Source organism: Anopheles marshallii, chromosome 3 (genome assembly GCF_943734725.1).
Source record: "Anopheles marshallii chromosome 3, idAnoMarsDA_429_01, whole genome shotgun sequence".
Lineage (NCBI taxonomy): Eukaryota > Metazoa > Arthropoda > Insecta > Diptera > Culicidae > Anopheles > Anopheles marshallii.
This window is the reverse complement of record NC_071327.1, coordinates 67,265,803-67,337,891: the sequence shown is the minus strand read 5'-3', so window position 1 is coordinate 67,337,891 and position 72,089 is coordinate 67,265,803. Positions and strand designations below refer to the sequence as shown.

General features: G+C 43.6%; 2 protein-coding genes across 2 annotated transcripts; one reads left to right on the top strand and one right to left on the bottom strand.

Annotated features, from left to right (window-relative positions):
- Nucleotides 1–30,510: 30,510 nt before the first annotated feature.
- Nucleotides 30,511–42,717, bottom strand: LOC128713059 (uncharacterized). Its single transcript, XM_053807922.1, has 2 exons — nucleotides 42,239–42,717; nucleotides 30,511–32,005 (listed from the first exon to the last, which is right to left on the bottom strand). The coding sequence occupies exons 1-2, from the start codon at nucleotides 42,715–42,717 to the stop codon at nucleotides 30,511–30,513; spliced, it is 1,974 nt and encodes a 657-aa protein (XP_053663897.1).
- Nucleotides 42,718–46,186: 3,469 nt separating this feature from the next.
- Nucleotides 46,187–58,133, top strand: LOC128712003 (folate-like transporter 2). The gene is made up of 6 exons (XM_053806897.1): nucleotides 46,187–46,395; nucleotides 51,883–51,970; nucleotides 52,461–52,674; nucleotides 55,080–55,295; nucleotides 55,740–56,238; nucleotides 57,812–58,133. Exons 1-6 carry the CDS (start codon nucleotides 46,187–46,189, stop codon nucleotides 58,131–58,133), a joined length of 1,548 nt encoding a protein of 515 aa, XP_053662872.1.
- The last annotated feature ends 13,956 nt before the right edge of the window (nucleotides 58,134–72,089 follow it).

Below are 72,089 nucleotides of genomic sequence, written 5' to 3'. Positions count from 1 at the left end.
CAGGTTTCCACGCAAATTCCACACACACACGCACACGTACGGACCTTGGAGATGTAACACATAAACAACAACAGGAAGAAAAAAATGAGGGGAAAACGACATCACTCAATCTGTGACAGCGGTGAAAATTAATACATCCACCCTGTGATGGACACTTCGGCCGGGAGGCGCACTTCTCCCAGACGTCCGGAACACTATTAATTAGAGATGCCTGCGGTTTTGGCACCACTTGGCGATCACTTTTTCCAATTTTCTTCGACAGGGCGGGTTTTTGGGGGGGCCCTTTTGGACAAAGAAAGAACGCGTTGATGGGTTTTCACTCACTCACTGTACTCACATCGCCCACGAGGATCAATTAATGTCGGTTACCCAATTCCCCCCCTGCCACTCCCCACACACACACACGCACACACCTTTTCAGTGGCAAAAAAACGCCTGCAACTAGGGCGTCTCCATAGATTCACGATCACCGAAAAGCGTATATCTTGGCGACTAACGATCAGAACCGAGCGTACCGTCGGAGAATCGCGCCACAACTGATTCATTATACTTTTTCCCTCGGTCCGGTCAACCGAAATTGGTTCCCTATGTACGGCGTTTCGAGATTGTATCGCCCCCCCCCCCCCCCCCTCCCTCCCTCCGTAAGGAGCGTTTACATCCCGCGCGGTGGGGAATGCGTGGAAAACTGCTTGCCGTTTGGGCGAGCCGTAATCCACCCAAACAAACTACTCGAGATTCGGCACATTTTCCTCCCACCCCCAACCCCGCCGGATGGTTGCCTCAAACAGCTTTTCCCGAACCCCATTACCATGGCGGCTCGGTCAATTTTATGGGAAAGATTTGGTTTGTATCGCTTCGGTGTGTATGTGGTTGTTGTTGTTTTTTTTCTCTCTCTCTCTCTCCCTCTCTCTTGACCCGCAGTCAAGAATCAGCGTTGGGAAGAATCACTCGAACCAGAGATTTCGATAAGCGCTACATTTTCCATCGCGCAAGCTGAGAAGAATACGGTGATGCAAAAATGCTAGATGAGGGTGTGAAGCTGGGTGGGATCGGTGGTGTGAGCCGCGGCATCTTAGTACCGATATTGAACATAACCCAGCCGTGGTGGTTTAGCATTTGACTGAGATTGAAGTACGATACACACCCCATTCATCACTGGGTCCGATCCGTTCGAGAGCACTAAACAAACACACTTACTGGCTAAAGACGAACGAATGTCTCCGGGACAATCGCGCCAAAGGCGGAATGTAGTTAATTAAGAGCATTGTTGATGTCAATTAATTACTGTATAATTAATTGTGGTATCGCGATTATCGGGTGCAGTGTTTTTTGTTAACGCTGAATTGATGGATAGATTCCGAACATGTGATATTTCCTTTTGTAATTATTATCCTGCATGATGTCACATGAGTTTCGCACAATTTCGAATAACCAATTTCAGGAACATTGAAAAATTAATATTGGGCAAATTTAATACTATGGTACAAAAGAGACAACAATAACTGAAAAAAGGATATTTCGTAGTCTTTTTTCCATTTTTGTTGAGACAATCCATCAACCACCTAGATACTTTCGGTGTCTTTACAATACCATATTACATCATCTGTACCTTTAAACCCTCCGCCATAAATAAATAACTTACACGGAGCAAAATTTTCAGGTTATACACTGTAAAATAGCACCCTGCATGAAACAAAACGACAAGAGCCTAGACAACAAGCATCTGAATACTTATAAGGATTCAGAGGATCAAACTCGAACTAGATCTTGATTTGAGACGTTGTATTAAGCAGTCTGTTAAGATCATCCAGGGTCTTACAAATTATGGCAACATGCCAAACAGAATCCTCGCTATTAAAGACACTCGTCCGTATTCCGTGTTTCGTCCAGGATATTCTGAGTGCTCTCGACTATACTCCTCTAGAATGCTGGGAATGGTATCGTCCAGCGAAGATTAGTCCGTAAGATCCCAGCTATTGTAGAGAGTTCATCAAGCTTTCACTAACTAAAAGAGAACCTTAGTTGTTCTAAAACCGTGACACGATCCGATATTGTTAAGGTAGATTTTGAAGTGTGATTGTAGTAATAAAGAAGTCGTTGTAACATCAATAATTTAATTTTTAACTCCCTCTCGTGTAGAGATCCTCTAGAGAAAGTTCTCTTTTCATTACAAAAGGGGTTTATACAAAAGAAAACACACAACAAAACGACAGTGATAGTGTTGTTTACTCAGTTGTTATGTCTTTTGCTTAACAAAACATCCTGTACTTGCTAGCCGTTCAACTCCACCTCGTATGATATGCAAAACCGCCCATCCGAAACACAAAGAAAGCCGCATAAATTGCTCTCATCCTTACACCCCTTACCCACGTGCAATTATTTCACTAAATATATTTCCCACATGTGCGTAATTTTACAATTGTATTGCCAAACATAACATTTACCACTATCTAGCTAGTCATCGTTCGTATGTACAGCGCTGCTTTCCATACCATTAAAAATAATTGACACATTACAGGAAAGCAAAACCACTTGCCACAATACCAATCGCTTTGTACGCTGCCGGGTGCCAACCAAAAACTTCCAAGACACTGTCACCAATCACGGCAAAGACTTCCTCCGTAAGCCGACGATGCTTATCGGAGCCCACTGTGCCAAAGCCTAATAGCTTCTGACAACTCCTCTGTCTCGCGGGACTCAACTGTCGCTCTCGGGGGGCACTAGCAGTGTGACAATTTCCCGCCAACAACCCGTAACGACGTCAAGGCGATATGTGCCTCTTCCTACCCTGCAGTCCTTTCCACAAAGGTGAGAAAACAATGTATGCGGGTGTGTGTGTGTGTGTGTGTGTGGCAAAGCACACATTTGCCGATTGAATCGCACACCAAATGGTACTAATTTCACTCGAGCAAAAGGCAACCATTTTTCGGCCACATTCGCCGGGAAACTTCTGGGCGCGGAACGAACCCCTACCGGGGGGCGAGGTAGTAAAGGGGGCTAGGAATATTATCAGGCGCTTTGGAAGTTTTTTGTCGGAACCATTCTCACAACCCACCGAAACGCACTGTCCCGGTGGTCGTTATCGTGGGCGAATTGATCCATTTCATTCGTAAAGTTTTTTCCCTGCTTTGGCGCTTTTTTGTTTCCGTTCGCCTGGGTACGCTGTTTCTTGATGCTGTCAAGTTGTTTGTTGTTTCGTGTGTGTGTGTGTGTTGCTCCAACCGAAACTGGTTCCATACCCTTTCGGTGGTGCTGTTTTCACAACTTAAACATTCACGAACCGAATTGCCAGCGCCAGCGACGGTTCGCAGTGCCAGGGGAGCGTTACGAAATCGTCAGGAGGCTTCAAGAATCGGTACCGCCGGAATGATTTCGTACGGCATTCGTGGGCACTGATGCATGGTACCGACCGTATACCATCGGGACCGTAAAACGGGGTGGGTGGATTGTCACGTTGGTTTGCTTTAAAAATTCAACCAAACACCTAACGATGCCGAATCCGACCGGTCCGCAGGGAGGTGTGATAGGCCGCAATTTCACTCAACTCCCAGGGGACCTGGCGGTACCGACGGTGGGCAACTTCCGACCGGCACAGGTAAAAAGCGGCCTGCACCTCTTTGCCGGCAAAACGGGCTACACCGAAGTTTGTGACGTGTTGGGCATGAAATATTCACAGCAGCCTGATAAAAGCGATGCTTTCCTTTCGTCACGTCAAGTTCGAACCCTCTTTACATTTGCGGGAACGAACAGATTGGGCACCAGGCACCAGTCAGTTCGAATTATTGACGAACAATAAAAAGGTGGATCAGGTGGGTAAGTGGAGCCGCTCTGTTTCATTTTTGAATAATTAACGTACGGAGCCCGGCCCCCGGGGGGGTAAGCGATGGGAGATCAAATACGGTCGAGAAAGCTGTTTGGGTTGGGGTTCATCTTTCAAAAGTAAAACTGATAAAGCCCTTTCATTAGACAGATAAATATTTTAGATTTAATGTGTAGAGCGAAATATGTGCAAAATTAATCTATGGTTAGTGTTTATTTGTAACGAATCTCGATAAGAAGCACAGATTTTCCCTGGCATCCAGTAAGATACAGTAAGATACAATTTTGTTAACTTACCAAATTTTCCTAAAATCCCTTTAAACAAACGATAGTTTTTCGAAAAAATGTAGATTAAACTGTATTCATATACAACAGCGTTTAATGTCAGTAGCATCCTTAAAAAAAATAATATCCGTCATGATTCCTTGAACTGAAGTCTAAATTACAAAAATCGTTTAATCTTCAAAAATCGGGAATAATTCAAGCTTCAATGTGTCGAATGTTTCATGAGTATTTAGGGATTCATCATGTTAGGCTGTTTCGTTACTATTTCCACAGTAAAACTTTGTAAACAAATTAAATAACTCAATGAGAGATTCCTAAGAAACCTTTTAAGACTCACGGATTGTAACACATAAATCTTAAACATTCCTATTGGAAATTTTATATCCGTTGGAAATTTCCCCCAAATTGTAAAAAATCCTATCCTGCTGCTTGTAACACTACTGATATCATTACGAGAATCGGCACTCCAGTGCGATCGTTGATTTGTCTATTTACCAATCCGGTATGAAAACTGTGATATTGTTAAGGAAAATCTTATGAAATGTGAACTATCACAAAAATACCCAAAATAAAATTAAAAGCTTTGTATAAAAAAAAATATCACTTGATTAATTTATACAACTCAGACGACTTCCCGTCATTTGTCAGACTCGGAACGAAACCTTACAACCGCGAGTACGCAAGTAAACAATACTCTTCCTACGTAAACACACGCGAAAAGCAATACCCACCTTCGTGCTTTAACGGGTAATGATATCAATTTTGTTTCCCCGGTGGAAAAACTGCTTACCGCCGCCCTCCTCCCTTCCACCACCTTCCACGATCAAGTGATGAAATAAAAGATTAATTCACATTTCCCAGTGCAAATTATCTTACGCATGTTACGCAGCACCCACACACACACACCATACAAACGAACGAATGATCTCAGTAGCCGGGCCTTGGGGTTGTTTTTCGAAGTTTTTTTTTGATGAGTGCCAAATAACTCCAAAACATACAACCCTAAGGGAGTTGGTGATCGGGCAGGAACGGGAACGGTGTGATTACTTAAAGAAAGATTGTTACCTAACATGTGTGTGCAAATAAAAAAAAAGACCCCTACTCACACACACACCTCCCCATGGTTCACGATGCTCTTGAAGACGCTGAGCACAGCCAGCGCTTGATGGTATGCAGTGCGTACGATTTGCACGGTGCCAATCTAGTAAGCAGTGTTTGTGTGCTCAGTAACGCCCAGCACCACATAATATCGTAAAAACTTCGATTCAACGCACGAAACAAATCTGCGCAAAATATCATCCCGAAATGTGTGGAATTTCACTGCCAGAACCAAAAAAAATATGTGTTAGTTTTTTTTGTTGGAATGTATGGGAATCGAACGGGGTGTACTTAAGTGGAGAAATTTCTTTACGTACTGGGAGCGTGCCAACCACCTGCCAACCGACCGTACCGTCGTGACATCGTGGGAAGGTATGCAAAAATTCTACCAAAGCACACACTTTTTACTCTGTGAGTTTTCCGAGCTTACGAACCGCTGCCTAACCGCTCGCTCGTGTGGTTCCGCTTCGTGATAACAGAAAGCAGACAGGGGAAATAAAAGCTCGTTCCGCCAAACCGCGTTAGGCAGAAGATTGTCCCGATTCTTTACGAACTTAACGTCTTAATTGCGCGTACGCAATATACACGAACCATAGCGGGGCGGATGCGTACGTACGACGGGGGGAGAAAAAAAGGCGTAAGAGTAAAGTTTCCCAATGGGAAGTTTGTGAAGCGTATCAACCGGCACATCTTATCATCTCAACCCTGCGGTTTCAGCCAACCAACTTGCGACCGAGCATACCCCAAAAAATGGCGAAAACATATACCGAGAGACCAAACCGTGTAAAACATCTGCCCGGCCGTATGTAAATTATTTTCCAAATTTTTTCCCATTTTCATCATCCGTAACGAACGAGAGAGAGATAGAGAGAAAGAAAGAGAAAAAAGGAAATATTGAAAAAATAAAATGCCCACACACCCACACACACACAGACACACTAAATCGACCAACTTTTCCACTTATTTCTTCGGCGAGTTCATAATATACGCGAATGGCTGGTTGCGATTAAATTTACAGTGCGGCACTTGTCAGAGGCTCGAAAACAGAGAGCGCAGACCTTCCATCCGCTAATGGTTATGAATATTTTATGATTTTGTAAACCATTATTTACAAACTAGAATAGGAATAGGGAGAGCCATTCGAACAAAATGATTGCGACGACCACAACGTTGCACAAATGTAGAGGAAATTTGATTTAGAATATTAAAGATAAAAAGAAAAAAAGCACGAAATGAATTGAGTCGACTCTTTAGTGCCAAAATAAAGTGAATGGATGTTGAACAAATGATGTACCTACTGCCGAAAACTGGATGTAATGGTCAAATGGATCAATACAGTCAAACATAAATGATTGTGATATAATATGTGAATGACAACTTCGTACAAAAACTTAGAAAAGTAAAAATAATAAATATTACTTTAAACTTACTCAGTAACTACTAATAAAGGATAAGCAAATAAACTAGATAAATCATTTTCAGGTAATGCAATACAATAGCAATTAAACATGAATAGAAATGGAAGGAATCAATCAAATCGGTTTAACTTTATTTTATAAGTATAATTTAAACGTTAGTGTCAAAAATTTGATTCTTCAAAAGTTTTATTTGCAACAATTATAAGGCTTCAAACCTCAATTCTATTGCCCTTGTAAGGCTCTAATCAAACTGGCTTACTTTATGGAAAACAGGACTATAGAACCATTCATCATCACATCAAACATCGGTGACGCTTTCGAAAAAGAGCACCCAATGTGCATTAGTAATGAAAAAGAATTGCTACACAAAGTTTTTCTGGCAAATTTCCCTTGAAGTTAAATAAAAGAAAAGCTCACATACTGCAGTACTAATATGATTTTCCAATTTGCTATCAAAAACGGCTCAATCCATAGGGAAAAAAATGAACATAATTCAAAGGTAACCACATTTCACGAGCTTCTATTCAATTGAAGCTCGACAAGCATAAAAAAAAACCTCCAAATTAATCCATCGATTGCTGCCGATATCACAACAATAGCACAACCACAGCACGGCAAAGTTTTGCATTTCCTAAACTGCGCACACATCCAACTAAATCGTTCATGCAAACAATTCGATACGGTAAATCATCACCTGCACCACAGCGCAATACCGTTTATCTGCATATAATTGCAAATTCAAAGCCAAGTTTGCGCTCAATTTTACCGATCAGCGCGGTGAGTAAAATTAAATTCCCCAACGCAACCAACCACGCGGTGAGGTTTTTTTGGGGTTAAAGCCAGCAAATGGTAGCTTTTTATTCCTGAGGTTAACCGCACTGGGGGAGGGGAGGGGGGGGGAGAGGGTGCTTTAAAAAAAGCATAACAACGGGGCATCGCTCACAAAAACAGTACACACACACACAGTGTCAACAGCAGAACCCAACACCACACGGCAGAAAGCTTTGCCACGCGAAACGGAAACGGACCTAATGGACGGTGAATGGTCCGAACAATTCGCCCACCCGAAAGGTTTGGAGGAAAAAAAAAGCTTCCACCCTCTGGGAGTTTTACACCATCGGTCCGGGTTTTTTTTTTAGTAAAGGATGTCTCCAAAAACAGGTTAACCTAATTAATCCTGGCGACGATCCGGTACAGCGCCGCGGTGTTCCAACGTCCAGGTGCCTAAAAGCGTTTCAGCAACCATTTTGCTGACATTGTGCTACTTTCGCTGATGACCGTCCCGGGGATGTGAGGTTAAGAGTTTACCACCATTTCTTCGCTTCGGCATAATGGAACGGTATCACGTGCGGTCTGTGTATGGGGTCCGTCCGTCTATAGGCGCATTCTGCTGTGTGGGTTGAGACACATACCGGAAAACATTAGCAGCAAGTAGGTTGTAGTAATGTGCCAGTTGTTTTATTTTTACCCCGACGCTGCACGGTACCTTCAGGGTTCCGAAAGGGAGCGGTAGCTGGCGTATGATAAATTTAGAACGTAACGCTTTTTTTTCTCTTTCGTTCCTCTCCCCTTCTTTCTCTTCCCGGTAGGGTTCGGTTTGGAAGTGTTTTCCCGCGAAAAAACCCTACTCGAAAGCGGAATGTAGCAACCGAAACAACGGCACCCGTACCTTCGCCGGCTCAAGATTATCGATCCGTTTCGACGGAGATGAAACCGAGCGCGGAACTGCAACAGCATGTCGGGGGCTTTTCCTCGGTGCTTTCACCACTCCATTTAGCCAATAGTCCACAGCGGCGTGGAGAACGCCGCTAAAATGAACAACAACCATACATCATTATCGACACGAGCGCACTTATCTCTGCGCGCGGTGGGAAACTTCCTTCGTTCTTGCTCCACCGCCCATTTGTTTTGTTCCTTGTTCAGCTCACCCAAAGCACGATGCCTGCCACTGCGGGGAGAAACGGGAGCTAATGTGGTGTGGTGCATTGTGGGGGAGGGGGGGGGGGGGAAGGGGTGCCAAAACCAACGGAACTCCCGCGCCACGACCGGTGCCTGCTGCTGGGGTTTGTGATTGTCGTTCGACCTTTGGCATTGCAACGTCATCGACACGGATATTTTTCTGGCGATAAATGTGGTGATATTGTCTGGTGGTTAGGTGCATCCACTCGTGAGTGTCCTGATGCGCTGGAGGGCTAATGTTGCTAATGTATGAATTGATGGCTTGTATGGATGGAAAAGTTTCGATACGAAAGATGATGCAAACATGATTGTAAAGTTAGGACTTCTAATTGTATTATGTGTAGATATTGTTAAACGTATGTATAATTACTTGATTATGATTACTTAATTAAAATTAATTAAATATGTATAAACTTTGTGGTGAATTGCTTGCTCATACGAATAGGAACTAGGTTTTCAAGTCTTATTGTAGAATAATTAAGAACTATTAGACACTGGCTTGTTATTGAAGTAGTCCAAGGGATGGCAAACTCAAGGGTTTCATCGATAATCAGAAGAACTCAACACCAAACAATCGTAGAGAGAGCTGTCATTTAAAAAAGTCTAACGAAAATTACCCCTTTTTTATCTAGTTTTGAAGTTCCGATCTTCCCTTAATGTGGACTAAGGTTGAACAATATAACGTAATTCGTAGTTTTCTTCTAATTTTTTGATAAAATTTTGAATTTTAAGAAAAACTCTAACGATTAAACAGACAGGTTAGCCACAACGTTGTTAATAACAAAACTATATCACTTGTTGGTCACGGGATTTTTTTTGCGAATGTTCGTAATTGTTTCGCAAATAAGAAGCTTGTAAGACCATTGTTGTCAAAATCGAAAACTATTTTGAATAGGAAATGCGAAGATTTTGAACGCCAGCATTTCATCATCAGTTTAAAACATCTCTTACGTTCAAGTGTGATTGATGTTGGAAGAATATCGACACCCGTCGGTATGCAGTTTCGGAACCAAACACACATTCGTCATCTACTTCAACCAATGCACTTATCAGTTGGCTGCACGTCGTCGTGCTTCCATCCATCTTCCAGCACGAGGACGGGAGCACACACATCCCACCACTGCTGACAAACACGTGCACAACCGGACCTAGCGGCACCCTTGCGCACATACACCCGCAACGGTGACGGGGATGTGAGGACGGATATGACCGGGCTGATAATTCGTGCGAAGATTATGGCGACGATGCCCCGAAAACGATGACGACGGTGATGATTAAAGCGAACCCGGCGAACCCGGGAGATAATGATAGTGATGAGCCAAAAATTGGAAAATGATGGATGACCTTATGTGATTCCTTTTTTTCGCGCGTTTTTTTTTGCCAACGAATGTGTATGTGGAGGCGTTTTATCCCTCTTTTCCCATTACAATACATATTCGCGCATAGGTTTATTACCACAACAAAGTGTTCGATACTAGCCACCTCAAGGTAGGCCACATCGTTAACGGACTCGTGTGGACGAGGGTGTACGGTTTTCATCCAACTGTTTGCAGCGATTGTTGATTCGCGAGACTCTCATCCATATTTTCCTTCGCTCATCTCCGTGCTTTGTACCGCTCACCGGCACTGGAGGCCCAACGCATACGTATTTGAGTGTATTTTTATGTACGAAAAAGGCTTTCCTGTTGAGTTGATGCGATTCATACCGGAAACGGATATGGATGGGTGTTCTTCCTTAAGGGTAGACCTCCCCCCCCCCTCCCTCCCCCACCCCAGCAGGATCTACTGCATGACGTGGACGTGGATGATATGGCGCGTTTTCGGACGCGAACGCGTGATAAATTGTTTCCAATCAAAGCGGTGACGATGTGGGATGACATAAAAAGGGGCGCAACATATTGGATCACGGTAGGGCCACTTCCGGAAATTAGATGTGCTCGAGTCGATGGGGTTTTGGTGAGGAAAGCATAATAGCATAAGCATAATAACTGGAACGAAGTGGGTGGAATGCTACCGGATATCGCCCACAACGGACCAGGAGTGAAATGCCTGCTTGCGGAAGGTTTCGAAGACATTTCATCATAAAAATGAATTGAAATTAATTTGTAACTATAAAGAATCAGGCTAGAATTGAAGCTCACTTGTGTGTCATAGTTAAGAGACTTTCTTCAGAGATGAAATTTGGGCAACATGGGCACTAAAAACCGTGCAAAAGGAAACTGCTTTTTAGCAAATTTTACATCAGCTCAGGCCGTTTTAAAATTTTTGTGATTGATTAAAATAGAAAGCAGAAAAGCTTCCGTTGAGGGCAAGCGATGATCTGGAATACGGTTACAAAATGTCTTCTACAATATGTAGCTTGCATGACATATGGACAAGGTGGGCCCTTGTTATGCAAACTTGTGCAACCGACCGTAATAAAATTGCCTGCGCTTTGACAAATTGCCTGACAAATTATTGAAGGTATATAAAGCAAAGGATGCAACTAAGAAATTGTTTGTGATAATTATTTAAATCAGTCCATTTTTTTCAATGAGCATCGTCTGACATCATCCATGTTGTCCACGAATTGCATACTTTAAGGCACTGAACATTTAAAAGGCTCCAAACAACTTACAAATGCTAGCTACAAAACAACCAGCTAAACAAATCGCACTAAGTTAGAAAGGTTAACAGCATATGATTTATTGGTAACGGATCGCTTACGAAAATATTTTCCCAACCGGCGGTATCAGCCCAATCGTTTTGGCATGGGAAAAACGAATGATAATAAATCTTTTCCCTAATTGACAAAAAACGAAGCATCGTACTACTTTCCGCCCCGGCAATACTACCAGACACACACACACATACATGCAGCAAGCTGGCTGGGAAACTAGCATGCCAATAATCAAAGCCCAATTTAACGTCTAGCGAAGCCAGTGACTGTTGTTGCTGCCCCAAAACAAGAATCCTCCTGCTTTGGTCCGGGTTTTCCGACTTCATAGCTACAAACTACTCCGTTGCCAAACTAGAACACAACGGGGCGTAGGCTATTCGCGCCTTATTCTGTACCTTTGTTGCCTTCCTAACCAACCCACCCCCCGCACACTCGCCACAATCGGTCCAAATGCAAATGCCTTCACTGATAATGGAATAATAAATTATTTTAATGCAGAAACGCGAAGGACGGTTGATTAATTACTTATTTATGTATATTAGCTTTTTCCCGGGGCAGGCTGACGGTAAATAGAATTTACAGCGCGCCCGGTCCGCTAAGTCCGTTTGGCAGTGACCCCCGCATTAAGGTCTTTCCGGAGGGTGAATGAATACCTTTACCCTGCAAGTGAACGAGCTTTGAATTTAAACTGTGCTACTGTGATGGTATTCTATTAGCGAACTGACGTTTTTCTGTTAGTCAATGTGTGATAAAAAGATAAATTGAAACTTGTACTAAAAACCATCCTTATGAGAGTACTAAAACATACACATCCTAGCCAGCTGCTGTTGATTCACGGCAAAATAGAAAAGTTAAAATCCAGCATAAGTGTGACAATTTCGTGCACGTTCATCAAGATCCACTTTCAGGTGATCGAAATCAAAATTTTAATGGAATAACTTTTACCCAACCCCCTCGCAGTACCGTACAAACGCGCTGATGAGGCTGTAATTTTACTGAGTAGCGAAGCAACGTTTCGGAAAATGGGTTTCCACCACGTTACCACGGCAACATCCCCGCCGAACCGTTTCGCACCATATTGGCGAAAGGAAGTAACCGGTCGCACGAAATTTTAATGCTTTCTGCACGCACATCTATCGCATTCATCACACTTTCGCGGTTTCGGGCCACAACTTGACGAGTAGACCGCCGATGAAAAACCTCATCAAACGAACGTGGATATGTGTGTGTGTGCGTGTACATGGTGAAGCTTTTCATTCTCGCTCGCCTTTCCGGTAATCGAATAGGGTGAAAGCACACAAGAACATCTAAGGCAGCAGTACACACGGCCCCCCTTTCGCTAAACGACTACGACTTCCGAACGGGGTGACACTTTTGCCGGTACGGTAAAACTTCCACCTGCTTTTTACAATGTTGATGGAACGTGTTTTCCGCCACAAATTGGCACCTAGCTCCCGTTCCTCCCATCAACAAAACGAACGAGTTTTCCGGTATGCGTTCGTGAGTGTGTGTGTGTGTGTTTGTTTGATGTACGACACCGTCGACATCATAAATTTTCCACGCCATCATTTATTGGTATTTTTCCATCGGGGAAATCTACTCCGAAAGCGCACTCCACAACCATTCGACCTAGGTGCCATCCGTGGCCATTCAACGGCCCAAACCCTGGAAGAGTTAAAGTGTGCATCGAACGAATCGAACATGGGCAGGACGACGTGTTCGGAAACTAAACTTGGTGCTAGTTTTTTGTCGTTGTTGTTTGTTACAAAATGCCACATTCCTCAGTCAACACTTCGGTTCACCGTTCAAAGAAACGGAATGGAAAAGGAAATGCCATTCCGATTCTCTGCTCCGTACCGATCAATCGAAAGTGAAACCGAATCCAACAACCGTCACGTCAAGTGGGTACGGTGGGTACGGGCCCGCCGGTTGCCTCATACACTTTGCTCTTATTTTGCCCAAAGCCGCCTGCTCTGGGCCATTGTACTAAAGCCGTCTGGTAGCTTGCAGCCAAATGGTCGTCGCTCCGAACGGCGGCACAAAAACTGGGCAACAATACGTACGGAAAAAGGAAAAAAATAAAATAAATAAAAACGTATATATTGCAAAAGTTGGCAACGATATTTATGTCTCAATCATCGACAACCATGCGGAATCCGAATCCGAGCTGCTGTTACAAATCATACCTTGTCACGGGTGTCGCTAGCGCTCCGTCGCCGCATTGAATTGAAATTGACAATTTCCTCCGGCATGGTTCGCGAAAGTGAGCTCGGGGTTTTGTGTGCGTAAGTAAATAGATTGACACATTTCCTTGGAACTGGTTTCGATTTTACGGCAAATCAAATATTTAAGAACTATTGTAAGGATGAGGTGAAAAGTAACGCGTTCAGGGAAATGTGTGAAAAACTTCATCAAATCAACTGTTTGGAGTTTGATGGAACAGCTATCATTTTTTGGAAAGAATGTTTTTAATTTACAGATTTATCACAGCATTGGAACACTTGTTCCAATTAGTATATAGTCTCAGGTGCAAAATAAATCGCCGATCACTCCGAGATGAAATTCTCTCCATACCCTGAATGAAATATCCAAATCAAACTTAAGCGCCACCATAAGCCCTATTAATGTGCCCATCAAGGGTAATTTGTTTTTCTACCACTGCGGAAAAGTTAAACGCCTTCCGAGCCGAGACTTATTCGAAAGAAAAAGGGGATCAGAAACCCCTATCCGTGTCGAACGCCAGCACCGGCTCCCTATTACGAATGCCTGTCACGTCGGGTTTGAGCACCGCAATCCGAACGCGAAAGGATTTTGCCCCGCCGATTAATTGCACCTGTAATATAGGGCCACTACCGTGAGTGGACTGCAAAAATCGTACGCCAAAGGCTTACAGCGAACGCGTAAGCGGAGTATTTATGGATGGCTCCAACGCAAACATCCTGACCGAAGTGGTAAGAAACTTCCTAACTTTCGCCATTGTTCGTGAAAGATCGGCCGGGCAGCGCGCGGGGAAGAACTTACCGGTCGTGGCGTGTTCGATTTGACCCCACGATCGGCGTTAGTGGGTAAAAAGAGCGGACTCGGTAAAGGTGGGTGTGAAAGATTTATGCTCTGCCACCAGTTTTGATAAGCCAAACCCTGGCTGGTGCTCAAACGCCATTCGACCATTTTATTAAGTGTGGGCAAATCGATGGAAAGTCGATAAGGGGTTTTTTTTCTTGAAGTTCACCAAAATCCACCCGGTAAATGATTCCATTCGGAACGATGCCTTTGCACGCATGGCTGCGCTTCGATGAAAATGCAAATGTTTGTTTTTTTTATTTGTATTTTTGGGAAGTTAACGAAACCAGCATACGAGACGATATGTTCCAAGAGTTATGGAAGTTCTACGAAAGCGTGAATAGAGTGTGCTAACTTATTTGCGCGTTAGCTTGAAATATTTTCCGCTAGATGGCTTGACATCAATCATTCAAATTTGACAGAACTCATTTGTCAAATGGTTAGACGATTGAAGTCATGCAGGTCAAGAAGTTGAATTCTTATCCTTAGACACAAAAATCATTACTGTTCAAAGGCAGTAGGTGCTCCATTTTTGGAATATCCTTGTAGTATTCATTTAAACCAACCAACGGTTTTTGGCTACACATTTGAAATAATGTCAAGATAGCTGCGCTAATCAAAATGCTTTACCTGATTGCACATCAAACAATTTATTTGCGTAATCTCATTTACATAAGTTAACCGGCTGCCATAAACATCAAAGAGAACGAACTGTTAATTCATCCTAGGCAGCAGCTATTCAATCCATAATACCCAGAGAAGTAATCGTTTGTAGCTGCTCATCCAACTGTCTCCTGCTCCATTCGTCGACGAAATAAAAGCAAACCAATAAACCAATGCAGTCTGCTGTTGTCACCGCACTGCCATTACTATTTGTGCTCTGCAAATAAACAACCCCAACGGCCCAATACCCAATCTATCTGAGGGCATAAATTATGCAACACCCAAATTTACTATCAATTCCTATACAAAGTCGTGCCCGATTTCTGACCATCTTGGACCGTACGAATAGGCATCCCTCACTGCCGGGACCTTTTGTTTGGAGGCAATGCGGAGAAGGTCCATTCCAGCTAGACCTTTCGCTGCCCACTAGAATCCCATCCCTTGAAGCGGCAGGGCAATTAATCATGGGTGCTTTATCCCTTTTTGGCCAAAATTGGTATAATTAACGGTGACACGACCATTGTCACTGGATATCCCTGCTGAAAAAAAAGGCCTAACCGCAGTGCATAACTGAAAGGTTAATTCGTATCCATTTACTTAATTCCCGTTCGTACGGAAGTAGTCTTTAGTCAGTTAAACGTTCAAGCCACCTAGCAACTCTGGCACATGGTCGGAAGTGGCACGCGGGAAGACACATTTTCCTGCGCGCATGGTATGAGCCCCCGGCGAAGTTTCCCAATTTCCTCCTTGCAGAAGTGATTATTGCCGATAAGCAACGTGAAAGGTCAGGTCTTCCGCGAACATTTCTTCACAACACATTTATGAAATCTGACGTTTATTATTTTCTAACCGACAGTGCGTTGATTGGTGTCACGCCTACTGTTGAAGATTTATGATTCGCTTGCATCGTACAGATGTTCAACAATGTTCGCTTTGGCTTATGGAAAATTGCATGTCTATGGGAATTATGGAGAAGTCAAACCCAGCTAGATAAACACACGAACCTCCCCGGCGCATATGTGGTATGCTACCTAATCAACACACGCTGCTGGGACGGTATAGCTTTACCAGGTCAATAGCAAATTCGACAATTAAGCTGCGGTTAATTATAATAATGTTGTCCACCTGCAAAGTGAACTCAACGAGGTTCGCCTGTTGACACTGCGGTCTCGTTGGGTTGGGTCATTTGCAACCCCGCACCATGCTGCATTCCCTTCGCCGGGCACCCGCACACGTGGCTCATACGGTGCTGGTAATTAGACGCTACAAAACGGTTCAATTAGATAAGTGCGCCTTGCGCCAGAAACCCGTTTTGTTATGCAAATGTATGGCAAATAAACCACCAAGCTTATGTCGTTCGGTGTACCCCATTGAGCTAATAATTGTTCTACCCGGGGCTGAACAAGTTTCGACTGACTGATCTACAATTGTTACCCGTCGCGACATTTCTTGCTTCTTCATACCGTTGTTTGCTATTTCGAACGCTTCATTACGGTTAGACCTATTGTTGACCTTCACTTACAACGAGCAATTTATCTAACCGGCTATTTTAATAGCTGTCTCCAAAATCACGTTGTGTCGTTCATAATACCTATACCGAATGCTCCTCACACTAGCCACGCGCCACAAGCTTGTCGCAGCGATTTGTTTCTCCGACGAAGGACAGCACACACACAATGCTCTGCTGGTCAGCTTTACAGTAGTAAAGCGTACTCGACGCAATGTCCTGCAAAACACCACGACCTTCACGGCCTACTCAGCAAAGTGCTGTGATTCATCATAGCGATATCCGCACACGCCAAATATTCCTGAAACGTCGACTCTCCGCTGCGAATGGCCGTTTTTCCGTGAGTTGCGTGCTATCGCTTCCCGATGCCCTGGTAATATCTGCGGAAGACAACGTCCTCGCCCGACGCACTCACTGGCCGTTGACGGAAATTGAATGAGGGCCAAGGATCATGAATAAAAGATAGCGATCAATGTTTTTGTTCGTTCGCTTCCGACATTCAGCACTTCCAAGTCCAGCTCCTCTTCCGACTTTCCTGACGAGGGCTCTCGATGTGGGCTCTCCGGAATATCTGATTCCCCTTTAAAGAGCACGGAGTGGGACCTCGACCATTGACCAAACGGTAGAATGGGAGGGACTCGGTGAGTACCTTCAAGCATCTGCCCCTAAGCTCAAGTGACTCCCACCTCCAAGCGAAACCATTGTCGGATAAGCTTTTGTTTACTCTTTGGGGTATTTTTTTACACTGAATTATTGATTCCAGCGCGCGTGAATCCGACCGGTATTCAACCGTAAGGCGGTGGTCAACTTCCGCCGGCAAGCTGTAAGGATAGTGTGATGGAATTTGAGGGTGTGATTTACAGCTTTTATTGATTGGCCAGACTTTGTATGATGAACTCATTGCGAGGATAGTGAAGTGGAAACATTATGGTTGTGTAGAATAAAAACAAACGACATTCAACAGTAAAGGCAAGTAGGAAAGACCGATTCAGGACAATTGGTTAAAATTTACTTGTTTAATTGATTGATGACAAACTGCTTCACTTGTACGGGTTTGAGAAACTTAATCCTTTTGATCTCTGGTGAACCCTCGAAACCCTCAGGGATATTGTATCAGTACGTCTAAGAGTACTAAATCTGGTAATTTAAACAGTCGTTCAGCACACTTAGTTATTATCATAGCTCTCTTAGAGCTTTCAATAACTCCCATTTTTCGTCATTCAATTACATTTACATTGCTACGAACTCGAGATCCTTCATTATTGTTCATAAATTTCAACTTAATTCAGTGTGCTATCCAGATCTTTCTAAATGTATCAGAATGGCCAAGCCAGTACTAAAACGTTAATAATACCTAAAACAATATCTGGCCAAAATAGCAAATGAAGACCCCCGTCCAAAAGGTTCCATACAAAGTAGTCAAAGGCATGGGAAATTCAAAACTGATGTGTGTAAAGCCAACAGACACCATACAAGTTCTATTTTCATTCACTTTCATGACCTGTATACGTTTCTCCAGTATGTCATGCGTCCGGTTTTTTATATTTTTTGCAGCAAAACAAGACCAACGCAAGACAATGTGCAGCAAAACTAGTCCCTTTACCTGTCAAGTTTGCCTCTTATCCACCACACTCAACCATCACGAGGATGGCTATATATCTCGAGAAGCGGATTATCGTCATCCAACCCGGCCATTCCCGTTCTCGCTCCATTCTCTCCTGCAAAATCGCATCCAAACGTGAAGCAGACGGTAATAATCGTTGGAAACTGGTTGCTCCTATCTGTGGACCAGCATTGTAGCCCGATAAACCTGGGCTGCCTCTGTTCTTTCCACTCAGTGGCAAAAATATTTCTCCACCGTTGCGCAACAGTAGCATACCGTGGCCCCAACCACAAGGCACGTACCCGACACTTAATCCCACACAACGTTACCACACTGCCAGCAGGCTCCAAGCGGTAAAAGCCTTCCAGACGCTTGCGAGGTGAAAATGATGCGTTTTCATGCCGCCAGTACTAAAACGAGAAGAAAATCTTTGTCTCCTTGAGGTACCTGTGTAGCTTAATAGCCGGGATGAAAATAGCTAGCTATTTTAGTTTAGTGGGTTCTGTTTTCATGAACGTCGTCTTTAGATTTACCATCACTGTCAGGATTATTTCTAAAATCGATACAAATGACGATTTATTTATAATTGTTTACCATGGGTGGGTGATTTGGCACAGGTTTGTTTCCACTTGATGATATTTTGTTTTGAAAACTAAAAGTTCAATTAATCAATATTACATTGAACGATACCAACAGCAACACAAACTTTTAAAGAATCAATCTAAAAGCGCTTCTTTTGTGTTTCCAAATATGATAATGTATCTTCTAACGTACGCATAGTAAACGGTTGCAATCGCTACTTCCTCAAATAACTTTCATCAATAATTTCCCCCAATGCACTTCCGACAGGTCGAAGCGCATATAAATCACTTTTCCATCGATCGTTTCCCGACGAGACTGCTGAACGACTGCCTAATCAATGACTGCGCCACCCGTTGATGCGAACGGGTCAACTAACCTTCTCGCCCCGTTGGTCCAGCGCGTTAAGCTTCGATGACACCTCATCAGACACTTCCCGTTCGAGCGATTCACCTGTCAAGTGAAGATCCCGCCGGTCTAGCCGCTACGTCCTGCGTCGTCGCCCGCTACCGGGCGCACAGCCATTTATCCAACGACTCACCATCAATCAAACGGTGGAAAGCCGTGGCGTGGCCCTCGTGCGAGGTGAGTTTTTCGCCCGACCGTCCGGCAAAGTTCGGAGGCAACTAATCTGTTCCTCATTTTTCACTTTCTCCTTTCGGGACTGGCGCCACGCGTCCACTGATGGGCGGGGTCGATGTTGCTTTTTTCCTTTCGTTGCCATCGCTATTTGCATTTGCTGCATGCAACGTGCAAGCAGGGGGAACGGTGTCATCCTCACGCAAACACCCTTCGAACAGGGCCGAAATCGGTCCAAAATCTATCATCGATGAACTACACCAGTGTCAGTTGCACCGAGCAGGAGAGTTAGCTTGTTGATTTGTCCGACACCGTACATATGTATGCGTTCGGCTATGAAAACATCGGCAAGCACGGCAACGACCAACCGGTCTTTGACAGGCACCCGGCTGGCACATGTGGTCCCGGGCTGCCGGATGCGGTTTTGATCTACAGCGTACTCTGTATGCGCGATTTGCATTTTTTGGCATTCGTTCAAGGGAGTGAAACGACATATTCACAGTGCGCCGTACCACCGTGCCCTCTGCCATCCCTTCCCAATCCACAGACTGCTGACGTCACAGGCACAGCATCTGCAGCATGGTACCAGCTCGACGTTCCGCCTGTCCCACGGAACGACACGATGCAACAAGCTGCGTGTCGCGGACACGCTTTGAATAAAAACAAAATTTTGTTTCATGCTCCAGATGAATTCTGGTTTTGGTACGTTCTGCCTGCGCTCCGTTCGCACGCCGAGCATTATTTTCAATTTCGGAAAGCCTTTCATCGGCCAGTTCTATGCACGGAATATTAAGTAACAAACCGCACGAGAACGGGAAGATGTCGCACATGCTGTTAAATTTAAGATACGGAGCACGCATTCATCGCGATTCCAGCGACCTTGTATGGGTTCGTTTTGGGTTTTTCGATTTTTGTCTTTCTTTGTTTTTCGTCCGGTTAAGTAAGAAATATAAGGTTCACACACCCGGGACCTAACGAAACCAGTGAACCTGAACCAAAATAAAAAAGAAAAAAAAAACACCCCACACACACACACACAAACACAAACACACCCTGCACTGCGAGCTAATGGAACGAAATGTGGCTTTCGGTCTGTCCGTACAGTGTGGGTGTGTGTGTGGCGCATACTAAATCATCCGTACGATAAACTTGTTGAATGCGAAGTAGCGACAGATTTTCGGTCAGCAGCGCGTTCCGCTCCGTGTCGTTCAAAACGCCACACAACTTATCGAGATCAGTCCGGAATGTCCCGACAACCCCGTTGCGCGAACTTTATATTCTCGAAAAGTCTTACATTAATAGACACTTCAAGCCGTGACGTAAATATTACGATTCTATCTTAATCTGCCATTGCCTTCGCTACGGTAAACCATTTCATTCCCTTTAAAAACGTCAAAAAAATCTCGGCACGCAACATCGTTCCAGCCGGTCGTTCTACCGCAAACGAAGAGAAGCGGCGATATTTTTATTGCTTCTGCAACCAAAAACTTTCTCTTCCAATTCCAATTAGGTAGCGTAAAATTAATCATCTGACCCGGTGCCAAGTTGCCCATGGCAAATTGAAATTGTTTCCTGCACTCGTAGTGGCGCTACTTGACCGATTCTTCCAAACCAGCAACCACTGCCAGGAGGGTAAGTTTTGAAGCGTACTGCGTACTTCATTATGCCTTTTCATATTCATCTGGATGCATCCGCGATTTTGCTCCCAATTGTGATTCAGAATATGGGCTAAGATTTGTTTTTACTTCATTTTTCAATAAAATGTAGAAGTTTGGGGGGAAAAACCATAGGAAAAGTGTTTACTTTATAACATTAATTTGCGAGTAATAAAAAATCGCTTCGGAAAATAGCATCAACTGGAATGCACAACACACGTTAGGAATGGATTGTTTCTTTTTTTTCCCACAGCGTAGACATCCGAAATCCATCAAGTAGGCGTAAATTATGCAACTACCAAATTCAATTCCTGCACAAATTCGTCCCTTTCGATTCGACATTGTTGCCGTATTATACACGTTGGCATCAATCACTTTTCATCTAACCACAACTCGGCAATACCAAAGCAATGTCCAGTTTGTGACTTTTTTGTGTCCCTAACCCCGTCCCGTCCTATGCGAGCGTAAGAGCAATTAATCATGGGTGTTTTATCCTTCCTTTTCTTGGCCCAAAAATGGGATAATTAGCGGTGACGCGACCATTGTCATCGGATTTCCTTCCCAGGAAGCATTCCTCATTTTCATTCGGTTCTTTGCCGGTTCGCTCAGTTACCGGGTACGGTTGGCCAGCAAAAGCAGGCGCTTTATTTGGTGGGAGGTTAAAGGTCTTAGTAACCAGTGAGAAGCAGCACGCGGTCGCCAACCTGACATGTAATGGTGGTATAATGCGATATATCAGACTGCGCCATAATCTACCTCAAAAGTGATGGGAAATGAAAAAGAATTCCAGAATACTAACCCTTCACTGAGTGACATCGACAAGGTTTGAGTTCTACATACAGACCAAAGTCATCAACCAATAACAATCTCCAAATATCACAACAATATGTCATGTATGTAGCTCTAAGTGCATCAATAAGACATATTTAGGAACTTTTCCCATTGAAACAACTTCGCCCGTCACAAATCAAGCCACTCCATTAATAATGTCTATCCGGCTGCACTGGCATCGATTTGTTTCTCCGGCGAAGGACAACACACAGACGAAGGTCTGATGGTCAGCTTTAGAATAGTAAAGCGTCCTATCCTGTCGCACACTACGCTTTACAGTCTACCCAACCATCAAGTGTTGTGATTCGTCATAGCGATAACCGACTGCCAACAATTTGCCATGCCTAATATTCCTGAATCGCCGACTCTCCGCCTGCGAATGGCCGTTTTTCCGTGAGTTGCGCGCTTTCGCTTGCCGATGCCCTGGTAATATCTGCGGAAGACAACGTCCTGTGGACGTCCTCGCCCGACGCACTCACTGGCCGTTGACGGAAATTGAATGAGGGCCAAGGATCATGAATAAAAGATAGCGATCAATGTTTTTGTTCGTTCGCTTCCGACATTCAGCACTTCCAAGTCTACCTCCTCTTCTGACTTTCCTGACGAGGGCTCTCGATGTGGGCTCTCCGGAATATCTGATTCCCCTTTAAAGAGCACGGAGTGGGACCTCGAACATTGACCAAATGGTAGAATGGGAGCAACACGGTGAGTACCTTCAAGTATCTTCCCCAAAGCTCAAGTGACTCCCACCTCCAAGCGAAACCATTGTCGGATAAGCTTTTGTTTACTCTTTGGGGTTTTTTACACTGAATTATTGATTCCAGCGCGCGTGAATCCGACCGGTATTCAACCGTAAGGCGGTGGTCAACTTCCGCCGGCAAGCTGTAAGGATAGTGTGATGGAATTTGAGGGTGTGATTTACAGCTTTTATTGATTGGCCAGACTTTCCACGACAGACCCGCCGCAGGAGACACGATGGCTCGGGCTATCGGTAATGACCATCTAAAGTGGTGTGTATGGGCTTCGTTGGCCTCATGCGACGAATGGCGCCACGCAGTCGTTACGAATGGAGGGACGAAAAACTCATGAAGAGTTGGCTTTTTATTTCCATTATTTTCCAAAAAAAAAAATTGCAACTAGTCGGCAATGGAGCATCTTCAGAACAATTTTGACTTATATTTATCGTTGCGTAGCGTAGTGAAAATAAAAGATAAGTTAGGTTTTAGTTACAATTAATCGCTACAAGTGTGACTCAAAGCTGCATAAATATAGAAAAAAAAATCAACGATATCAGCAAAAGAAAAACAAAAGCAAACTCATAAAGTCTAAGCTCCAGTGTACTAAAGATAAGAAAAGCAACACGTTTGACCTTTTGTTTCCATGGTTTCAGGCCAACTACCACTACAACCATCCGATTGCGGATGCTGCTACTTCTGAATCGTCAGCACGATGCAACAAGTCATGGCTGGTGCAGTTTGCATGAATCATCTCCGGCCATGATACTGGAAAGCTGTTCCGTTTTTGTGCCACACTCCAGCTTGTCTGCTTCCTTTTCAGTAGATTTTCTTTCCCTACGCGCATACGTATACGCTTGGCGAAAAGATAATCGAAAACGTTCTTCGACTGCTCACAAGGGGAGAACAGAAATGGATTTTTTGTCATGACCTCGTTCAAAACATGCAACAGCTAGGTCCCCCCAAAAGATGGGCTAAAACCAACAAAAAAAAACGCTTCTCTGTAGCAAAAACAAAAAGCCTTCAAACGTGATGAAATATTTTCCTAATCTTCATGCACTGTTTGTGACCGGGGAAGTATAAATACGGAGCGTAAGCGAAAAAAAAAACTGCTGTTTGAAATCTACTTTCCCGTGCCGTTACGGAGCTACTTTTGTTTGTGGATTTTCTCTACCAATCGTAGCAACCAGTTCACTTTTGTGGTAAAAAGCTGTTCGGCGCATCCTGGCAACAAGACAATGAGCAGCAAAAGTGGGCACCATTGAACGCTCTTCCTCGCAGGTCAAACCTTATCCTCCTTCTCCCATACTAAACACCCGACCATTCCAAGGATGGCTATATATCTCGAGAAGCGGATTATCGTCATCTCATGCCGGAAAACCCGTTCGGTACCGTTGGAAACTGGATGCTCCTATCTGCGGAGCAACAGTGTAGCCCGATAAACCTTTTCCCGGCTTTTTATTTTTCCCTTTCCATTCGGTAGCAATAATATTTCTTCATTCGTTGCTCCACAGTAGTCACGATGGTCGCGACCACAAGGCACGTACCCGACACTTAATCCCACACAATGCGCTCGACTCCATCGCTAAAAGCCTTGCAGACGCCTCGAATGCAACGAATGGTTGGAAATTGTACACATGCCTGCATTGGTCCTCGTATTCTTCACCGGACCACCTTAATAATCCCTTCTTGTGGGGCTGTGTGTTTGTGTGCGTGTGCTTTGTTAAAGCTTTACGAGAAGAAGAAAGCTTTCGAAAGGTAAGCCATTAACCACAATGAGAGCCAAAGAATTGGTTTTTTCTGAATCTGGTTTGTGGTTATGGTTGCATTTGCATGAGGAAGCTTCGTCTGCACGTGCGTCGTTATTACACAATCTTCTGCCAAAAAAGAAATGTTCCTAAATAATATAAGGCTTTCTTATGAACTTACGTAAGCTGAAGCTCCCAAACAATCAGCCAATCGATAAAGTATTCGTTTACACTCACAACGATTGTGGTAATATCTGCTTAAAATTCCATAAACTGAATAATAATTCCCTATTGATTGGTCATATCCCGGTGGCATTCGCGTCCTTTTTTATCTGCAAATAGCACCCAAGGACACCGCGAATGAATCGCATCTAAAACGCCTCTCATTTTGGTGGCTAGGGCATCGTTCCCAATCGGGTCGAAGCGTAAAGGAACAGTGTTTTCCTTCCGCTGAACGATACGGCTCATCGGTCGTAGCGAATGGAAATTGCTCTAGCAACAACAACGACGAAAAACTTGCTACCGTATCTGACTTTTCTTTCGCCCGGTTTTGGGAGTTTCGGGAATCTACCGATCGACCGGTGCAAAATGGTTCCGCGCTGACGAATGGAATATTAAATTAAACGCAAATTTAATGTGCAAGTGAACGGAAAACCAAGCTTAAGGAATGCTTTCGTCCATTCCGACACCCGTTCCTATCATCCCTTACTGAACCACCAACTCAACGGCATTAGAATCAACGATGCCGAACGGTCGGTATTCTCCCTGTTTTTTTTTTGTGCTATAGTAAATTGAATATAAAAATGGGCAACTGAGCGTGAAAATATTTGACTGGTGATGTTTCGCTTCTGAACAAGCGGATTGCTATCATTAAAATCGTGCTAAGACGATTGGCATTAATGTTTTCTACGAGTAAGGGTGAGTAAAAATCGCCACATGCTTCAATGAATAAAATTCCTTCATTTTTGCCATGTTTTGCCCGGTTGGTGAACTATGATTTGGTAAATTATCGTTTGGACGACACGAATGATAAACGTTTCTAAGGCAACGCTTTTGTTGACTGTCAATAAATCTAACTGGTAATTTATTATCGCGCAAAATCTCACCTGATACGTTAACAAAGCTATGATGACATACCTGAAAATAAATGACGAACAAGATATTAATTATTGTACTATTTGTGAACGCCAGAAGAATTTTATATCGTTGAATGAGATAAAATTAAATAATAAAATGAGATAAATTAATTGCTCATTAATATATATTTTTTTCATTTCAAGAACTCCAAATCAGATATTTGTTAGTAAAAAGATTAACATGAAACATATAGAACATAAAAACACCCAAGTTTTACATAACTTAAAATGTTGTCAAAGAGACAATGTGCTGCAATTAATATTTAAATTAGACATCATTACATGATACCAACCTCATCAAACAAACATCAACAAGCTGGTTTTGTGTAGTGAAACAAATTTAACTAACCAAAGCAATGCAATTATTTCAAAGCAGGTTTAATGATGTTGCAAAATATGTTCCCGCAGCTCCAGCCATCATTGCTAATCACCGCCATTCAACGTAGCTTGTTTTCCTCAATAATGCTCTCCTGATGTTAACATCTTCCGGGGCCAATTTTCTAAGCCAGCGATAGCAAAGCTCCCGGAATGTTAATGTCTCGGTAGTAGCAGCTATGCCGAATGGCAAGATAAAAAGAGATTTTAGTAAACCCCAAAGCATGCTGATACCATCGGCAAAAGCGGGCCCAGCAATGCAGTGACTCCGCCCAGCAGTGTCATTCGCAAGGATTTCACAACCACGATGGTCACAGCGGTAAGCAGTATGACCCGTGTTCGATACGTTGCATAAAAAACAGTTAAATCCCCACCATTTTGCGTACGCACACTTCCCGTTCACGAGATGAAGTCTTCGGCAAAGTGTGCCCAGGGCTCATGCAGCCGAAATTCACCCACACACCACGCTAAGTGCTTTCGAGATACCAAGCTTGTCGGGCTAATTTATGTATCATTTATCCCTTAACGATTGGGTTTGCTGGTGAATGTTGCACGTCACAATCACAGAAGGTTGCACGCTAATGTCTTACTGAGGTTTTAAGCTGCAGAACCCATCGCAAAGCTTACTGGCCCCGTTTTGCTTGATTCTTCCTCCGATCGTTGACCGGGGTTGATCATGGTGAGGTGTAAGTGTACGTGTGTGTGTATGTGTACCAATTCTCGTTCGCTGGTGGTAAAGCTTAAAATTTCCACCGTTGGAAATCGGTACTCTACGGTTTTGTAAGAAGAATTTCTCTCCAAGGACCCATATCTCGCGGAGCACCGGAGTGGATAACGGAATTTACAACGTAACGATGGTGCGCATTATTACGCAGGATTAATGAATGCATTACCATAAATCCACATTTCGTTAGTGTCGTTCGGTGGGGTCGGGTCGCAAATTTGTGCCACGAAACCGGTGACAAGTCGAGGGTTCTAATGAACTATTGCACGTGCCGCCGGGTGTGAGAAGGGAAAGCGCGCACGGAACGGTGCAAATCGATTTGAATATTTTATTCGGAAGCAAACGGCATTCGGTAGCCCTGTTCAGGCGAAATTTTATCTAATGATACATTCCACGATAGCAGGAAATTGAATAAGAATAAACGCCATGAAGACACTGACATCTGCACATCTTGAGAGCAAACAGCTTTAAACTTCCAATGTTTTTCAAAATGTTCTCCATACAATATCTGCGAGTGAACTTAAAAATTAAGCAACGCTATTGATGCCACATTCACAACACATTAAACTGTCATTGGGCTCCTATTTTAAACATAATTAAAAACGATTAGAAATCCTAGATCCACTTTTATCAAACAAACGTCATCAATAATATCCCCCAATGCACTTCCGACAGGTCGAAGCGCATATAAATCACTTTTCACATCGATCGTTTCCCGACGAGACTACTGTACGACTGCCTAATCAATGACTGCGCCACCCGTTGATGCGAACGGGTCAACTAACCTTCTCGCCCCGTTGGTCCAGCGCGTTAAGCTTCGATGACACCTCATCAGACACTTCCCGTTCGAGCGATTCACCTGTCAAGTGAAGATCCCGCCGGTCTAGCCGCTACGTCCTGCGTCGTCGCCCGCTACCGGGCGCACAACCATTTATCCAACGACTCACCATCAATCAAACGGTGGAAAGCCGTGGCGTGGCCCTCGTGCGTGGTGAGTTTTTCGCCCGACCGTCCGGAGAAGTTCGGAGGCAACTAATCTGTGCCTCATTTTTCACTTTCTCCTTTCGGGACTGGCGCCACGCGTCCACTGATGGGCGGGGTCGATGTTGCTTTTTTTCCTTTCGTTGCCATCGCTATTTGCATTTGCTGCATGCAACGTGCAAGCAGGGGGAACGGTGTCATCCTCACGCAAACACCCTTCGAACATGGCCGAAATTGAAGCTCTGATTACGGTCCAAAATCAATTTGGATCTTCCGTGATGCACCCATGGGTTGTTGGAACTCTATTAGTAAAACATATCGCAGATAGCAACAGTAAAAGTTAAGTTTTATGGGCGTTTTACATTCCTGACCTGTAACGTAAGTGTGCCTTTGAAGAGTCCTGTAGGCATCAGAGTACAACTCGTGGGAACCCTTTAAATTTAGTTAGTTAAATTCTTCCCACAGTTTGGACAAGCCTCCACATTCCAAAACGGAAAGTCTTTTTTGTTTTCTCACTTTTTTTGTATTCAAAACATCAATGACAGATTAAATGTTGACCTTGGGTGGGATTCCTTTCCTTTTCATATGCATATGCATAGAGGAACATTAAAACCGAAACAAACGCATGCAATGAAGATGGAAATAAACCGTACCGAACACGTTGAAAACATGGAATGAAGAATGATCTCGTTATGCATGCCGTGCGCTATCTTACGCATACTAAATCAACCCTACCAGCAGACTTGTTGAATGCAGCGTAAAGATAATCTGTGTCTGACCGTTCCCTTGGCGGCACAAGCGTTTGTTTTATTGTACGTTGCGGGAGATATTTTTTTTTTCTATGTGTCGAATGACAGCCAATAATTATGCAAACAAATAAAAGGGTCTATTATCACATTTTCTATTCTTAGAACTGACTTCAGACTAGGACTATATAAATAATAGATTAGAAGGTACTTAAAAACAAAACATTTGTCGGTGATTCCTTTTTTGTTCATTGAACAACAGACTGATTTGTTTAATTCGTTTGATGTTTTTTTACTGAAACTTACGGAACCATTTTATCTCAAGATCATGGATCATGGTGCTGGATCTCATAATTTTGCATCTATTTAAAATTGTTTCTAAAAATGCTTTTTTTCGGTTCGATTCGACAACGATTTTAGGCCACGAATGTAAACATCTTGAATGCAATTCACCAATGTGGATCATGTCATGTAATTAACACCGGACACTCCATCTTCAAAAGTGTACCCAGAAGAAGAAGTCATCCTCAACTAAAGGAAAAGCATTAATAAATGGTTCTTGTTGTCTTGTGCCCAAAGCATTGGCAATAGCATCATATTATTGCAGTAAGACATTGGAAAGCATATATTCAAAGCCATCTCTTGTTCCAACTTCGGCCCGATCGAAGCGGACTTGATACTGGTCAACGACGACAACGCAACCTCCACCGTGAGAATGTTGCCAGATCAGATCGTTAATGTTGGTTAACAATTGTATTAAATAATTTTTCTATCTTTTCTATAATTATCAATGGCTACAGTACATCACAATGGTGAGCCACAGTGTTCGAATGCAGCAGCTAAAAAGTGTCACTGCAGGCGAGGGCAATCGCCGTGAGTATTGATTTTATTAACTCACTCATTTAATGATTACAATCATGCAGTTCCTAGCGTACAACTTTCACCACTTTTTGTTTCGTTTTACCACGTCAACCGAAGGACACTGACAGTCGCGACAATCGTGACGGTTCCCGTTCGAAATAAAACATCAGCCACGATTCACGCACACAGCTGCAACCCCGTGCCAAATCAATTATGATGATTGCAGAAGAACAGCACCGCAATCATAAGCCTGGCGTGAAAGGTGGGGAAGGTTTAAGGTGAAGGACTACGGACAGGCGGACGCGGGCTGGCCACCGGTCGGCACCGGTGTGGCAGACTGTACATGCATTCACTTTCTACGATTGATACACTGAAAGCCAGTGCCAGTGCAATCAACAGCTGTGGTGTGTTCTCATACAAATGTGCTGTCTCGCATCGATTTGGATGGCCACGCTGTAGCCTGGCCTCTATCAATAATGCACCTTTAATGCATACTCCATTGTGAATGTGTTCCAGCTATGAGCAAACAGAACATGGGATTTTTTTACCATTAACGATCGTGTGTGTGTGTCTTGTGGTGAATTTCAAGAAGGACTCTCATTATCCAACTTCTTGCCCATAGCCGTACGTTGGTGAAATCTAGCTGAGTGTGTCAACTGCTCCGTGGTGATAAAAAACATAATAATAAAACTAGAATTCTATAGCACTGTTCTTCCAGCATTATCTTTTGTAAAAATGTTCGAAATTTAAAGTCGTGGTAGTTGATGCTATCAGCAAGACGTATGTAGGTGAAACGCTTGGTTAAAAAGATTTCAAGCAGCAAAACTATTGTAACTGTCCACTCCACCATCAATCGATATTTGCAGCTCGTGTGTAGACAGGCAGCAACCGATTCATTCCATTCCAAACATGTGTTTTGATCATTCGAAAAAAAAAATCCCCCGTTCCCATTAAATTTGGCCACTGGGACTCAGAACCGTTCCCTCCCAAAGGCTATCGTTGTCTTGCATCGTGAGCGAATCGCCAACTGACCCCGCCGGGCCACAAAGGTCATTTCGTACGACTTTGCTTTTGATACTTTCCTATCATCTTCTCGATTATTTTGCTCCCGACCCGGGGAATCCCAACGCGATAACGCAGCCCAACGAATGGAAACAAATGCCGTGCCATCCCGTGAGCGTGAGTATGAGCGTGCTACGGCAGCAGTAAAATGTGGAAGTGCTTCATCTCGTTCGAAAAAAAAAAAAAAAACAAATCAAATCCCTATCGACGCGTAACGTTCAGCTGGTTTGATCATGCGCAGCAAGTTGGCGGACAACTGCTGCAGGTAAAAATCGAGCTTGAAGTAAATTTTGCTTGCTTCAGTTTTAACCACCAATAGATTATTTTATTCAATGCCGCTTATTCTTACAATCCCCATACGCAAACCAGCATTTGTCGGCACACGCCTTACCAATGTTTGCCTGCCGTGCATTCTGCCGATCACGAACTCAGTTCTGCGCGACACTCAGGGCCTTGGATAGCGTTTCCTCGCGGGTAATTAAACCCTGCAGCGTACTGTTTGCCTTTTGCAAATGCATTTCGACATCCTCGTTAAGCTTCTTCAAGCGCTCATTGTCCTCCAGTAGCTTCGTTTCCTGCATTTGATACATTTCCCAATCTTTGATATAGTTGTTTTGCAGGTTCTGCTCTTCGGTGTTCAGTTGCTCATACCTTGCCACGATGTTGCGTAACAACTGCGGCAGATCCGGCACAGCTGTTACATTCAGCTCGTTCGCCGTGTGCTCCAGCTCGTTTTTCAATTCATCATATGAAACCTGGAGGGTCTTCAACTTATCCTCCAGTCCTGTTTTTTCTTGCGTTAGAACAATCTGTTCCTGATTCCTACGCGTTTCCTCATCCAACGTCGTGCGGTATTGATTATGGATCGCTGTTATCGCTTGCTGCCGTGCCGCATTTGCTCGCTCACACTCTTCAAGCTCGTTGGGCGATGGTTGGCGAGAGAATAAGGCGTACTCCTTATGCTTCATTTTAATAAGTCGGTCTGCAAACGGGGCCGACAGTTTCTCGCAGCAGTACGGCCCACTGTAATCCTTTTTGTCCGAACACGATTCCACATCCTTTCTCGTCGAACGGCGCACGGTTTCGTTAGCGATCCGCATCAGGTTACTGTTTTTTGTAAACATCACTTTCAACGAGCTACAATGGAAACCGTTATCACGTAGATCGAAGCTTTCGATTTCCGAAAACTTCAAATCTCCAGCAACCATTACGAGCTTGTTGTTGCTTAGATCGATCGATCGTGCCGAGGATGCCGCTTTGAACTCCGGTCCCATAAACGCCAACTTGTTCGACGCCAGGTCCAGCGTGTGCAGCAGTGAAAACACAACGTTCTGTGTGTTCCGAACATCGAATATAAAGTTGTGTTGCAAATACAGGTACTTGAGCGTATTTGCCGATGCGGCCAACTCCGCGAAATCCACCGTATCAATCTCATTCACCTTCAAATCCAATGTTTCCACATTGGAACGACACTCATGGCTCAGGTCCACCAGCGAACCGATCTTGTTGTTGGCCAGATCGATTATCTTACTTTGCTGGCTTGGGCTGTAGTTGTAGCAGGTCACTTTCGAGATATGATTGTTCGCCGCGTACAATCTCTCGATGGAGGATCCAACAACCAATTGCTTGACAAAATTATTGTTCAAATCGACCGTTTTCAGGGTTCGCAGTGCACCAAGATCCAGCGTTTCGCTAAACACATTCGAGGACAGATTCAGCAGCTCCAGCTTCGTAAACGACGTCAAGTCAGTCACGCTTATCTTAGACAACAGATTGCCGCTCAAATCTAGCTCCTTTACGTTCCATTTTAAGCTAATGCTGTCCAGCGCGTGCTTCAGGGTGCTGTCCGTCACCTTTTCGATCCTGAAGTTGTTGCCATTGTTTCGCACCTGGTAAAGTTGACCGTGCACCGCTGTTGCGACACTGCAAAGTTAAAGCATTACATTGAACGATCAACCATTCACGGGTACACGGCTCAGGACACCTAACATCTCTTACCAAGCGAGCACTATGAAAACTGCGCTAATCCGGAACGACACCATCTTTCCAAACGTATTGCTTCGATCGTATTCCGCTCACGACTAACGTTGAGCGAAGCTGCAAATTTCAAACCACCGGTTTGCCTGTACGCTGGGGGATTCCTCCTTGATAAGCCGTACCGGCGGGGTCATGTTTTGTTTGACACCGGGAAACTCCCTAGCGCTAGCGAGTTGCTCTGCGATGTCCCTCAGACTCCCGAAACGCATCGAGATGCTTTATCACCGGCAATACTTTTCTCCTGTAACCATACGTTAAGGTGTGATAACGTGCTCGCTGCTTGCATTTGGGAATCCTGGTGAATGATTATGGGCATATTATGGACAGGCTTACTATGGTTTTTGCATAATAATGAAATGTAAGTACAGGCAGTGCCCGAGATACGCGGTTCCTCTGGTACGCGGATTCGTCGATACGCGGTTTATGGACGTTTGACAGCTCAGTTATTTTATAGCACAAAATCTAGGCAAAAAGGTGAAAAATTGGTCGCAAATACCTTCCATTGTCATGTAAAACAATTGTTTTTAATTTATTTCAATGGGCTCTGTAAAAAAATCGTCCTATTTGCTGAATCAATTTAGTGCAGAGAAGGATGTCAACTATGTAACTTTGAAGTATAAACGGTTCTACTCCCGGGTTCGATTTACGCGGAAACTTGAGACGCGCGGATTTTTTTCCGGTTCGCTACAATAGCGTATCTCAGGGACTGCCTGTATACTAATGCTACTAATATACGTGCTCTTACTTTAGCTGTAAAATTCAATTCCTACTCCACCAGAATGCGAATGCGCATCACCACGTTCAGACATGCTAACACGTAATCAAAACATTTAATTCTATCAAAGTAGCATTAGTTTTGATCGTAGTGTGTTGTGGATATGCTCATTCAATATTTTAATTATCATTCTTGAAAACAATGACACGTTATTTAATTGTACTCCACCTGCTGACACCAACGAGTAACACAATTATTATTATTGTGTATTGCACAGCGTTACGCAGCTGCATCTACTAAATACGTCTCAATACGAATGCAACATTAGAATATGCCATTATGGCACTTCTGCCGACATTCAACCTACAGTAAACTTGCCAGGTTCGGCCGTCAGTTCATAGGCTGGGCACACACGTACGTCCACTGGACGTCCAAAATCCACGAAGTCATACAAAAATTCAAAAAAATTGGGTCCTGCCGTGGACGCGTCCACAAGCCGTCCACAAAGCACGAAGTGAAAGAGGATTCGGAAATAATTCTCTCGAGAGCAGATCAGTGGACTTGTTCTTACCCGCTTACGCAGCCTTGCTGTTGAAGAGTAAAAAGGATGGATTGCAAAAAGATGGGTTGTGATCGAACCGTTGTGAGAACTAGGAAGAAAAGCATTGGATTTTTTTGTGATGAAATGTTTAAACACCACAACATATTGCGAAGCGGTCCCCGATATTTTGGAACAATATTATTTTTTTTATTAACTCTTTATTTGCAATGGTTTATCTTAAACCTACATGAAAAATATAATTACATGAACAAATTTTAGACTAGGCAAAATGAACATCATATCTGGCTCTCAAAACGCAAAGAAAATGTTTATGAAAGGAACTAGGGGGTAAGATAATAGATCCTCTCTGAATTTTACGTATGCTTCTATTAGAAAGACGCGTACGGAGCATACGGGCTGATCATGCGACTATTGTGTCTCACTCGTGCGTACGGTAAAGGATAGGCGTTTATGTTCGGATTTGCACGAAGTTCGATGTGGACGTGGGCAGGACGTGGACGTCCCGTGTGTGCCCAGCCATACAACAACTGAACGTTCTCACAAACCAGTGCTGTCAAACACACGCAGTGCTGTCTACGCATTTTCTTCGTCCGAAACATTAACAAAAACCTGTAAAAGTAATTAGTTCGTGTAGCTTTTTTCTTTCGTGTTTCACTGTTTTTTTCATTTCGTTTTAACAATTCGCTGCTACCAATCTGCCGACTGTTCCGAGAGCATCAAGCATCAAGTGGATGCTGCTCCTCGGTTACGCCGACGACGACGCGTATCGAACGCGCACCACGCACAGTAAACAAAGTGACAAAAATACTACCGAAACCAGGTCAACAAACGTGAACTCACCAGCACCATGCGACATGATCATGCTGGTGTTAGCATTTATTTGAGCGGCGAACAAAACGGCACACGAAGTAGTAACGCAACCACAACAAGCGCTGGCCACACATACACATTGGCTGGTAACGATCGGTTAATAATTTTATGACCAAACATAAATATTAACGTCAATCGAGCCGGGTGTTTCGTTCGGTTAAGCCCTTCGGTAGAGGAAATAGGTAATTTCCAAAAGCGAAGCGATTTATTAACAGTGACAGAGGGAAGAACATTTTTTTGTGTGCCTTGATGATGAAGACTCTAAGAAAGAGCTCTATTGAGCTATCAATTTTAAGATTTTTTCCTATCTGCTTTGGGATCATCAAATACCTTACACCAAGCCAGATGTTTTAAAATCCCTGTCAAACAATCAATCGATTGTTCGCGCGCTTAAAATGGCTGATAATACCGTTGCAATTGCAGGGACAAAAAAATCATGCAAATCTCAACAAAACAATTATTTCCTCCCATGTGTCAAATAAGGGATTCCATTCAAAGTTGTGCGTCGAACGTTTTATCATCATCTGCTGTCATCATCCCGTTCTTACACGCAAAACACGGCTTGAATCGGATTCGTTTCGAGTTGGCTAAACCAGCGGTAATTGTACGCAGGCGAAACAAAAATAAGACAAGGAAAAAATAATTCATTGTTTCCCATTTAACAATCAACCTGTAAAGTTTGACTGTAAAGTCTTGCAGATTGGAAGCAAAAAGGTACAAACTGTCCATCACCGTGCACAACGCGGCACGATATCAGTTTGGCAATCATACACAAAAAATCTCACCATCTACACTTTATACACACAAATGCTTTACACACGGCATCATTCCGATAGGTTTAAGCGAGTGATTGATTCAACGAGCAATCACGATCACCCCTAGCAGGCAGGCAATCCGCACGGCAGTGACCGTGTGCGGAAACAGTCCGCAAATACTTTCGGTGCCACTAATCAGCAAATAAGCGGACGATACGTGTGCCGTACGGCCCAACGCACACTTGCACCTTGCACTGGAACCATGCACATTTCGCTCAAACTTCAACCCACGCACATGTAGGTCAGCTGGGCGACCCCTTCCCTCTTCTGCTTAACGTGGCATTGTCTGACAGTGCAGCAGACAGTATCACTTTGCTTGAGCCGGTTTGAACGTTTGCATTACAAAAGGGTTAACCCCGCGCTGGGATAAAACGAAGCGCAAGAACGGTCGGGCCCGATCGTTACGTTTGCCTTTGTGCTGATGTTCATAAAAATGTCTTCCCTTTTTTTGTTTGTTGTTATTTCCGCTTGCTGCACGCAAAACCCCTTCAGCGTTCCAGCAACACTAGGCGGTTTGATAGCAGTCAGCTATTCGGTACCCTTTTCTTGCACATTCCGAGCCCGCCTCATGGCACTGAAAGCTGAAACTACAACAGCAGCTACATTGTAGCCGATAATGGTATCTTCAGGCTGGTTGTGACTGGGTGCGAATTGGAACCGGCTCGGCGAGGCATTTGCCAGCTGGGCTAACAAACCAAGCACAACCCGATATCGCAAGCGGGGTAAGCGAAATTAGCCGCTTGAAGTTGAAGGTTAGGCTTGTTGAGCAGCCTCAAAAGAGGGGGGAGGGGGTTTGGAGAAAGAGCCATTCGACACCCCTGCTCGATCGTGCGATGATCAAGTTCACCAACTGTAACCAAACTGTGGATGCGTAAGAGGTGTTCCACAGTCTTCCTGCTGCCTGTACGATACGCACCGTTCGCCCTGCGGTTCAGCGAGTTCCGAGTTCTGCTCAACCCCATATTCAACACCCGGTTCGTTTCATTGCAGAACCACCGCTTCCGTGAACGCGTTTATTTTTTTTTCTGCCTCACTAAACCCGACACTATCATTAGCCCCCCGATCGGCCGTCATCAGTTGTTCTCTTACTTCAAAACGTGATTAACGCTTCTTATGATGCATTATGCAACAGATCATTGTGTTTGTGCGGGCGTGTGTGCAAGTGCGTTCTCTCGTATGAGACATCCGTCGCAGCGTCGCAAAAAGGAAAAAAAAACCAACAAAGTACATCACCCTCTAGTGGGTCAACCCCCCCTCCCCCCCCCCCCCCCCCCCACCATTCGCCATTTGTCGTGTCTTACACATGGCTCATTTGTCACGACCAAAATAATAAATAAATACGCTGCAACACACACACACACGCACGCACGCACTGAGCACTTTACCACACGCACACACACACACACACTCGAAACCCAGTACGGTGGTGGGTTGTAAGTAATTTTTGCACTTACGTTTTCTTTCCCTTTGTTGCGAGTTTGCTGTGTGCAACGGCGATCAAACAGTGACACACGTTGCAGCGACGCTCCGGTGCGGTGCGTCAGCACGCGAGATGACGGGGCACCAGAATCCTTCGGCACACAAGCACACCACACACACCGCCACCCACCCTGGATGCTGGATGGGGGATGGTAAGGATGCGATCGCGTCGAGTCGACTACGGTTAGTAGCAGCGAGAGTGGCAATGGTCGTAGTGGCAGCAGCAGCGGTAGCAACAGCCTTAGCAGCAGCAGTAGTAGCAGCAGAAGTAGTAGCAGTAATAGCAGTGATAGTAGACGCGGATCTTTGGCCGAAATTTTTCATTCCCCTGTTTGCCTTCCAATTCCAACACACGTACACACACGCCCGCGCACACACACACGCACACGCACGGTTGCTTCGGGGCGCCTTTTTTCTTTTTACCTCCAGCCTAATAACTCTCTTCTCGCTTTTCGGCTCAGCGCACGTTTAAAGGACCTCCGGCAAAATGCACATTCACTCCACCGGACACAAAACCAAACGATGCACCGGTACGCACACATACAGCACACACACCTTGCCGGACGTTGGGCCCATACACGGCCGGATACCTACACCCACAAACACACACAAACACACGCGCGCATCTAGAGCGGACGGGCGGTCGCCGGTGGTGGAGCGAACAAACAAACAATCAAACAAACAAACAAACAAAAAAAAAACCGAAGACCAACCAACGAACCAGCCGGTTCGCGCCAAAACACCAAAAACCGGAGGCGCCCACTATTTCCTGGCGAAGCGTACAGGATGCACAACGGGATGCATCACAATGGCACCACAACGGTGCGGCACGCGCGTCAGTCGGTCACTTCTTGGGCGCGGAGAGGGGTTTCTTCAACAAAACCTAGGAACCGAATCCTAACACCGCGACGCGAACACGGACGGCCACATCCGCACGCTTTGAGAGGAAATTTTGAAATGAACCAACGGCGAATGCCGGCCGTAAGCGGGACCTGCACAACGGCGGGCGCATGCGGCCACCCGGTCGCGGTTGCCGATTCATGCCGAACCTGGATGAACTGGTTCGCGGCACGAGATGCAAGCGTTTGTTTTCGATACCTTTGCTTTTGTCTCGAAACGAGTTTTTAATTTTGCCTTGCACGTTTGTGTAACGGACGGATTGGAAAGCAAACACTTTCTAAAGCAGCCAGAACATTGAAATTTCGCTAGAAAATGCGCAAAATGTCTGTACAAACAACTGAAAGCAGCAAATTTGATATCGCACTTACTAACCGAAACGAAATGGTTTGCAGAAATAAATTGCATCTAAAAGAAGCGTCGACCGAAAACATTATAAATTTGACTAATGTTTGCATAAAGTTAATGGGACGTAATGTTTTCATAATGTTTAAATAATGGTAGTTTTACATGAAACACGTTCAAACAGTTAGATTTTCTTTGTATTTTACAAAAGCAAACATTTGAAAGTTTATATAATGCATATAAATATTGCAAAAATCGAATGCGATTTAGTCGTGTCTAACTATCTAAAAACTTACCCTTTGCTAATACAAGAAATGCACGGACACTTGTAATCCAATTGACGTTCAATTTTTACCAAATATTCTACACACAATTAATCAGGTACTAATCGTACTCTTCTAAATCGTAACAGATTTCTCTTTCTGTTTTAATGTTTAATGTTTTTAAATGTTTTCATATTTTTGAACTTAACATGGTTTTTCATGATGCTCCAAGGAGTATCATATATTTTTCAGCGCTTCCATAGTAAAGTCTGATATACTGCTAAAATTTATGGTTTGTAGAAACAAAATTCTATTGCTTGTATGTGCAATTTCAAATGGAAGCAATATCTGTTTAATATGTGCGTAAGCTTAAATTCAAACACTCAAAATTACTCTATTGTTCAGCAGTTTAGTTTCTGTACTAGAAAGCAATCGATTGCGCTCGTTTTATTGCATTCATTCACCCAAAGAATGTTTCCGTGAGCGAGGATGAAAATTTAACATACTTTACCTTTACAAAAGTTGCAACATGCAACATATTTTCGTGTGCAGTTTTAAGCTTTTGAACCTGCAGTCGACAATTCTAAACTCAACAAACCACCATCCAATCTGGATCGAGATTCGAAAATGATCCGAGGATGCTGATTGTTTCCATCTACTTTCTCACGGCTCACTACGTGGATGAACTAACGATGAATGCAGGGTTACTTTGTAGAAGTTAGAATGTCGGATGATTTTTAAAGATTTGTTCTGAAAATTCTAAGTTTATAAAACCTTTTTAACTTCAATCTTCCTCTAATTTGACATGCATATCATATAGCTTTAGATACCAAAAAATAAAATGCCTTTCCTAGAAATTGCTGAAATGTCAGCATTTCAATATAAGTTTCTGTAATATAAAACACAAAAATGCAATAGCGTTTTGTAAAACAACAAAAAACCGCAACTTTGTAGTTTGAAGCCACTCATCTGCATCTTCTCACCTAACCGGGTAGTTCATTCACCGTGAACACGCGCGAGAACGGGTGTTCGGATTCCCCGCTCGAATGCAATTGCCGAAGTTGGCACGAAGAATGCCCATGTTTGGGGGCCGAATAACGGGTCGAATAGCAGGTTGGTTCGGCATATCGAGAAAGTACGAAAGGAAGGAGGAAGAAAAGGAGAAGGGTGGTGCGGGTACCTGGCTCTCATTCTCTCGCAACAGCGGTGATTGGAAGCAGTGACGCTTCCACCACAGCTGTATTCGTATGTGAATAGAAACATGCTGTGTATCATTTTTTGTATATTATTTAATGCACATGTTCTGGTGCCACAATTGAGTTTTTATCTCATTTATCATAAGAACACAATCAAAATTGATTATCGCATACATACACACACAATTGTCACTGCATTTTTATTTACTGCTCTTCTATACGGTTGCTTGGATCCCATACACGAATGGCTTTTTGCGTTCCTGCATCCGATTCTATTTGGTTTACTTACTATTTTAAACCCAATATCCTAAGTTAAACTAGAATAATCTACACGCGCACTTGTCTTAACCTCTGGGGATGTGCAATATTTTACCAAGAGCCGCTCAGTATGTGGTGTCAGCCGGTGAGAAACGCAGTGAAACTGGTAATTGCGGGGTAAAAATGGTTCCTTGGGTTTCCCGACGGAGAACGCACCAGGCCACCGTATGATTTTCCACGTTTCAAACCATTTGCACTGCTAGCGTCTATTTTCTTCCATTCTCAACCTCCACTCCGTTTTCCACACGTTTCGCCCTTCGTGATCCTCACGGTAGCCGGCATTCTCGGCGTTATTTTTAAATCTAACCATGTGCTACCGGAGGCACCGGCAGGACAAGCACAAACACACAGTCACACTACTAGTTTGGGAAATTCGTACTGACCACATGTGACGGGCAGAATGTTTTCCCGAGTGACGTCACTCATACACACACGATGTGTGTGTGTGTGTGTAGTACGTTTCAAACCACCTGACCAACACCGCACTGGCGTGAAGCAGGCATTGCATGTGTGTGTTTTTTTTTCTACGCCTGTAGTGAACTACTTGAAAATGGGGAGAAATGGGTTTACACTCCAAAATCAAGCGCGCTTGTTCGTACTTTTCACTACCAAACCGGCCGTGTGGAATGTTTTATGGACGCAGCTTGTTTGGGGTTGCGCGAATGGTTCACCTTTCGTAAGGGCCACGGATAGAAAAGAATCTTTCCACCCTTCACCGTCCAATAGTGTACGAAAAGGTCACACGCTAAACTTGGAACTCCTATCACTTTTTTCGGCCAGCGAAAATGCATTCGCTGTTTGTTTATTTTTCACCGGCCCGGCGTTTACGCCTTGACGCCGGGACCGATAAGTTCACGGTTTGTTTTGGAAACCCGGCAACAAAAACGGTCGGTACAAAACCTCATAACGCGTGTGACGTGGCGGCCCGTATGCAAATCGGGCATGCACTGTAACGATGGGTAAAAATACGCGGGGGTCATAGAGAACCTAAATTTGGAACGGTATTTTTGTCGCAAAGCGAGCATTTTCTACGGCGTTTACTTTCTCTGCACTTTACCCCTTGACTGTGAAGATCTATGGCGAGGCGGAAAACATGTGCTCGTTTGGAGCAGATTTTCCAAATGTTAGCTGTGAGTCTTGCTTGATCTTCGTTTCATACATGTTTAACGCTGTGAATTCTGTTTTAACAGCACACAACAACATACTTGAACGCTTGGATTTACACAATAAAGTTATCGGAATAAAATTAACAAGATTCCGAATAAATAAATTTGTGAAATATTAACAAATTTAATAATAAATACAAGATTCTAGATAGTGTAATACAATGAACGTAATTGTAATTTAATTTATAAATCAATTACATAATATGTTTACGGCCTGAATATAAAGTTTGAAGCTATCGACATTACTACAGTCCATAAAATAATTATGCGGCCATGTGTTACATTTCTTAGAACAAGGGATAAGTTCTGTTGATTTATAGGTCTACAGATTTAAAAACGAAATTAAAAAAAAAAAACATTGAAATATTTTCTTACATCCCACAACATGCCGGGCTATTGGTACATTTAGTTTTCGGCGCCAATGGCAAACCAATTTCACTGTGCGTTTCTAATACCGTCTGGCTATTACTATATATTTATTACTCTATGATTAATTTTTCTTGTATTACTTTTTTATACGCATATTTAAAAATAATATGTATTTTTCATTATTGAAAACAAATTTGAACAAAAAACGAGTGATAAAAAATTCAACAGTTCACAGATAAAGACAGATAGACAGACAGACAGAGTAAAGTCATTCAGCGAAACTTTAAACAAATAAAAGCATGGTTTAAAATACATTTGCTTCACTTGAAATACATTGTTTTCATCGATCTAATCAACTTATACTGTTTGCATTTATACTTCTGTTAGACTCCGAAAAACTAAGTAAAGTAAAAGTTATGCTACGCACTGTACAACGGCAAGATGTGCATTGTCAGCTAATTTCCAAAACATTTACAGCACAAATTGAAATTTTAGCACACTTTATGCAAATTGCCCACAAACATCATTGTCATCACAACCGTTACCAGCGAATAAAATTACTGCGTGCAAATACGTAATAACGATCCTCCTCAACAGTGTAGCTCAAGGCGCAGACAATGGGTATTCCCTATCCGTGGCGGGTACTTCCATTTAGCTCGCGTCAAACGAATTCCAGTCGCGTGATGTGTCGTTTAAACTCCCCAAAACAAATCTCGACCACTCGAGAGCGACCGGCTGTTTGCTGAACAAACTAACGACGCATCCGACTGTCCCCGTTCGCAAACATTCCATTTCTTCTGCTTGGAGCATTCCGGATTCCGATGTGCTTTTCAAACCTGCGTGAAACTTGTGCACTAATTCTCATTATGCTCATAATTAGAGTAACCCTGTTTAGTATGGTGTCTGTTTGATAGCCAACGATCAAACCATCGCCTCACGATTCCCGCACAAAACGATCAGCATTAGGAAATCCGCGAGCCGGAACGGGAACCAGTTCGGTTGAGTGCGTTGTTTGCCCGGTACAAGGTAAATATTGTTCAAGAAATTGTACAACCCTCTCAAGCGTTTTGCTGTTCAAACTATTACAGTCTCCCCACCCATCCGCCGGGGCCTCCTTCACTTACCTCTTAATCTCGTCGGAAATCTTCTTGCGCACCTCCTCGTTTTCGGTGTAATGGATCTCGGTCGAATCGAACCGCACAAAGTCCACCTTCGACTTCTTCACGACCGCGGTGTTACTGCACGGCGCAAGGCTCGCTGCGGTCGGTGAGTTACCACCGTCGTTGCCACCCTCATCGATGGTGGCCACCGTTGATGCGAAATTCTCTCCACCAGCGACCATACCACCGGGGCTGATGGTACTAACTCTGGCCTTCCGTGACACACGGTCCTTGGACGTACGGTGGCGCGTGTCTCTAGCGGTTGCTGATGACAGTGAGATGGCCGACGGGGAGGATGGCATCACACCCGGACCAGGTGGAAGCGGTGACGAAGGCATCGATAGAATGCGCAACGATACATTCTTGGTGCCGCTACCGTTGAAGTGCTTCGGCTGTCCGTCCGGATCGGACGGTACTGGTTCGTTCTCGAACACGTCCTCCATCGCGGTGCTTCTCATCTGGCTGGCGCTACTTAACGGCACTAATGGTAACCTTCCGTAGCTTTAAGATCTAATGCTGGTGGTGGTGCGTTACACTTAGGTAACTCGTCTCTTGCAGAATTGAAGATCACACGGCAGCGCCATCTCGCGGAATCATCAAGTTGTGTCCAGGAATTGTTCTGATTACTGTAGACTTTTTATAGCAACGGGAAATAGAGATGCTCATCGTTGAATTGGTTTGTGCGTAAGATCTCTTTTGCGATCGGTGCCAGGACTCTGTAACTGAGAGAAACGGAAATTCCATTAGTTTATTTTTTAACAAAGTTATATTAAATTATAACTATACAGATTATTATTATTAAGAATTTTGTCGGCTATCTATCTGCAACACATTCCATTCTCTCCCTCGCCAACAAGTTGTACAGTGCAATGGCAATAATGGCAATGGCTAGCTTTCACATTACCATGCAAAACTTGTCATTCGCTTGTTTACATAGGTTTGGCACGACCTTGTCCCAGCATGCTTACCGTGCAGGACAAGTTTGACGCAACTAAGCTTCCAATGTCCAGTAGCAGACGGACACTGCCATTTAAACATGTCAGTGCTAAATTATGACACATGATCTTATCATTTATCCGTTTGACATGTTAATAGGCACGATCGAGCGTTGAAATCAACCCGCTGCAGTCGTTATCGCGTGGGAAGCACACAGAACCACCGGGTGGAAAAAAATCAACACTGCAATTAGAAAGTAAAAAAAAAAACACAGAAAAACGATCAACCCCCGTCCCCGGTTTTCCCTCCTACCCAACCACCTTTCCACAACAGATCGGTCAGTAAACAATTTGCATGCAATCCAGTTAAGTGATATGGTAAATTAAAATCAATTTAGCATACCACTTCCTCGATCGCCTCCCTTTGGTCTGCGCGTATGAACCATCGTCGATGGGCAACCGATCGTCCACGATCCTTGTCCATCAACGTCTCGCGGCAAAGTTCGTGCATAAATTCATAAAAACAACCCCCCTGCCGGCACACAGCACGGACACGCGCACCAATCGGACGAATTTATCATCGCGCGGGCAGCATCACCAAACCGACCCGTAACCGCGGACGCCACGATCATTTCGCCAAAGGAGAGCAATTTCGCGAACGAAACTCGCTTGGAACCTGTTTGGTGATCGTGGCTTTACAGGCCGTGCGGCTGAATCGGGTGGTGTGTGTTTGTATGTTTTATGTTTTTCCCATACGCCAGCCACCCGTTTCCCACCGCCCCGCAACGATCGCTAATCATCGCATGGATTAAGAGACACTCGTCTGCATCGGCTGCCAAGCTCAGTGAGTTTGCCAAGTGATTAATTAAAATTCATAAATCGAACAGCCACCATGTTGGTGGAGCGTATGAACAATTTATTTTTTGTCTGGCTTACAAACAGGCTGGTAGACGCCATCCATTCGGTAGAGTCATTAGCCGATTACTGTTGCGAGGCGTCTGCATCAGCTGGAATGGTGAATATTTCACTAATCGGCACCCTGCTGGGTTGGGTCTGGCTGAGGGATCGGTTTAATGTGCTGACATCCGAGCCTGTACGACATTAACCGCATCGCGTTGCAACATATTTGCAAGGATTCGCAAAAGAAATGCATTTCAGGCATGTTTGTGAAGATGTGGAATACCACAAACCAACCAGAAGCGAGCGCTAGCAATTTAGAAATTGAGAAATAAAATTGAAGTTAAAAATATTTAAACTACTTTCATTTTTATTTCTTCATTGCAAAATACTATAAACGAAACATGAAACTAAATAACTGCTAAAAAGACATTCAAACCGCAAAAGAAATCCACCTCTTGTTGCATGCAACATTTCTCGTACGCGCATACAACTTTCAACACAACCCAAGTTTGCATGAACCAAGCTTCGGTGTGGTGAATTTCTAGCAAGCTTTTCCATTCATCCGAACGAATGAACCGGTGCGTGAGAAAGCTTTCACAATGAACATCTCCGAAATGAGTGCACAATTCACGGAATGGGCATTTCATTACATAGCAAAAAAAAAATGGCAATTTAATCATAATTAATCATAGCCTTTTTTTATTCACCTTGAATATGGCATTAAACACTATAATTACCAAGTGTTCCAATCACTTTGCTCAATGACGATATCAGCTTACTCAGTATTGATTGGTGCCTAATACCGTAGCCATGTAAAAGACATCCACGAATCATGAAAGAATTGTTTAACCGCTTAAAATGAATGTAATTAAGAGAAAGTTTAGCAGTTCTAGTGTTGAGCGCGTGACAAATCTGATAAAATGACCGTGCAGGAAATGAAATAGTCTTATCTTACTGGACATAAAATCATCGCCCAATGCAATTCTTTATCAGTGCCTTGCTGTGAATGCTCATTTAGGTTAAGTCACGGTTCTCATTATCCAACGGTTGGGCATCGCGATAAAACGCACTGGTAAGTGGTTGGCTTAGCGATTTATCCACCATAATTATCCGGTGTGAGGGCACGTAAATTACGGAGCGCGCGATAAAGCTCAATAATGAAGAAAGTGCGATAGCTTCAACCGATTGCAGCATTAGAAGTAAACATGAGTTATAATATTTAAACATCATTAGTATCCAGCGGAAATCCGTCTCACCGGTGAGTGAAAGTAAAATCTGCTGCTCACCGTACACTAATTCATTTGCTTACACGCGCGTTCAGGTGATCTGCATGATGCCTCACCGTGGGAACGGTTACCTTGACGTGGGCTGGCCTCGTACCAGGCCCCGGCTCGGAGCAATCACGATAATGGAAGGGAACAGATTCGGGTACGTATCATTTCTCAAGATAACATCGCCTTGTATCACATTGCACGATGGGCGCAATTAGCACAGCGGTAGAAGTGGGTGAGCATTTGTTTGGGGTTTTACACGAGGTGAAATAAATCCACCGTCATCAAATCATATTCAAACTGTTTCAAATGCAACCGACAACCGACCCTCCCACATGCTCTCCCACCCATTTCGATTCGGCCTGCAGTTGCTGCACGATGCCACGATTGAAATCCAAGCGGTTTTAGCAGATAAGACAGGCCACTCACGCTAAGGAACCAGAGCTGAACCATGGCTCAGTTGCGAACCGTCTGCCGCAGATGGAATGTAGTCTACGGGAGTGTATGTTTGTACGTGTACGGTGCTGTGTTGTGCGGAAAAGAACATTTTTCCCATCCCGCGCCAGAGAAGCCGGCCATGTGCACGTGCCATTTATTTTCCACGCGGTAACAAATCTCGCAGCGAAGTAGCAATTTCGTACGCGCGAACGAACGTAACCACATGCAAAAAAAAAAACCCCGTGCGGTTGCCGTGAAGGTTACCACCGTACAGCAGCAGCGGTGCGGCACACAGTTCAATCCATCGTTGGTGAGCACGGAATTTATCACCGGTGCTCCGGGCAGGCTGCAGCTGCATGCGACGAACGATGCAACCGTGGCTGCGGGTGTCACTGCTGCTGTGCGTCTTCGGGTTCTTCCGCGAGCTGCGCGTTTCCGAACCATTCGTCACCGAGTTCCTTTCGGGCGAATGGCGGGATATAGAACCTGAGCAGCTGAACCGTGACGTCTACCCGATCGGCACGTACAGTCAGGTCGCGCTGCTGGTGTTTATGTTTCTGCTCACGGATGTCCTCAGGTAGGCAGGTTGGGGTGCTCCCGCTTTGTTGTTGTGGTGGTGGTGGTGGTGGTGGTGCATTGAGAGGCGAAAAACCATACAGTGACCTATTTCTGTGCCGCGAGATGTTACCATTCTAGGTGGTGCGAATGCCGTCGGGATATCCGGCAAAAAGCCACTTCGTCTCCATTGGCTAAGATCTACTGGTGAAATGTATTATGATCTTGTTTTTAACATTGCATTTACAATTCATTCGCTCTACGTGCCATAGACGAAGATGCGACCGTCGTTTGTTTCATGTTCACATCCTATTTTGTTCGTTACGATGCAACACTTGTGAGAACAATCAAGGTATTGTGTTTCCAACTATTTTCTTTTTTAGAAAACTGTTTTCCCTGAATATGGAGCTTGTCAAAGTTGCTTTGATAAATAAAGTAAAGTAAAGTAAATTCGTACAAACCAAGAAATTCTAAACATTCATTGGAGAAATGTAAGAAACTCTCGGATATTCAAAAACATTCATCAGCACACTAAGAGTCCAAGAACATAAAAGAAACTAGAGCTGTAGTCCATACGTGAACGTACCAGTTTGCCATTGACAGAGTGCTTGTCTTTATGTGTGTCTAAAATGCCCGTTTGCATAGACTGTAATCGTAAACTGTACTTCTTATCACGGTACAGGATGATAATGACAAGGTTTTGTTATTACAGGCGAATTAGAAGTGTCATAGCAACATCAGTCATCAAAAAGATTGACAGCTATAGCTTCAAAAACGAGTTGTTCCGATGCCATAAGAGGCTGATAACTTGTTTGGAAGTTGTATGCTTAGCATGTCATAGTTTTTTTTTTTTGCTTGTAAATATTAATGACTACATTTTTACGCTCAAAGGGGTAATATTAGAGTTGGAACATGCACAGGAAGACATGTTCTCTCTTTCTGTATCTTATTCTCTTGTTTTTCAACAGACAATTCATCATATTATAGAGGTTTCTAGATCTGTGAGTCGAGAAAGCTATAAACATAATCCAATTCAACTTATAAAATATTAAAAATGACTCTACATATTCGATTTCAACGTGGGAAGAATCCAGAAATGGTTCCAACCGTCACCATTTTATTAAAACCTTGTCCGGAAAACTCCTTTTTATATTTTGAATCAAGGATATTTGGTTAATTTGGATGATTTCAAAATTTAGAAAAAAGATGAATAATTTAAATCCTTGAAGAATTAAAATTATTGTTGCAATCCTTTTAAGCAGACTATTGTACTTCCGGCCAGCCAGTCCAAATGGCCATCAGCTTTTCCAATAAATATTTTATACCATTTGTACAAAACAAATTCTTAATAAAACTATTCTTATGGTAACTATCTACAGTACAATAGTACATAATAGTACAAATAAAAGAGGTCAAGCGACATATTCAAGCAAATGTAAATGGCTAAAGATAAAATTAAACAGAAAAGTTTTCCTTTATACACAAACGATACTGATTCCTTGATCGGCAATGTACACCATCAACGACTATTATCTATGACAGCGCTTTATCATCTACCGTATGGCAAACTTTACCATAACCCGAAACTGCTCTAAGACGCTTAAATAAAGCAGCAGACAAATATGAAATATTTCAAAACAAAACTATATTCGGATACCAAGCCCGATAGCTAGAGATGTGAATCCGGCAAATAGCTTTCCTATACACTCCTCTGTAGCAAAACTTCATCCCACGGCTTTCTTAGCTTGCGTGGCTAAAGTTTCCACCGAGCGAGCGGCGTTCCAGCTTGCATTTATTTAACTGGGTGAATTCATCTATTCCCGGAATGTTTTCATCTCATCAGCATGCCGAGCCTGCATCTTGAAGGCTTAAATTGTTGTAGTTTCATTGGCATAACGCACTGGTTTGGAAGGCAAACGCATTACAAAAAAAAAGCACGCAGGATAACAACACACTACATCTACACCACAGCACAATCTGCCCTACCATGCACAAATACAGACAGAAACACACACGTGTGTGGTGCTTTTTTTTGTGCAGGCTGGTACGAAACTGTGCCAAAAACACCCGCATCCCGCGCCATTGGATACACTTTCCAAAACAGCACTTAAACTGCCAAATTAAACTGACAACTTTCCCTTCACTACACACGTCACTTTCGTCTTGCAGCCGCGTGCTGGCGTCATTTTTCTAGCGCTTTGCTTTCTTTTTGCAAATGTCATAAACTGAAATCCCGGAATGAATGTTTTTTTTTTGTGTATGAGTTCCACAGGGTGGGGCGAAAAGGGACACCCCACCCCATGCTCACCCATTTCTTAGCAGGAAATATTCAGCATCTTTCCCACCAGAAGCCAATGAAAAGTGGAAGAGAAAAAGCCAAAACAAACTCTCGTCCGAGGGAGGGGAGGAGAACATCAACAAAAAAATCCCCCCCAGCAACAGTAGCAGCAACACACAACAGCACAGCTGAAGTCTCATCCGACCGAAAACTTCAATTTTATCGTTGCCTCGCGAAATGGCAACTTGGCTGGAGGTACGCGAAGCGGCGGCGGAGAGCACACTTCAAGCCGTAAACTCTTTAAATAATTTCACGAACCACCAACGTAAACAAAGTTCTGGTTCTTCAGGCGAAGGTTTCAGCCTGCGAAACTACAAGTGAGGGAAGGTTTTGGTGTAAATCGCCTTCCAACACTTATCTCGTCGTGGCATCCAGCATCCAGGCTTTTACGTCCCGGTTGCTTCACGACGGCCACCCATGCTGCCGACCTTCGGTGAAGACGAATAGTCCAGTAGTGAGCTGTTATTTTCTTTCGCACAACTATACCACCGTACCAGAACGGAGGGAAATGCGGGCCCGTCTGTGTCCGTGCTGATGGGACAGCAGCGGCAGCACTTCAGCAGCTAGAATAAATTGATTTTCCCTTCCGGTGACAGCGGTATCGTTTATTTCCGTCCAATTCACACATCCACTCGTCCGGGCCGGATGGCAGCGGGTCGGGGACAGTATGGCCATCGGTCGAAAGCTGCAATGCAAACAGTGCCGGTGAAGCGGGACTCCGGCTAAGCGACAGCTCAATCTTGGGCCGCACCACCGATAGCAAACGGAGTAAATGGAGTCGAATTTATTTAGTTATTTAATTACTCTCGCAGAACTTTCCGCCAAAGTGCTGGTGCGGTTGTGATTGAGTGTGGCTGGTGACAGCGCGTGAGGGGAAGAAAATTGTCCACCAAGTGCTTGTGATAATGATTAGGTATGATATTTAAGATAAGCACTAGACGGATGTGGCTGCTTCGTTCTTGGACACAACTTGACACAACTACCGTTCCCATTACTGCTGACAGCTGGCCTACTGTCGAGGACCCGGATGGAACGGGTGGAATGTGGAATCCTTCAGCTGGACAAGAATGGCATTGTTGCGAATAGGTTTGCAGGGTATTTTTCCTCGAACCGGGCAGGACATAGCCCGGACCAGTGTGATCGGACACTGGAGCAGTATAACATCGGTTAGCCTTGGCGTCGAGTGCACTACCTAACTTCACCCCGTTACGGTTCCCGTGCTCTGCGCCGTTCCCTTCGCAAAAACACATTCAGTTTCACCGGTGGAATGTTAATGCAATTTGAGTCTTGAAAACGGATGGGAATGGAACCGAATGTCACGAAATAAATTGAAACCCTTCAACTTTGACTCCACGAAAATGGCATGTCATGTACAATAGGACAAATATGTGTGTGTGACAGCAGGTGATGTTGAAAGGAATCGATTTTTTTGTAGGTTAACTTTATTTAGTGTGCGAAACTGTTGCCAAAAATCTTTCACTAAAAATGCCACAATATCACCTTATCACCTTAAAGCAACCTCGAAGGAAAGTTTAAAGAAAACTACAGGAAATTCCCCTGTTGCTTGGTGCTACTGCAGCAATTTCTTTGCAACGGTTGCTATGATCCGGAAATAAGACTACGCTAAACTAACTACCCATGGAGCACAGGCCCGAACAAGCCTCGTCTAAAACAACACCACCAAATCCCTTCTCGTTTTGGCACTCTCTCTCTCTCTTTTCCTTTTCACCTCCAAACCCACCATTTTGTTTCTGGCATTATTGGTGCTTTGGCGAAAAATTAAAAATTAAACCACCGTATAGCCGCACTTGCCACGGGGCAACGCTGGCACGGTCAGTTTCCCGAACCGCAAGGATGCAGCAGTAGCGAACTTTTTTGGCACAGTACGGTTTAAACAAAAAAAACACCCCTCAACAACACTGCCATGATTACATTTTCATGGATGCACCAGTTGCTTGTGCTTTTGTAGGGTAGGTAAACACATTTTAAACAGCAGCTTTTGACAACAAACGAGATTAACTCTTTCGCTGGAATGCGTTAAAAAACAGTTCCGAAATGAATCGTAAAAACAGAGTGTATGTTTTTAACACATTTTGTTTGCGTTGTAATTCACCATAGTGTCTATCTAAAAAAAAAGCTGTACTCATCATTGGTCATCAAACCACTATGAAGCACACCCATAAATTATTCGCTTTACAAAGTGATAGGTATAATTATGAGTAAAAAATTCAGTCTATATAAATAGTTATTATAAATTCAACAAAATTTAGCTACAGAGATTGCAAATAATGCAATAAAAATATTTACTATGTTACTAATACGAAAATTCATAACTTTATTGTAAGCAAACATTTGACCTATTTTGCATCAGTTTAACTTGATCTCAGTGTTAAACAAAATCGAGATTAATAAATTATGTTTGAATAATAAATAAAAATTATAATGTGCAAATCACGTTTATGAACGATATTAAGGAAAAGGTAGGGAATTTAGAAGCTAAAATTTCCACTAAATAATTGTCATACTGAAATTCAATCACCAACTTCTATCAATTTGCTCTACGCACTTGAAGTTCAATTTGCATCAATAGTTTAAAATTAGTTACTTCAAAAATTAGTAAGAAACTGGGAAAATAATTTGTTGATGCTCTATTTTGTATTGATACCTGTATGGTACCAGCAAGCTATTTATGAAGGCAAGCATTTTTACCAATTAATTATTACACCTTGCATTTACCCTTCTAGTCGTTATTCGTAAGACTCTTTTACCAAAACATTATAAGCGCTGGTTTGCTGTCGCATCTTCACTAGCACTAGGAAACCTCACCTTCATTTGAACCTTCTGGTGCCTAGAACATTTCCACCGAAGCCCACAAGCTTACAAACCCCTCATATCAGGACAGTACCGGCTACAATGAGCCCACATTTCACCACATTAACGTTTCATCAACGGTCCTTGTCCCGTCCGCACACGCTTCAGCGATGCGTTATGCCTTTTTTTTTACTTCGCTAATTTTCCCCTTTTGTTCACGTTTCCCTCAACCTTCACGCTTCCTTTCGACTCTCATCGTTCCGTTCCGTGGACACTGGGTTGCCATGTTGCTGTGTTTGCTGCCGCCCATCCGGCTCAATCGGTGCGGACAATTTGTCCCGGTGCCCGGTACGTCATCAGATACAAATCGATAATTGTATTTTCCGCCTGCTTGGGCATCGTCATCTGGTCGCTGCTGCTGTGGACGGAATCGTTGGCTGCACTGCAGGTTAGTAGCACGGGCTCATACCGTACCCACCGGAATGCACCGGCACACCGGGTGATACGAACCGCTCTGGTACCGTGGGTAAATATGCGAACATAAATTGTGTGCTAAATTATCTTCTCCTGGCCGCAACAAGTGGAGCACAGCTGATGCCATAACCGTGTATCCATCATGCACATTATCGGTCCTGCAACAAAAATGTAACGCTCATTCCCGTGGATAGGACGCTTCGAATGGATGGTCTAAACCGATGCTTCCGTCGGTTAAACGACGTACTTTCGGGCCTTGCCAAGAAGTACATTGAACCGTTCGCTTCGCTACATTAACCTGCCCAGGCAGCAATGTGAAACGAGTTCTCACCGCATCTCACCACTGAATTGCATCGTTATCATCGTTCATTTAGGGCTTTTTTTCTCCTCCACGTCGCTTCCTTCCGCATCTATCTGACTTTATCCTTGTGTTGCATTCTCTTCTTACCAACGCATTCGCCAAGGTCGTGCAAGTGCTGTACGGTGCCTACATGGCATCGGAGGTGGCCTACTACACGTACATCTACGCCAAGATTAGCCGGGAAAAGTATCAACAGGTGACTGGAAACACACGGGCCGCCATCCTGCTCGGCCGCTTCCTATCCGGCGTAATCTCCCAGGTGCTCGTGTCCACCGGTGCGATGAACGTACGCGACCTGAATTACATTACACTCGGCAGTAAGTAGTAGAAACGCTTGTGTTACGCTTCGGTATAGTACGTCGTAGTCGTAGTACGGACGAGAATTGCACCGAATGTGAAGGTACCAGTCGGGTAACCGCTGAACACCAACGGGAGGAATCGTGATCGAGCTTTTCTTGCGTTGGGAAAATATTTCTTGGCTACGAATTATGGATAGTTTCAGTTTGAAATAGTTTCTTCTTGGTACTAAAAGGCAAGAATTTATGACTCTACTGCTTGAAACTAATTATTTACGAGGTAGGAAATGACTTACCACATTGCGAGCTATTAAATAAATGGAGTAACATAAAAATGTTCAACATAAAAATGATGTATCCCTATACTTAATAATTAATTGCTACATTTGTAATTTAAAGAAAATTGAACTAAATCACAGGGTGTTTCTTTGAGAGGAAACTAACATTGTTTCTTAACAAAATATTTGTTGGGGTGAAATCTTTTCAATTTATTACACTATGCACATAATCCTACAGGCTCGTTGTATTAACATAAAAAGTAAAAATGCAATTTAAACCCTCGTTTCCTTCGTATTAATTTCAAAACTCCTAGCTGTTGGCTGTAAACCAAACCAAACTAGATCTGCCTTTTCCATTCCGAACCAGACCGGGTCAAATATTCAATCATGCGTTCAACATACAATATCCATCCCGAGATGGTTTCTTATCCGCTCTAACCTCATTTGTGCCAATCAAATTGATTCCCTTGCTCTCCGTGCTGCCCTAAAGCCTTACATCATTGTTATGCAATTCAACCACAATGATCCACAAGTCTACAAACATTACCATTGCCGAGAGCTAGTTTGCTGCCCCTAGTAGGTGCACTTTCAGCCATGAGATACCACACATTTATATCCATTTAAGCTTTCATACTTTTCAACCGCAGCAACGTCCATAACATCCGACCAACATCGGGTACTTCACAATTACTCCAATCTTTTCTTGATTGATCGATATTTTTTGCCTTCTGTCTTACTGCTCAAACACACACACCCACACACTCTGCTACACATCCTTGCTGCATGTGAACCTTCTGGGGATCTAGTTGGCTAACCGTTGGCCATCAATCAACTTTAAGTTTGTTCGACAGCAACCACTCCGTCCGTTGTCACTTTGATGTCTTCATCAAAGATTAACGTTGCTCCAGTATGGTAGGAATTTTGTCTGAGGTTTGTGAGTTGGAAAATCAATATTTTTATCATAGGGATTGGCGTCCGATCGGGAAGATGAACTTTATGATGCGCTTGTGATGTCGATGGCTTTGATGGAGACACACTCTATCTGGGATGTTGTAAGCATGAGCCGGGGATGATATTTAAAGTTATTCAATGTTTTAAAGAACACGATTTAAAAGAATTTATATTACTGGGTGCCATGATCTGCCTGGTGTATCGACCTACTACAAGGTCATGTTTGCAATTTATGACATACTAGACTTATGTTACTTAGCTCCTGCCTCGGGGGGTTGGTTCGGAAGCGATTTTTGACCGATTCTCTCGTGTGAAGTTCGGCGCCGCTACCAATACACCGCCAAGCCGCAACGGGTACAATGATATTATTGCTTATTATCTGTCCGTTTTTTCTAACAAATTAACTATTTTTCCATTTTCAAACAGAATTTCTTTAACATTTTTTTGTTACATATACCTTAGACCAACTTTAAGGTTCCTTCATTATAGCGTTTTGTTTTAAAACATCGACAAGTAAAACAATTACTGATATTCATGCGTTTTAGATTTATTTTTAGCATAAAAAAAATAATACAAGTGCATACTAATATGCGTTCACGCTAACTGGTCCGGTCTATATTTCTTCCACTGAATCCCCTCTGAAGTATCGCATAAGCCGATCAAAACTGGACCATAATTAAAAAAGGGCAGGCATTACCCGCCCAGTGAATGAGCAGTCATCTGTTGTTCGATTTTAATTTACTGCCGTTATGAAGTACGCGGAAAAGAATGACTCCACTCGTCGTTACGGTTGAAGCAGTACAATAAAAAAAACACACACACACACACACAATTCGCACACCAACACAATGCAATAAAAGCCTCGACACTATGGTCGGGTGTGTAGTGAAGGAAGCGAACACCGATACCAGCAACAAATCACCGCACGGCACGGCCTGCTGGTGATGAACGTGATAAAGTGTGTTTCCGGCGTGTACTTTTGCATTCCCGGTGCAGTTGCTTGTTGCATTAGTGAAATGGCGATGGTCACCCCCCGCGGGAGCCACGTTTTATATCCATTTCATTCGTGCAGCAAAACTTTGCCGGTGTGCACGTACTATTGTGTCGCTTGTTTTTTTTTTTTTGCATTGCCGCTGTCCCTTATGCTACACCATGGTATCATGCTACTGTACACGTTGCATGCGCTCTCTTTTGCAGCGCAAGCCGTTTCTTTGCTCTGGTCATTTTTGCTACCACCGGTAAAAACGAGTGTTTACTTCTATTCACGTGACGAGGATGTAAAGCCGACCGCCGGAACGGTGGCTTGTGATCCGGCACCGCAGGCAGAGCAGCAGGAGCACCAGGATCAGTTGGAGCATTCCGGAGAAAATGCATCGGGCGTTTCCCACAAATCTTCGACCAACGAGTCTCCAGGTAAGAACGTATTCTCGTGAAGGATTAGTTACACTACGTAAAATGTTATACCGCAATAGAGTTTACGTAATGGAATTTTAAAATAATTGGTTTGTTTAGAAAACTTGCACATTGATTTACTTAAATTGTTCGTCGGCTGATCTTAACATCATTTACTAGTTCTTAATCTCTGGTATTTATTTGGTATTCTAAAAGATTGAATTTATGCCAAGTTACTGCTCAATTTCAGCTGTTGGTAATAATATTTAAGAATATTTTCCTTTAAAAAAACAACAGGACAACAATCTTTTCATCAAGCCTCGTAGTTATATCCCTCCATAATTTAAGAACATATTTTAAATGCCTTTTTTCGGGAATTTTCCTTTATCAAAATTTTTCAACTACACGATTAATTGTTGAAAAGTATGAAAATTTGCGCAATTGATACATGTCTACACATTTCAGATAATCCCCCTGCAGGAATGCAGGATGCAAACAAAAATGTCGAAACCGGCAACACGAGGGCGGAAACCGTCAACACCCTACCGAAGGCACACTTTTCCGCCTCACGCGCGGTTCGACTCCTCTGGAAGCATTTCATATCCGCCTATCGGCAACTGCCGGTAGTCCAGTGGAGCCTATGGTGGGCCCTTGCAATGGCCGGCTTCATACAGGTGCAGGTGTACGTTCAGCTGCTGTGGCACGAGATCGACCAGCAACAGGGCACACTGTTCAATGGTGGGGCCGAGGCACTGCTCACACTGCTCGGTGCGATAAGTGCCCTGGCGGCAGGTTACATCGCCAACCGCATCTTCGAACAGTGGGCACTCTGGATTTTGACCGTGTGTTCCGGGCTGCAGGGTGGACTCATCCTGTATTCCGGCTTTGCCACCAACATCTGGGTGGCGTACGTGCTTTACATCCTGTTCGGCACACTGTACCTGTTCATGGTCACTATGGCAAGGTACGTGAATGATCTTATTCCGGTCAAGATATCCTTTCGACGAACGCAGCATCAAAAAATCTCTCTCGTTCAAATTACTCATTCTTTTCTTGCGCATCGGTAAAATCAAATACAAAAATGAAACTTTTTTTGTTACTCCCTATATTTTCCCATCCAATTTTCCCTATCAAAGGAGGGATAAAAAACAACATCTCAACTGACCGATGATTCACGTGCCACGAACGTTTTAATTCACAGCAATAAGCAATATGCAAATTGCTTGGCACTCCCTTCTTCAGTTACTTTTCCTTGCTCCTTGCTCCTTCCCTCGATCATTTCGTGCCCGGGTCTTTTCTAATTGAATTGTGCCAAACGGCGACAACAGCCCAAGTGAGGGATTGCCGCGGTTAGCGCAAAAGCGATAGCAAAAAATATGGAAACAGACCAAAGTCGCCCGCTCGGCTACAGCAGAGAACGCTGTAAATTATAAGACGCTTGGATTCGCATACCGCAACTTTTTCCGCACGCAGGACCAGCTCTGGGAAAATGGCGGTGTTTGGGGTTTTGTTTTGGGCTACACAAAAGGACGTAGCAAAACTTGTTTCTTTTTTTAATCTTAATTGAAAACTGTAATAAAATGCTCGCCAACGTTACGAGGAATTGGTGCAGCAACCGAGATCAGCTCTTGGGCAGTTAAGAAAACACTCATTTAAAACATTTTTTGATAGATTGTTTTTAAAGAAACAAGACTAATCGTCGTAATTTGACTTGCAAAACTACGATTGAAAATGCATTAGAAAAACGTCCAGCACGTGGTTAAGATGACGATTGCATAAATGTAGGCGTTCAACTTGGAAGGGTCTAATGAAACTGCTAGGGTTGAATCACGTACTCGTTGCTCAACAATTAATTTTATTATTATATCAGTATTTCATTTTTTTCATAAAAAATAAACAAGTTTTAGCAATTTACAGAACAAAACATATGTTCCTCGTTAATGTAATGAACTTTGCTCATTAATTTATCTTCTATTGAAAACTTCCAATGGTTCGTTTTAATATTATTTTTAGTAAAATAAAATAACAAAAATTCCTAACTAATTGTTCATTTTATGGGTGTAATAACGATTTGACAAAACGCCATATGAATACGCCTATATGTATGCAATCCAATGCAAGAACACGTGACGGCAGTTTTAGCCAAAAATATATCTCCAAACTTGAATGAAACATACATTTCTGTCCATCGATTTTTTTATTTAAAAAAAAAAACTAAAATTCTCTCCTTCCTACGACACACAAATATAATAGGCAACCAATCAACACGGGCTTTCAAATTAACAAAACAGTTGCCACAACGTCGAAGGAAACAGCAGCAAACATGGTCAAACAAACTTTCCTTTCACTCCGAAAATAGAATCCAATTCACGCCGTTCAAAGTTGTTTCACCTGCAGCCCGACTCGAAATCAATTAAGCACGCCTTGCAGCGACATAACTCGATCAGTGCCTTCAGAATCGTTTGTTGTGAATGTTCCCAATTGAAATTTTCTGATATGTGTATCACCGGTTTTTCGTTTCCCCTCCGAAACTGCAGTGCCATCGTAGCGAAGTATCTCGAGGAGGACAGCTTTGGGCTGATCTTTGGCATCAACATGTTCGTGGCGATCGGTGTACAGGCGCTGCTGACGCTAGCGACGATCTCCGAACGGGGCTTGATGCTTGACCCACGGGACCAATTCAAGGTGTACGGTGGCTACTTTTTGGTACTATCGATAATCTACCTAATTGCTGCCATCGTCGCTAGCGTGGCCCGACTGCTGCAGCTACGGAAGGCCGCAACCGCATCCACCCGAGAAAGTTCATCACCAGCACCAGCCACCATCGAATCGACAACCGTAAGTGGTCGAATGGAATGAAAAGTCTTCGAAATAGAACAACAAAAACGCTCGAAACACAACTTCGTCATTTAGCGCTGGCCAGACAACTCCCGGCAGAGCATTTCGTCCTATCTATCAGCGTGACGCCGTATGTCAACCGAAGTCGGGAAGAAGAACACAAACTACCCAAAAACAGAACGGCAAAAACCCACCGGAAACACTTCGGTCAATCGTTGTGCAAAACAAACTCTCTCGTCCTCAAGAGCCCACCGGGAAAGGGGCGGACCGACGGGTCCAAGTCCATTCCCCGCCGAAGTCGAAACAAGCTGCACGGCAATCGGAAAACTGAAACTCATCCACTCATCCCAAGTGCAGGGGTTGTGCTGAATAAAAACACACGTCTTCCACCACGGTTCCTCCCGCAGCAGCAGCACCGGGTGAAAACTGACGCCACGGAAATCCTCGCAAGCTTCCGGCGCGGACACTTGCAACGGAGAAGCATAAGACCCGTGCAACCCGTGCGAAAGAAGCTGAATGGATCGCTTTCGGGTTCGCATTTATCATCGACCTTCCGGGAAGGGGTGGAGCTTTCCCAAGCTTCTCTCCCAATTGGTGAGGTTGGGTCACCCCTTCTGATTCTACCGTTGGAAGCTGCTAAACCATCATATACAAAACATTATTTTTCATCGCATCGCACCCAAACCATCTAAAAGTCAGATTCTTCCGCAGTGCTACCAGGCCACCAGACTACGAAGGCATCCATCTTTTGCCATCGTTGAGCGTGCTTGTCTTACCAGCAGGACAACACCGGACGGGGAAACGGATGCTTCCCGGTGGGGTGGGGGAGGTGGTGAAACTTTTGCGCTACGCTCCGGCACAATGCACCGGCACCAATGTGCAGCCAATGGACGAAAATGGCAATTGCATCGCTTCCTATACTATCCGGATCTTCTCCGCCAGACTCGCGCACAATCGCCTTTCGCAAGTTTCACCCTCCCTCACCTGACAACGCTTTCTCGTGCAAACTCACTCAAGCAGCAACTATCAGCATCAGGTTTTGATGTAGTTGTGGCAGAACCCCATTCGGAGGGCATTAAGCAAACCCGAACGAGCGAGACGCCATGATGCCAGGAAAAGAAATTAGGTTAAATAAATGTCAGCCATATTAATGATATTTCATTCGCTTCTAAAAGCTTTTCCGTAAGCTACACCCACCACCACCCGCACTCGTTCGATTCGTTACAGCCTTGCTGCCGACAGCGGGTTCTGTTGTTCGCACAAAACGATCGCATTTCGCAGGCGCCCATCACACGAACGATAATGATTAGTGCAATGAATCATCGTTAGCTTGCAGTGGGTGCAAAACAATAGTGTGTTCCGATGAAATGTACCGGGCAGCGCAGGCGTAAAGCGCCTGCCTGCGAAACCCAGTGATCGTTGCCGTGGATCATTTATTATCCAACGCGGTACGGCAGCCTCGGCACCAAACAAAAGCTCCGGCACCATTCGGCGCCATGACCGGTCGAGTGATGTTTTATTGGCGTGCCAAAGTAACGCAACCCATCCGCTCAATTGCTTTGCATTTCGCTCCAGTTAGCTGTGCTAGTCTTTGATCTTCGAGACGACGAAGGAAGTCTAAAGTAGCACCACTGCTTCGCTTCCTGCGGTATCCGGTCCTTGTTGGGTGAATTGGGTTTCGAATGTCATTTAGTGCTGCAATCAATCTAAAACGTGTGAAATTTTTGCAAACTCAATGACGGAAAACGACAGGAAAACAGGATAAAAGAAGAAATTTCTAGCGTTTTCATTTTTTTTTTTTGGTTGGATGAAAAGTGATGTGTGCTTTCAAAGGATTCAAATCCCTTGGAAGTGGTATCAACTTTCTTCAATGAATATTAGCTTGTAAGTACACTAGACAAAACAGGTGCTAAGGAGAACATTATTTGCTAAAGTGAAACGTAAAACGTGATTGTGTTAAAGCTTCAATACACAGTTTTATTGTATTATTTTTAGTGAGTGTTGTAGACGCCATTTTGTAAATTTATTTGATGACATTTTTACCAGCTTTAGCCTTTTTATTTTGGATTTTTTAGAATTTTTCTTATCCCGATGTGGTTGACGTACTTTTACACCGTACGTTCGCACTTTTCTGAAGTATTTTCTGATTATTTTACACCTCTTAAGTAACTTCATTACATTTTTTAACAATTCTTCAATGGCTCTCAAAGCGAATAAGTTACATGATCACTGCATTTAACTAGAACCTTCTCTTCATTGTACATGAAAAACATGTATTGAGACATCGTTTCATACATGATTGATTTGATTTTATATAAATAATAAAAGATAGAGCCTACAGTTTACCTTTCATGTGCATACCTTCCGTACCCTCTTTCTAATCGTATCAGATAGCATATTATGAAACCCTCACATACACATTGACATTCTGCCCTATCAGTCAATGGTACCGTACACCCATTTATCTCCATTCGCCAGGCAGGAGAAAATTGGTGACCCAACCCGATAACGAATGCAACCGGATACACGCCAATATTTATTCCACCACAACCTAACCAACCCGATTCGTCAAGACAAACCAAACGTTGCGCACAAAAGCACTCCGGGTCACACTTACATGCTGCTCGTGACAGCTATGGTTCTCCGGCACAGGCACCAACGAACATGATCCACTGCCGGACTGGACCGGAAACGCCCGGTACCAACCCGGTGTGTCCCCGTGGGCTATTACGTAGCGGCAGTGCGCAACACGAAATCTAACCGAGGAAGCGACAACGATATTGTTTCACCACCATCACACTCGTGGCTGCACGTGGATGGCCGCTTCGGTGAACTCTTTGTCTGCTGGCCGGTTGAAGTTGTGAGAAGCGGTGGTTTTTTTATCCCTTTCTTTATGCGCTATTTCGTCCCTTTGCTCTGCAGTGGATTTAAATCGCCACCTACATGGATGTAAATGGAAGCTGCAAATTCATCGCCATACGTCAACCGCATGTGTGCAGCTGTGGGGGTGGGGAAGGGGGGGAGGGGGGGGGCATTGGAGCGTTTTTGTTCGTACCTTGCCATAAGGAGATTTTCCAACCCACCGACTCACCTGTAAAGCACTGGCATGCAGGAGATAAAGAACTGTCCTTCAAAGCAAGATTGGTACACAAAGAATATGACCATATTTAAATGACAAAGCAACGTGTAATCAAATTATGCAATCGTTGAAGCAGGATGGTTCGCTACAACCCGTAATTCATGTGCAATGCTGGCTGTGTCTGGACACATATAAATTTGAAGATGTAAAATGGTTTAAATTGTATAATAAAAATGGCGACAGGTTTTGAAATTTAATAAAATAGTTGAATACCCAATGTGTACGCAAGAGTACGATCGGTTGCGTTCGTCGGAAGATTGTCGGAAGAGTAGACTTCCTCAAAACTGATTGTTATAAACACTGATGACAAAAAAAAATAAATCACTCTCTCTTCTTTCTACGCGACAACGGTAAACCGATAAATATTACATGGAAAGAAACTTATCCGAAATCCGATTATTCCGTTCACCCAAAGATACGATACATCATAATAGTAACATCAGAGTTTTTTCACCCTGAAAGTCTTTAGTCTTCTGAAATGATTTTTCAATAGCTAATTTTGGGAGCTCTTTCAACAATTTTGCCATTTGCAGGTCAGGATTATAAGTACAAGGCGTCTCCACCCTTCCTTGAAGATGTAGACCACAAGTATATTTATCTTTAGCGGCTGAATAATGAAGTGACCTGAATGAAATAAGCAAGAATAACTCATAATTTTAACGTTTTTGAGTAATTGATCGTAACATTCATTAGCAATATAACTGACTTACTTGGGGCGGCCCGGTGGCATGATGGTAGCGGCGCCAGTCTTCACACGAACGGATCGGACCAAAATCCCATCTAGACCAATCCTCCGTAGCAAGGACTGACTATCCAGCTACGTGGTAAAATAAGTCGATTCGGCCAGGCCGTTCAAACGAAACAAAACAAACACAATTGACTTACTTGGCTTGCCAGTTTAAGTTTAAAACGCTTGTAGTGGATAATCTTCCAATTGTCCAAACGCATACAGAAAAACTAGTCTAGTCTAGTCCAAGATATGATTGACCTCTTTATTAGCATGTACAATTTCAATTAACATGTCTATTTATGGACATTTCTTAGAGCATCTTCCTTTCGATGGACGTGAGAAGGCCTATCATTCATAGTTTGATAATAATATCATTTTGGTTTTCAATTCTCCAAAGGATTAAGCATCGTTTCTTTCTCTTGAAGACCAGCACAACATCAAATAAACCACCGCTAGGATACAATCCTTTATGCATTCTCACAGAAAACCCACCACAAATATGTTGATGAATAATCCCGTCTCGTTCGCGGTGATAAATATCGTAAATTAATAACACAAGAGCTCATCAGCATACAATTTCCTTACCCTTTTATGCATTTGCTTAATCCGCCCAAAACCACTGCTAACTGTCATTTATCTCATCTCAACCACAACCGCTCAAACACTGCCAGCAAAGTTGTCGTAGCGTCCGTCGCACCCTCGAGAAACATTAACCGCACAACAGCCGGCGGGGGAAAAAAATAACCGGATTTTGTAAAAATGAACACCATCATCTGGGTACAGCCTACTAAAGCCGTTTTCTCATTAAAAATCAATTTCTTAACACTTCCGCTTCGTGGCAACCGACATTCGGTAGCAAAACTTTTCCTTCCATTTCTTTACTTTGCACCCACTACTCACTTTTACCCGACCGGTCCATCAAGCCTTTGACCATGACCGTGGAAATAAAGGCTACGCTTCAAGGCGTCCAAATCTGTACGGCAAAAGGGAATGTGATTACCGAAAAGCGGTCCCGAACCGAACCGAACGACAATCTATGTTTTGGGAGCAGAAAATTAAGCACAGCAACCGGCAATTCCGATAAGCACTGTCGAGAACCGGACCTGGAAGCGTAACCACACGTTGCTGACCAAACGCCAGAAACCGTACACCGCAGGGCTTGTCGAGTTTTACATTATATACAGCTTATCCTGGCCGCCACCATTGTGCCAGAATTTTGACCACCCTTTTGCAAACGATGGGAAGGTACGGTTGCCAGGAAACGCAGCGGCGTAGGTGTAACGACAAACTTTCACATGGTTCGGCACACTAACTCCCCCAAGGGAGCGTTGGTGGTGTTGATCTTGTGCTCTAATAAAAGGAATTTATAATTAAAATGCCGTCTATTTAATTATGCTAGCTAAATTATTTCAGCATTCATTATTAGCTCCTTTGTAGCATAGATACCTTGAGCGCGGTCAGCATGGAAAGGGTATCGGCAATTTAACCATCACGAAACCCATCACGAAAACTGTGCGGCAGTTTGTGGTGGCGTGAGACGTGCTCGGCTGTACGGGCAACGCATTAGGCCAGGGCTGGCCACTACTAAGCCTGCTGCACGACGAGCGAATGAGGCTGATTTTTTTCTGGCTCGATTGATTGGGGTCAGGGTGGTCCGTTGCTCGTTTGGCCCTGTCGTCTTAAAGCTGGGTTTAATGATCACTACGATCCCGATGGAATTTTCTGATCGAGTCTAGCACATAATTAGTAGCGAACGTGTGACAAACGAGCCCGGCATGAGCGGAAGGTTGAAAAGTTAACCCTGAAGGCCGTTAACTAAATATGACACCTCTGAGGAAAGATCTTTTGGATCTGGAAATCGGGTTGTAGTCTTTGTGGTAGGTTATGCTAAGACAATATGAGGCATAAATTATTTAAATCACTTTGTAACTACTCCCTCAATTATGAGCATAGGATTATAAATTAGGTCCTAGATATGAATAGCTAAATTAAGAAGTTACTTCGATACCCAAAACAGCCAACTTTAGTACACAAAAGATCAAATAAATTTACAATTATTTCTTATTTTATTTATTATCAAAAAACATGAATTATTCGTCCTTGATTAAACATTGATAGATGAAGTCGCTCATGAAGATTCACTTGTGCAAACTTTCCCTCTCATCATCCCATTCAACTCAGAATACAACCAATACAAGAATATAGTACATATATTGCTCACCACACCAACCAACAGATCTGCCACAATGCTTGAAATGTTACCGAATTCTGCTATATAAACAATATTCTCCGAAAGCTGCTTGCAAAACATTGCTCTTTCACCTAACAAATAGTATTTCGAGCGCAAAGACATATGTGATATCGCGCAATGTGATTGTTTGCACACCTTCGAAGCAGCTGAGATCTTCCAGCAAATGTTGATGTAATTCTGCTTATGGCCATTCTGCCCATTGCCGTGCTTTGATGCTGTTAGGCAATTTCAGCTAAAATGTTAGTGCCAACATTGAGTGTGTGCTTTAGTGGAAGGAATAGCATCAGGTGCATTTAATGCATTGCCAAAAGTAATTCACAAATTTATGTCTCACCAATGGTACGGTGTTATAATATCGTATTCTAAACGCTAGGCCAATCAGATAGGAATAACGTTACGTTACACACATCCTTAAAATGCAATCACACTTCCCACAGCACAGGAATGGCCGGAATATCCCTTCAACCAAACATCACAACCCATCGGGTGTCACTTCGAGAGCGAGAAATTTGATATTACGCTTAAAATTTAATAAGCTGCGACATTTTCCCGTTCGATCGATCACGAGCTGCCTGGGACAAAAATCGATACTATTCCACCGCACCGCAACTGTGAGTGATCGGGTTTTTGGGCTGCACCGGTGATGAATATCGGCCCGATTAGCACGCCAACCAAAACCGCAACCTCGCGCTGTCTAGGCTCTCGGCAAACAGTGAACCATTACAAACCCGGCACCGACTGTATGGGGACAAATTATTCCACCGATGGTTTGATGAATTTACTATTTTAATTACAAATTTCGGTTGCGGTATAACCGTGCACAGCTGCAAACTGTGTTTGTTTCTCAATATTTCAACGGCTTTACTGGAGAAAATGTTGCTGCCCGGTATATTCAGGAAACCACCATCAGGCAACCCTAGTCGGTGATCGAAAACTTCTTTAAAGTGTTCTAGCCATTGCTCAATCATAACCTTTTTCTTAAAGTAGCATTGTTTCCTGCAACATTTGCTTTATCTTTCCACTCTGATACTCCCGGAGATTGTTAGGCATCGGTCCTTACTGTATCGATTTAAAAAAAGGCACACACCATTCATTCCTTTTCTCCGAATCAACATCGACAGCACGACTCAAAGATCACTTACTTCGGTTGCCAGAAACAGACCAAACAAAAAGCGAACCTTTTCCTACTGCATATCCATGCCCATCGCTCCGCAGCACTTCAAATATTCGATAAGATTCGGACGCAAAAGGATTCTTTGGGCATCTTTCACTTTCGGTGAGCGTTATAATCGGGACCCGTCGTAACAAAGAATCTTTTATTCCTAGAATTTCGATCTTTGTTGAGCTCGTTTAAATCAGTGGCTTGTTAGCGAACAAGATATTGGGAATCTAAAACAATTCGTTACGGAGATGCGGAGTGTGCTTTCACTTTATCAATGTGCGGAAACAATTTTCCGATCAATCTTTAGCACCATATTGTATATGATGTTCTTGACGATTTTGATTGAAGTTCAATAGTAGGACGTAACGCCCATTTTCCGGGTTTCTTCCAATCACACCGTAAGCCTTTCATTTACATTATTGTACTTGTTCTCAGTGGAGTTCATTCATCGTGAAGATGCCTTTATGGGAACACACAGCAAATGTAGGCCACACATAAATAAGCTCGTCAAAAGATCTTACATCTTCTTGTTCCCGTCCCGTCCCTAAGCTCAATCGGAGGAGCTCAATCGGTCTAAGCTGTGTGCAAAAAAGACCGTTGCTTGTTTTCATTTCCTGATGTAGCTTCCCTTTTGGAGAACTCTCACATCTCGCCAGGACGCAAACCTTCAAAGGGTATGATTCTTACACTCAACAGCATGCCCACGCCACGAGACGTGAGAAGAATGAACAGCTCCGAAAAGCGAACAAGAACACAAGCCACCCCAACATCACACCCCTAAGCGACACCCGATGCTACGGACACGGCATTAATGATTTCTGCACGGCACACTATTTATCACACAAATCTCATTTGCTCGTTTCGCTAATATGATTGATCATACAAAAAAGCGGCTTCTGTGTTAATGATATTTTATGATTACTCCCACCGCCAAGAGTGCACTGGGCCACCGATAGCGAACGGTGGCAAACAACCTACATAATGAAGTTGCAGTAATTATTCCTGGGAACTGCTTCAATGCGTACTTCATGGAATAGGTGTTAGGGCAACGCAGAGAACTAAGTCATAAGAACAAAAATTAAAGATGAAAAGCTCGCTTATTTGATGGCACTATTTAAAACATGTGGGATGCGAGGTATTCAGAATGCGATAGAAGTTACGTGGGAGGAGAGTATAAAATTCATGAGAAGCTTAAGCTAGATTCATGGTTAAACATTCAAAGCTTTTCAATAATTTGCTATAAAAGTAGTGTGGTGTGGCCGTTTGTTATAAAATTTAATATACATTTTAATAAACATTATTACAGCCTGTATAATATTCATTAAATTTAAAAAGATCGAACATGTTCAAAATTTACGACCTTCACAGAGTGGTGCATTAAACCCCTGCGGAACAAATCCATCATCCTATCTTGTTTAGACAGATTTAATTTTTAGTTAGGCAGAGCGAGAAATTATAATGATTTTTCCCTATGATGATTTCCCAAATTATGATGGCCCCTAATTACCCCGGGAGGGTGGTCATGATCTAATTTCAGAAATTACAATTCTGGGAGGGAGGGATGGGGTTTGTACGAGGCCCATCAAATGAGACGAAAATAAAAGTGTGGCTGGATGGGGTCGCCCGGCAATATCCTTATCGGGCTGCCCGATAACATCCTTAACGGGCTGCCCGATAACATCCTTAACGGGCTGCCCGATAACATCCTTAACGGGCTGCCCGATAACATCCTTAACGGGCTGCCCGATAACATCCTTAACGGGCTGCCCGATAACATCCTTAACGGGCTGCCCGATAACATCCTTAACGGGCTGCCCGATAACATCCTTAACGGGCTGCCCGATAACATCCTTAACGGGCTGCCCGATAACATCCTTAACGGGCTGCCCGATAACATCCTTAACGGGCTGCCCGATAACATCCTTATCGGGCTGCCCGATAACATCCTTATCGGGCTGCCCGATAACATCCTTATCGGGGTGCCCGATAACTTCCTTATAGGGCAGCCCGATAACATCCTTATCGGGCTAGCCCGATTATTCGGATGTTATTCGGATTAGATATCGGAAAAGTTTTGTGCATTACATTAATCAATATCATTTTTCTATTTATCTTAAACAAACAATGCAGTAACTATAAAACAAACTAGTTTAAAGTATCAAAAATCTCGGTTGAATTCTTCACGTTCAGATTGGCCTTACTAAAAAAAATCCATTATGGCTTGTGAAAAGACTTAATAATAGAAACAATCAGTGAGCTGTGCCGAAAGCAAAGACCAGAAAAAAACGTTTAATTCTCCATTTTATTATACATTTTTCTCAGAACACTAAGCTCAATTTAATACGCTCTATTGTTTGAAGCGGTACGTTTGGTTCGCTTTTGCTGTGAACAAATCTTTCGCAAACGAATTTAAAGATAATGTTGCAAAAACATTAAAAAAAAAAAGCTCAACGTCATAACACCCCTGCCGACGTTACGTTGCCTTCCAATTTTCAGCGTCTTTTCGTTCGGAACGACGGCTGCTTCATCATGCAGTCATGCTCAATCCTTCCTAAGCCCCAGAAAGGCAATGCCAAACGCCATCACCATTACATACCACCAGCTGTCCGGGGAACCAAACGAAGGAACGTTGGGGAAGCGGTACGAACGTACTTCACTTTTCGGTTGTTCGTCCTAACCCGCAAGTTTCGCAAAGGAACGCCGGCAATGGTTCGAAATGGGACGCAGGCAGAGTGTGAGTGAACTTCAAGCTCTCAGCAGGACACCGCCGCGCTTTTCGGTCGGCTTTCTTATTTCCCGCCCCGCGTTGCAATCGACCGCCTGCGCGCGTGCCGGTTCGAGCAGCACTAATCCTTTTGTTGATTTCTTCGGTAGGTATGAGTGCTCTTACATGTAATGTCAATAATAAACGTCGATGCTTCAATCGTTCCAACGGGGCACGGTTGACTGTGCGCATATAATGGGTTTCCATTTTTGGTCCCCTTCTGTGACAATATTGACGGTAGTAATTTAGTTTGTGCAGCGTTTGGTTGTCCGCCTCGTACGTATGGTCGGGAAATGATTTTGTGTCGCAATTTTTCCCTGTTTTGGTGTTTGAAGGTAACGACAAAATTGCGGTATGCAGATTGTGGTGTAAATGTGAATGAATTTTAAACACAATATTAAGTCTTACTTAATTTAACAACTCCAATTTGTTCGATCTAAACCTTTCACAAATGTTCCTTTCATTCAATTGAAACTAAATTAAACAGAGACTTATGCTTATAAAATCCAAAAACATTACACCCAAATTAAAAACTGTGTCCATCAAGGTCGACCCCGACATCACGTTCGAATCTGTGCTCCATGTTACTTTAAAACAACGAAGAAGGAGAGAAGGAAAGTACATCAGCAGTCAGTTAAAATATTGACACTCCACTCCACCCAGGCACAGTTTAACAAGCAAAACCAATAAAAAATGGCCTCATTATACGTTCATTATTGCTCTCCAACGTAAGCAGATCAATTATAGTCCCGCTCGGCAAACAATCAGCTGGCATTTGTTGCTAGCGTTCGATTGCTTGTTGCCCATTTGCATTCCCGTAATGGTGCCCACTAATACTACCCATTTGTGCCATTCCGGCATGCTTGAAGGGATCATTGGCACTGTCATTGTGTTGCCGCGCATGCAGATGTGATCGGATTATTATTAACCTGACGAATGACACCTTCACCCCTAGCACCTTACGCCCGCCAAACAAAATGGTAATTCAAACTATGAAAATCTACCCCCGATGGTTTCCGCAGGAAAACGGTAATAAACCGTTCCGTTTGTTAATATCCGTTTTTTCCTGTTTCCTTTTATTTGCTAGTGCGCATCACAAACACTCGCCATTTTCCAGCGGGTCACGTTTATCAATCACGTGCTGGGCTCGCCATTCATCAGTGCACAAACGTGCTGCAATGTGGCGTAATGATCGGCCGTGAATCACCTTGTAATCTGGAACCTTCGTCTTTTCCACAACCAGATCCAATTATTTACAAACTGACCATCTATTATGCATTAGCAGCAGCTTCAGCTTGTTGATTCTCGCATGATCCGTCTGCTCTAAAGAATATTGGTTTCACACGTCCGGTGAGAACGGGGTTTTGTGGGCTCCGAGCGTACAGTTGTGCTGTGCATTCCGGTCACGTTTCACGGTCCTTCGTTCAAGAGCGAAAACAAATCAAAATGGACGCTGGGGAGCGAAGAGCCGAGTTGTTTGTCCTATCCTCTACGAACACTTCGTGGGACACCTCGGGTGGCAAATTATGACGGTGGTGTTTAGTTGAGTAATAGGGCAAGCGTTTGACAATGGAGACAGAAAACTTTCGATTAGTAACAGGCCGTCAGTCACGTGCATTTTGTCTCCCGAACTACAACCATTTGAAAAATACAGTGCACGACCGAAAACAAAACGTCATACATGCGCTGAATCGAGATGTGTTTTGAGTTCACATTTTTACACACGATTTTTCTTCTTGCAGCAGAAGTACTCTACGCCGCCTACGACCGAACGTCATTGTCAGCCAATCGCCATAATTCCATCTTTATTATGGCTTCCCACACCACTTGGAAAGGGGTCCAAGAGGACGACCAAAAAGGCCTTTGCGGGATGGTTCGTCCGGTGTCAATCTAATGACATGACCTGCCCACCGTAACCTGGTACATTGTATAGTTACTAAAGATCGTCATTACACTCCCTTTGGTCTAAGCCCTTATCTCAGAGGCGCATAGGAGTACTGGAACTCTACAGAATCTTTATCGACATATAAGGCAATCAACTTTGTGCGTTTCGAATATAAGGGCCAAACAATAGTATCATAATCCAAATATTAAGTGAAGATTCATCATTTGAAGATACATCATCAAGGTATTCGTCATTTTCGAAATGATCTCCATTGGTTTTCACCGATCAAAGTGGCCCTTGCCCGAATGCTTATCGTCTCGGTATTAACACACCATCAAACGCCAATAGCACAAAGTCATCCAAGAGTGAAAATACGAAGATTAAAGTTCCGCGATAAACAACTTCCAAAACAACAAAACCGAAGTTGCATTGTTCGCATGCAACAACTATGCAACAATACGACGCAGTCACCTTAATTGAGTTGGCCCCAATCGGTCCCGACAGCATAACCGGGGTGCCGCGTAAGAAAGTTTCGCCACTCATCCTTCATATCCTTTCAGCCATACCCCTGGAAAAAAACCCATTTCCAAAAATGTCGAACCATCAAACTCCCGAGAAAGAAGGTCAACGTGCTCCTCCCTGTTAGCTCCTGTTGGCGGAACAAAAGCAATGAACGGAAACGTTCCACAGATTACATCCGCATTTCGGGTTGACCATCAAGTATCCAAACATTGCTACGCCTGGCCCGCAAAAAGCTCCCTTTCCACACACCTAACGAACTGACCGCAGGAAATGCATTTAGGAAACGTAATCCGTAAGCATCATTTTTGCTCGAAATTTCCCCGATCTCTCGCTTTCATTGCGCCAGTATTTGTGAAAGTGATTGCTATTGCTTTGCCGCACCCACTGTCCACACATTCTGCGCGTCCATTCCTTCCGCGAAGCGTCTCATGTTAAACTTGCTGAAAATATTCGCATAAATGTCGTTGTGCCCTCGTTCGCATCCAACCCCTCCCCTTCCCAGCACGTTGCGGCCATGGTCGAACCATTTCCGACCAACTGCACCACAAAACCTGCTTACGCTAGCAGTGCAGTGCGCTTCCGAACTCACCGAAACTTCACCGGCAACCTTCACCCACTGCGACCCGGACCCCGGTGAGGTTGAGGGTTCGAAGGACCTTTCTACACACTCCCCGCGGGGTGAGCATGCATCCGGCACGAGCATGTATAATCCTTTTCCAGCGCTACGTAAACAATGGCAATGGGTTGGAAGGATTCACCGGATCCGTGGACATGATGACCGGTCGGTCGGTAGTACCGGCACGTGAAGTTGAGTTGGGGACTTTTTTCTTGCCATTTCCCTTCACTGTTTGGTCCTTGTTTGCCCCACTGGCGTACAGTAAGATGACAGCGAGAGAAGCAAAAAACAGCAAACAAACAAACCAACCACCACGCCCGAAGCTGCTGTGCGGGGTTTTGCAATGGATGATTTCTCTTTCTATTCGTGTTAGATAACGCGTGGCTGCCTGGTTGTGGCAGTTTTTTTTTTTGCATCTTGCCGCTTGTAGTTGCGTCGATGATCAAACGGAGCACCGATGGTACCTGTTTCCCGGACAATGAACAGCATGTCAAATGGATTATGATGAGCCCCGAGACACGACGACTTGGAGCATGTAACGAACTTTTGAGATATTGCAATTGTATTCTTTTGTAATGTGCATATTGTTTCTGATCGTGGCATGAGTGAACTCGCAAGGATGCATATATTATTTGTAAAGCGTGCAATGTAAGTCCAATTCCAAGACACTTGGCATCTCACAACGATTTCGGTAAATGTCCTTTACCATTTGGAACAACTTACGAAGTAGGACATTTTATTGCAAAAAAGATAAAATAATTATTTATTTAACTTTTAATATTTGTTTAATATGATAATCATTCACAAATTTTAAATCCATAATACTAGCTTTCTAGGAATTCAAATACAACTTAGATATGACAATTAAAACGCTATCAAAATGTGTATTTCCATGAATTAAAATAAAA

Bases quoted from the DNA above. Each gene is read 5' to 3' on its own strand.
- LOC128713059 (XM_053807922.1), bottom strand. From the start codon at position 42,717: ATGGAGGACGTGTTCGAGAACGAACCAGTACCGTCCGATCCGGACGGA. The intron at 32,006-42,238 runs GTAAGTGAAGGA...TTAACTTTGCAG, and splicing joins ATTTCCGACGAGATTAAGAG to TGTCGCAACAGCGGTGCACG.
- LOC128712003 (XM_053806897.1), top strand. From the start codon at position 46,187: ATGCAACCGTGGCTGCGGGTGTCACTGCTGCTGTGCGTCTTCGGGTTC. The intron at 51,971-52,460 runs GTTAGTAGCACG...GCATTCGCCAAG, and splicing joins AATCGTTGGCTGCACTGCAG to GTCGTGCAAGTGCTGTACGG. The intron at 56,239-57,811 runs GTACGTGAATGA...CCGAAACTGCAG, and splicing joins TTCATGGTCACTATGGCAAG to TGCCATCGTAGCGAAGTATC.